This window comes from Lytechinus pictus, chromosome 2 (assembly GCF_037042905.1).
Source record: "Lytechinus pictus isolate F3 Inbred chromosome 2, Lp3.0, whole genome shotgun sequence".
Taxonomy (NCBI): domain Eukaryota; kingdom Metazoa; phylum Echinodermata; class Echinoidea; order Temnopleuroida; family Toxopneustidae; genus Lytechinus; species Lytechinus pictus.
The window spans coordinates 8,677,328-8,749,416 of record NC_087246.1 but is presented as its reverse complement, the minus strand read 5'-3'; the positions used below and the strand labels follow the sequence as shown (position 1 = coordinate 8,749,416).

The 72,089-nt window shown below is 35.3% G+C and overlaps 2 protein-coding genes across 2 annotated transcripts in view; both read right to left on the bottom strand.

The window, feature by feature from the left end:
- Nucleotides 1–13,985: 13,985 nt before the first annotated feature.
- LOC129253599 (matrix metalloproteinase-24-like) lies at nucleotides 13,986–45,018 on the bottom strand. The gene is made up of 9 exons (XM_054892027.2): nucleotides 44,950–45,018; nucleotides 28,306–28,628; nucleotides 23,168–23,261; nucleotides 22,510–22,699; nucleotides 20,871–21,029; nucleotides 18,241–18,461; nucleotides 16,399–16,537; nucleotides 15,646–15,903; nucleotides 13,986–15,263 (listed from the first exon to the last, which is right to left on the bottom strand). The coding sequence occupies exons 1-9, from the start codon at nucleotides 45,016–45,018 to the stop codon at nucleotides 14,998–15,000; spliced, it is 1,719 nt and encodes a 572-aa protein (XP_054748002.2). The 3' UTR covers nucleotides 13,986–14,997.
- An 11,952-nt stretch (nucleotides 45,019–56,970) lies between these two features.
- The window catches only part of LOC129275958 (collagenase 3-like), an 18,603-nt gene continuing 3,484 nt past the window's right edge, over nucleotides 56,971–72,089 (bottom strand). The window contains exons 2-8 of the mRNA XM_054912411.2: nucleotides 65,540–65,826; nucleotides 63,835–64,124; nucleotides 63,336–63,494; nucleotides 62,370–62,551; nucleotides 61,600–61,747; nucleotides 60,290–60,550; nucleotides 56,971–59,809 (exon numbers count right to left, since the gene is read on the bottom strand). Coding sequence (XP_054768386.2) covers nucleotides 59,553–59,809; nucleotides 60,290–60,550; nucleotides 61,600–61,747; nucleotides 62,370–62,551; nucleotides 63,336–63,494; nucleotides 63,835–64,124; nucleotides 65,540–65,826 — 1,584 coding nt within the window. The 3' untranslated portion in view covers nucleotides 56,971–59,552. The remainder of the gene's footprint in view (nucleotides 59,810–60,289; nucleotides 60,551–61,599; nucleotides 61,748–62,369; nucleotides 62,552–63,335; nucleotides 63,495–63,834; nucleotides 64,125–65,539; nucleotides 65,827–72,089) is intronic.

The window sequence follows — 72,089 nt, the reverse complement described above, 5'->3', positions numbered from 1 at the left end:
AGTCGAACAAAGAGCTCTTATCGAGTGGTTATGGTTTCATGTTTGGGAACCTTGTTTTTACCTCTGAATTACGACGAATAGTGCATGTCTACTCCATTCTACAGACACTTGGACAGAAATGACAAGAGGTTCGTTGCATGAGTTTCAATCGGAATATACATCTATCCATCAAAATCACATGAATCAAGTGCAATTTGCACTTCAAATCTACAACCGATCGAAAATTTCGAAAAAAATCTTTCTTTATTCAATGGTAATGTATGTGTGTAGAAGCCATATCCTCTAAATGCAAAAAAGCTAATGTGGTCCCTAATCCATGTAATCACACTCCGTTCAGAGTGAAACGATGGACCAGTCGTTTTGGAGTGGGATTTACATCTTTTGAGAGTGCATTAGAGCTCCTTCTGGTGTAGACAGTATATATTTTTAGACATATTCACTCCAGAAGGAGCTATAATACAGTCTCAAAAAATGTTAATCCCACTCCAAAATGACTGGTCCTTCGTCTCACTCTGAAAGGAGCGTGATCAGAGACCTCTCTTTTGCATTTAGAGTGATGAGTCTGGCAAACATTTCTATTTGTTTTTCAAAAGATAAATTGAGAACTAAGATTTTAATTTCTATAAAATGGAAACTAAAACGAGAATCGTTGAACACATCCTGCCAGTCCTTTTTCATTAGTCGTAATACCTGTTGCATTCATTACACACACCGTGTCTGTGTTCATTATCTTTCGTGTCATTTTTATGGTTCATAAGTAATAAATGTGTTTGTTTCATTCAGTTACTGTATGACAGCCCCAACACGCTATTTTTAAATACAGAATATGAAAGTGCCACATAGTTTCACAAGCAGATTGAAAGGTTGTCGGGTACTTACTTGAGTCCCATACTTATTTTGTACAACTATGCACCGAATATGAATCCGTTTTTCTATGATCTAATGAATTTTCACTACATCTTATTTATTTTAGATAGGAATGGTATGCTTTCAATATTAATTTATAATGAATATACCTTTGGAAGAAATTTTGATCCAATCTGATAACTCACTTCACTGTGTGAATATTTATTTTTTGTGTGGATAGCGAAATAGTATATTCCAATCTTGCTGATGTCGAACTCCTTTTATTCTTTGCGGGCATTTATTCATGTAAAACGTGAAAATAAGAAACCGAAACGCAAATAATATTGGGCGTGTACCAATGACGTCATAAGGGAATTTCTTTCTTAAAGCAACGTTGCAACTGAATCTACATCAGAGCTATTAGACTGGGGTATTGTCAGTAGCCAAGTGCTTCCCTCTTGAACAGGAAAGTTTTATTAAAGTGTTCCGATGTTCCTCAGGAAATTTCCTGTTTAAAATACTAACTAAGTAAGAATCTGACCACTTGGTGCACTTAACACCTAGGACATTTCATTATGGGTTAAACGATACCCTTAACATGTCGTTTAAGAACAATAAATTACGACAAATACAATTTGGTCAAAGATCATCCATAGTAAACATGTCATTTATAAAATGAATGTATTTGTTTTGAAAGCCCTTTTTTGTTCATTTCCTTTATCTTGTATATTTTTTTTCCTGCTTGGTATATTGATGTATGTAATCTTAACCGAATTAAACAATCTGAAAAACATGCTTTTGCAAGATAATTCAGAACATGAACTGAAATAGATCTATTTTATTACCCCCCCCTCCCTTGATTTCCCCGTATTCATTCAATGTGGCTCTGGAACATCTTTAAAAGGATGACTTGAAACGAATTCTTCATACATCAGGGCATCCTACACATTTCTTATGGGGCAGTACAAGAATATCAAGTGAAAGTCCACAAATAAACTGTACGTCATTTGAGTATACGTAAACCTGTAATTGATTTGTGTTCAACAGCAACTCCATTTTCTTGAATTGCCCTACTAAGCTTAATTTTGGGATATAACGCCGCTCCATACTCATAATACTAGACCCCTAAATCATTGTCTGACCATCTTACCTTCATGAAAGCCACATCCTCTGGGTCTAAATCCTCATCAGAATCCGTTGCTGAGTTAACAGTAGCCTGTCCCTGTTGCTGCTGTTGTCCATTGGCAGTTGGGTCACCTAAACCTTGGTTCTGGGGTAGATAATTGTAATTATTGGGATAGTAGTCCTCATCAAGGTTTGCATAATCTCCATGGGTATTCCTTTGCCAAAATTGGCCAAGAACCGAAAAAGGCAGAACACATATTCCCAAGAGCACCAAAAGCCGTGGGCTGCTTAATAAAGAAATTATCTTGAACATGGTTTAATTTTCAATGATGATCCTTGCCTCTCTTAAGGTCTGACTGCACGTAATTATCTATAAAGCTTCAGAGTGTTGTCGGGGTTCTTAATTACTGAATGTATAATTCCAGGTAACCCTACGCCTTCAGGGATCTCGTTTCCAGGTTTGATCTTGATAGGGGCATTTCCCTTTTATTTCGTTTGCCAGGGCTGGACTAGGAGTCCAGACTCGAGTACTGCGCATGTAATAGTACTAACCCCGTGTTGATCCTACGTCGAAGCCTCATGTGATCTCTCAGCTGCCGCTTGAAGTGGGCGCTTACAACTACAACAGTCGACTTGGCAGACGGGTTCTGAAGGAGTAGGATACATGGAAAGTAATGGAATATAAACTGAGAATGAACGAGGAAGGGGAATAGTGCCGAAACGTCATTAGGAGGGGGTGAAAGATAGTTGAATAGGCAAGAGTTGTTTTATTTTAGGTTGGGACGGACGTTCACAGGCCGGGCAACGCATAATTTTGCATGCTGAATAATAACTGTTGACGGGAAGGGATAATTAAGTTTAGTCCAATCAAACTTGGCGAATCCTTGCCAGTTTGTGAGGGGGCAGCAAGGACCGTGAGTTGATGAGTAAGAATTCAGAGCATCAATGAATGAGAAAGGAATACAAATTATTCTTGATAACATCAACAATTAGGAATCAAACAGCGGCATTGTCACGATTGTTTACCCTCAATGCTTTAAACAAGTATGTTCAATTATTATATCTTCAGAAGGTATCCGATATGATTTATATTGGTGAATATTTTAGCATATAGCATTCAATGCGCATGATATTGGTTATAACAAAGTATATCCATCTATATAGTTATTCGTTGTTAATATTTGAATTCATAGTATTAAACATATAAGTGAAAGTCATGTGGTATGTTAAAAACAACCTTAAAATGAATTTTCAAATGTTTCTAACCGTTTAATTGCTTATTAGCAGTCAGGATAGATGTAAAATAATGGATAAATGCAGGCAGTTCAAAGTTCAAAGCTTTTGTTTAAATGTTAGAAGTGGTAGACAGAACAATCATAGTGTAAAGGGGATTTGAAATGAGTGAGCAATATAATGGAATTCTTATTTTATGACAGATTTCAACATAATATGGAGTGGACAAGAGGGCAAGAAAAAACTCGCCAACCCCCACCCCCACTAATGGAAAAAATACATCAAAATGAGTGGAGGCTTTATGACATTTTCTTTAACTCGGTGGCTTTGGCTCCTCGCATAATTTCTCTCGAAATTGTTTGATTTTGCGTCCCGTGATATTTCTGTGAAATATAGTCATGGGGTACATAGAATATAGTTCAAGAAAAATATATGAAAAATTAGACAAAATAGTGAATTTGCTCATGTAATAGTGGCAGAATCCCCGAGAAAAAAAGTGATTTAAAAATGACATAGGAAAGTGTGTACCAAAAATATCTGGCCTTCATGTAAGAAGAAAGAGGTGGCCTCTTCCAGGGCCCCTCTATCCGCCACTCCTATTGCGGGGTTATTTGATAGATAAAGAGAGAGTAGGGGGGGGGGGGGTTAAGAGAAAGAGGGGAGAGAGCGAGAGAGAGTATGAAGGAAATGGAAATTAAAACTAAGAACTTAAGAAGAATCCTGAGCATGAGATTTCTCTTATTTTTACCATTACTGAAGACCAAGTCCAGCATAAATTCGAACAAGCATATAAACATTGAAAATCATGTCAAAATTGGATGTAAAAATAAGAATGTTATGACATTATAAAGTTTTGTATGATTTTGCCAAAGAGAAGGATACTAGAATGTAGTAATAATGACGCTATACACGCTCACTGTTGCCCTATACGTTATCATTTGATTAAAATATTTTTCTTTATTTTTGTAGATTATATAATAAATGATCTCGTGTGAATCCTGATAAGTTGTAATAACCCGACCCCGGTTATTTGTGAAGTCATGTTTTACCAAAAAATAGTGTGCGTGTGGGGTTGTCGTGTGCGGGTGTGTGTGACATCATCGAATCTATTAAATGAATACCAACTAAATTGTCTATAACCTGTCATTGATTTGTGAACAGTACATGTAACTTAAAAATGCTTTAACTTTTATATTTTATATGAAACCGAATTTGATGAAATTTTCAACGTATAAGTGTATTAGTGATAATGAATTTCTTATTGGGGTTGATGTGACTTTTCAGAAACAATTATACCCCTCCAACATGATAAATCAATATTGGCTTATGATTTAATTTAAGTTTCGTCTTACATTGTTAAGTCGTTAATAATTTAGTCATCCATTCGCTTATGCTATTTAATTACTTGTTCGTTTAATATTAAACAATAATTTGCTAATCTATTCATTCATACAGTCATTCTTTCATTCGTTACAATCAACATAATTGACAAGGATGAGAACGTAGATCAGGCAGTGACTCTGAACTATCACGTTCATTCACTTTTACACTTTTATAAATAAACTTTCTTATGATTGTTGTAAAATATATGATTCACTTGTAATTTGCTTAGGGTTTGTTTTCTTATGGTTCGTTGGAGCTGTTAGGAGCAACAAACAAATAATTGTTTATCATTTCATCAGATACTAACCGATAACAAAACGAAAGACAGTGACGTCAGAAGAGGCATGTAGGAAGGGCGAAATAGGGCATGTTAATAGGAGTCAGTTTTTACGTTCAATGCTTAATGTGTGTATGAGAATAATAAAAGTAAAGTACAGAAATAAAAGAATGTAAAAGAAAATCCGGCAGACGGTAGACGTCGAAAAAAGGAGATTCAAATGTATTCTGAAATATATATTTGCCATTCATGAAGACATCGATCTTGCAAAAGCCAGAACAGAAGATATTTTCACCCTGATCTTAGGGCGTAATGTCGTGTTCCACGTCTTATTACTTATCATTTTCGATGAAATAAACACGTTCAAACTATTGAAATAACATTTTCAGTTATTTAATTTAAATAAGAGTAACGTAGATAAAATGGCGCGCTAACAGCATAAGTCCCATAAGCAAGGTACCATTGAACCCCGGATTTTCTTCATTCCGATAGAATAACACAGCAGTGGTATGTATTCTAGATTTTTCATAAAGCCATGTTACTATGATCTTAGCAAGCATGGGAGCTGATTCTTCTCCTGTACCCCTGACTTATATCGGAAGAAACCAATCATCGCGTCTATTGCTATGGCAACTAATCGTGACGTGATATCAAAATTTGGGAGTGAAAAACAGGCCAAGGCTAGCATGACATTTAGCAATGACCCAATATGATATTTAGGAATCTATTTGAGGATTGATGTGATTAAGAAAGGGGTGAAGTCCGTAGAGAAGTCAGTAGAACTTAATGAAAGGTGGGGCAGACTAGAAGGTTTCCAAAAAACAAAATAAAAGAAATTTATTGTTGTTTCATTTAGCTGTCATAGAATTTGATTCAGTAAATAATTTGCCGATAAACTTTAATGTGATCAATGTAATTCGATGTAAGCCTGTTTTCTTCAAGGAGCGCATATGGACGCATTTGACAGTGATATGCGCTAATAAGCGTATTGGTATTATTATTATCATTATTATTATTATTAGTAGTAGTAGTAGTAGTAGTAGTAGTAGTAGTAGTAGGAGTAGTAGTAGTAGCAGTAGTAGTAGTAGTAGTAGTAGTAGTAGTAGTAGTAGTAGTAGTAGTAGTAGTAGTAGAAGTAGTAGTAGAAGTAGAAGTATTATTATTATTATTATCATTATTATCATCATCATTATTAATATTATTATTATCAAATACCGTTAGAATGCTTTTGATACTCATTGTGAACTTGTATACATTATATTGAAATTGCTACCACATTAATCTTTAATGATTCCATTATTTATTTCAAAGGGCTTTTCTTTGACCAAATCTTCAACGAACCCCTGAACGATATCTACCAAGGATGACCTCAACACATCCTAAAACGCAAAATGTTGCAAAGGTGTATAATGTATGCTATGTTATGAAATGGATGTTGAAAGGTAAAAGACCCTTCTAATATATTTGCATTATTTAAAAATAGAATAAAACCTTTCTCAGCCGAAGATCCGTCTATTGGTTTTATATCAATTTGCAGTATTCCAAGTTGCATATTCAATGTTTTGCTAAGTTAGCATAAATACTTTGGATTAGTATAAAATTTCCAAATGAGTGATTTTTATAGGGATTAAAGGTGAATTAAGCAAGGTATGTTAAATATATTTGAGTCATAAGTTGTTAATTGTTAATCACATCACTTTAAGAGTGCACTAAAGAAGCACCTAAAGCTGTAATCTACTCGAGTACAGTAATACCAGTAAAAATCACACATTTTGTACAGTTTGTTTCTAGTATTGTATGTTAAAATATAATATTGTTTCATATATTAGGTAGATTATTGTTTGCTTCAGGTGTTTGCAAATTTTTGACTGATGGATATGTCTTTTGTTACCATATTCCAGTACTTGTCGTGGTTCATACTTTTTGTTGTTGCAATATATCAATGTTTTATACTAACAATAGGACCCCATTGGAAATAAGCTTTTCGGCTTTCATGGGCTATCCTGTCAACGTATTCTTCAAATTCATTGTAATCACCTGTGATATTCTTGACGAATAAAATCAATCAATCAATCAACGCAGTCTTCAGTTCAGATCTTAGATTTTCTGTTGTCTGAATGATATTACACAAACTTAATACACCTACAATGATATTTTTCTCAATGACCTTCATTTTATTAGGATTTCACTTCGATTTTAATTACGTATTATGATAAGGGAACAACCGACTTTATTTATTGAATTTGTCACAATTATACAATTGTTTCGTTAATAGTTCACAGTCAATCTCAATTAGCTATTTAAAAAAATTATTTAAATTGTTTTGGAATGGATTAGCAGAATATGTGCCAATAAATTACGGCAAACTTCTAAACAATTCCTTGATTTTTAAATGTTCTTTTAATTGTTTTTGTTTTAAAAATGATCTCCTGATTAACACATACCGTAAAATATTATTTATCTATCGCCACTTTGGAGACATTTCGAAAGGCTAGATATCAAAGACACTTATTTAGGTTTGAACCTTGGCAAAACTTTGCGAAATCGGGCCAAAATTTATCAAATTAACGCCCTTGTCAAATTGGACAAAAATAGGGAGGTTAGTAATAAACACTTGCCAACAAAATCTGGTATTCCTTGCCAGGTTTGAAGTTATCAGCTGGGATTAGTTTCATTGTGAATGAAATGAGGAATATTTTAGAACAGAATCCAGTATAGCGTACCAGGAATAATGTAAATAGAAAAATAAGGGGTGAAGTAAGTATACTGAACACCTGAGAATGAAATTATATCAGACATTATCGCTGATGTAAGGGCTGCATACATGTCCCATCGATGTCTGCATAGAATGATGTGTGTGTGGATGAAGGTTTATGTGAAAGTGTGTGATAAGAGAACGTGCGTGGCGGATCTTGATGATTATGATCTGTCAGTCCATTCATGTTTAATAGCTCCATGGTTCATTTATTATTTATGATGGCGTGCACTGGGCTCCCGCCCCTAGATACACAAATATCCCCTTTTTTTCAGTTTTCTTTTAGAGATACACATTATGATTTGGTATAGAGGCAATATTTTTCTAATTATTATTTTGTTATTGCTTGCATTTTCTTCCGCTACAATGACGTAATTTCTAGTCAACGAGAACCCTTTTTATGGGCCTCCACATTGAGGGAAATCCTGGATCTATCATTGCGTAAAGATGTATTTGTCAGTGTGTGTGGGTGGGTGTAGTTGGGTTTTGTAGAGGGTTGTGATAGGGCCTTTTAAGAGATAAAAGCAACTGAAAAACAACTCAAGTATGTGTCAGTCGAATCTTTGGGACCACAGATATTCGACTTAGGATAAATTCGACTCCGAAAAGGTATGAGGTAGTTTTCGCAACTACTACGCAGATGCTTTTTGGAACGTTGAGAATCTATTGTCAAAAGCCCTTCATGACAAAGAAGCAGCTTTTGTCGAAAATCGGTGAATCAAAACAGCAGTGTCGTCCTCAGCTATGGACAATGACATATTTCAAATTATTCGTCAGTTCCAAATCTTAGGACGATCTGCTGTTTCTGTTCAACAATTTTCGACAAAGCCCTCTACGCTAGTCATTGTGATTCGATAGGCATTTTCAATAAATTTACTATGTTGTAGAATCCGTCCCGGTTGAAATTGCAAAAACTTGCAATTATAAATATGTATTGCATAATCTGATCCCCATGGTCTAAAAATTGCTTCTAATTTAATAATATAGGCAAAAATTATGTTAGGTAGAGTAATGTCCTGTTCATGCATTTCATGGTTTGGGAGCTATAGTTTTCAACTTTTTTCTTTGCGATTCAAAGATGATAAATGGAAAAACAACCCTCTAAACTTCCAAACGAATCATGCTCATCAATCTCATGATTAAGACTTCAGTAGACACGTGGTTTGCTAAAGATCTAACTCAGGATGAGTCACTTTCCTCTTTCGATGCGATCGACCACCTCGATCTTCATCATATTCCTTGGGAATTGTTTTAAATGGCTGATTTTGGGAATTAGGTATAACCAACAAATGTATCACAACCACACCCCTCTTGTATTTTATTGTGCAATGTCCACCTTTCGGAAAACATGAAAAAGTAGGCTTTGGATTATTTTAGGCTCTCTCATCTAAAAGATGTTGTTTTTTAGACGTGATTTTGAAATTACCCTACTTAATGTTTGTTTATCATTTTACCGAGTTGACATTCACATACAGCCTACGTATTTATTGGTATGATATGCACTGCATATTTATCCCCCACCCCAAAAAATATCTGTTTTAAACATTGATTTAGAAGGAATACTTATGCTTATCTGCAATCTGAATAAAAAAAACACTTCCCTTTTTTTCACTATGTACATACAATGCGTCGTGTGTTCCGTTAGCGGCCATTTAGTGACAACACCTTATAAATATTTCTTAAAGGGGAGCGAAGTGACCATCACTTTTTTGGCCTCTCATTGCCTTTGTGTTTTAATTAACTTGTGTAAAATTCATTTGGATATAACCATCAGTAATACAGGGAATGATTTGCCTATAATTTAATTCATACAGACAACTTAGAATGGTTGCTTCCTGGTAACATAATTAAATGTGGAATGAATGCATTGAGTGTCGAATTAGTGTGTATCCATTCAAGTGGGCCTAATAAGCAAAATAAATATCCATTTAAACGGGTCCCTTTCTGGTCGAAATCTATACATGGCTGTACAATGTCACATGACCATTTGTCAGAAGAGTGTAGTCATCCCTGATCGAGTTGATTAGAATATAACTCATGGCGCTATATCAGACGAATACATGGGCAGTATTCTCAATTTTCAATTTTTGGTTTCAATTTTTAATTTGTTTCAGTCTTCAATTCTGATAATGATTTTATTAAGGAAATTTTACTGGATCCCAAAGTCACTTGACAAGCTCGACATTTTCTCTATACTTGTTCTGATTTGACTAGAGAAGTTCTGGTTAGTCAAATAATTTAATTTCACTCTTTAGGCGTATTGACGTGACATTATGATGGCTTTATTAACCTCTGATTTCTGACAACAAAATGACCACTAATTGATTACCTTCTTACCTTACATAATTAAGTAATTGGATTCAGATCAAGTCTGTTCGTTTGATTTCAGCCCCCTTAAAATGGTTGCATTGTTTTGATGTCGTTTCTGATTAATGGTGAAGGAACATCCCATTCAAAACTGATCTGTTTTCTTTGCATAAAGTCGATTGATTGATATTCATTATGTTGTACTTGTACTTAAAATGTTTCCGAGAGGAAGAACTTGTTTTGCTTCTTGGTAACATAATTCATGTGGAATAAATGCATTGAGTGTCAAACTAGTTTGTATTCATTCAAGTGGGTCTATATAATAAGACTACACAGCTTATACAAAAATATGCTGGCCAGATGTGAGTAGATGAGGACTTGAGGTGGCGCTATTAAGGCTGCCGGTTCGTTGTTGCTTTAAATCTAGTAATCATAAACTTAAACTAAAAACAAACAAAACACATTGGAGGAGGCGGTTCGGTATAAAACACATGGCGAAAATAGTCAATTTACTGGTTGCCAAATAAAAAGAAGACCCCCTCCATGGCGGAGAAGTGTCTCCTTTCACCTATTTGTCATTTGATCTATATTAATTATTGTACTATATTGTTCGAACGTTTATATCCCAATGTATACATTGCATGATACCTTCTTTTCAATCTGTGAATTAATCTTTATCGCTTGCCACTTTACAGTAGTTTTGCTATTGCCATTGGTCACTCCATGTATAATTTGTAATACTAAAGTGTGTAGATTTGGTTTCCAATTTCATTTACCTTATTTGGCATGTTTGTGTTTATCTGACCATTTTTGTTTTACCATCGATGTTCAATACCTTACAATGTATAATGATAATGTGTACAGGGCTCTCTTGAAAGGCATTTTTTGTGTACTGAAGAGACCACCCTGTCTAAAGAAAATAGGAGAGATATGGGGAAGGAAATAGAGAGTGTGCGTGTGTGTGTGTGAGAGAGAGAGAGCTAACAACGGTCCCAACAGTAATCACTAGACGAAATAAAAAACTATCCATGTAAACGGGTCCCATTCTGGTCAAAATCTATAAATGGCTGTACGAGTTCACAGGGCCATTTGTCTGAAGAGTATAGTCATCCCTGATCGATTTGATTAGAATATAACTCATGGCGCTATATCAGGCGAATGCAGGAGCGGTATTCTTAATTTTCAATTCTGATAATGAAGATTTTATTAAGGAAATTTAACTGGATCACAAATTCACTGGACAAGCTCGATTCGATATTTCTGTATACTTGTTCTGATTTGACTAGAGAAGTGCTAGTTAGTCAAATAATTTCATTTCACCCTTTAGGCGTATTGACGGGACATTATGATGGCTTTATTAACCTCTGATTTCTGACAACAAAATGACCACTAATTGATTACCTTCTTACCTTACATAATTAAGTAATTGAATCCAGACCAAGTCTGTTCGTTTGATTTCAGTCCCCTAAAAAAATGGTTGCATTGTTTTAATGTCGTTTCTTATTAATGGTGATGGAACATCCTATTCAAAACTTATTTGTTATCCTTGCATTAAGTCGATTGATTAATATTCATTATGTTGTACTAGTATAATACCAATGACAGTGACTTGAGAGTGGGCCGAATAGTTACACGTAGATGGAGTATAAATCGATTTGGTAAACATTTTTAGACTGCCTGAATTTCATATGGACATTCTCCTTATAAGCATTAGCTTTGTGTCATCTTCAGAAAGTAGCCTGACGATCTCGTTATTGACCTTTCGAAATGATATACATGTATAAACAGATTATATTTCTTTTTGCGTTTTATCATGTTTATTCTTACTTAGAAACTAGTTTGATGATTATATATAAACACGACACACATCACTCCGTTAATTCGGGCAATTGTCATATTTCCATTCTGATGACCTCTTAACAGAAGTTGATATCCGATGATTTCAGATATGCTTATCGCCCGCAAGCAATTTAGTATAAATATTGTTCCAATCAAAATGGTACAATTTCTAAAGTATAGGCCTAATGAAACCAAAACATCATCCAGAGTATCAAACTAGGAGTTAATTAAAATGTCACAGTGATATAGTTTATACATAATGTAAGAGGGGTAATACATTTTTATTTAAAGCTAAGCACCAAATGACATAAGAGGCACCCTATATCAAGGAGGCCATTTTGAATGACGTCATTTCCTGGATACGACCGTCATGTTGCTGCAGTACACTCATAGGTGTGTATCCTCCTTGGGTAATTTTAGAAGTTCCTGTCGCCATTTATAGACATGCTCTCCTGTCATAATCGGCCATGTGATTTTCTTGTGTTGTTTTCTTCTTATACACCCGTTGTCCCCTCCTTTATATCCTTGACTATTTATTTAGTAGGGGAAAGAATGATGACGTCAGAGTCCAGTAAGGCGTCAGTTATGACGGTTAAAGAATCCAAAGTCATATAGTTCATGCCTACAACCTTGTGACATTACATGTATATATTACAGATTGGTCCTTAATTTCAACAAGAGTAACATTTAATAAATTATCATAAGAACTATAAATTCATTTTTGATGTCCCCAAAACTTATTCTGATCCATATCTTAGCATATCCACATCCATGCATTTCCTCTATCACTTTCTATTTAATACCTCTCATCTTGGCTCATCTGTTATCCCTTTTTTCTCTTTTTCGCTTGCTCTCTCCCCCCACCCTCCCCCCCCCCCCCCCCCTCTCTCTCTCTCTCTCTCTCTCCCTCTCTTCCCCTCCTTTTCCCTTTTTCCTTTGCCCCATTTAAACCTTTATATATCTTGGGCAGTGTCGAATATATATCGGCAAACGGAGCAAGTGGCAGAGTAATTAATGGCTCTGGCTAGTGGGAAGATAATGCGCCCTCTTCCATCAGGTATAACTGTAAAAGATCGAGCCCGTACTATTATATAGGCTAGCCAGCCACTCTTGCTTTTCAAGACTATAGTTATGTCTGTTAGTTTTCTTTCTTATCATTATCTTTGTTCCAGCTATTGAATTATTTAATCTTAATGTCATCCACCATACGCCATTGAGATTATGATAGCATTGTTAATCATATATCACATTCAGAGGTTCCCCAACTTTTATCTATATTATATAATTTCATCATTATTTATTAAATTTTACACTTGACCTACAGCTTCTAAAAAGTTATACGACACACCGAACCAAATGATTCATATTAAGCCCAACTTGAAATCGATTTTAATGAAGACAATTAAAGAGAGGAAAACCCCCAACAAACAAGCAAAGCACTATTTAAAAAATCTAGTTAAAAGGTAATATTTAAAGTTGTGATTGATTTCTTAGAAGTTGTCGGTTGTATGCACAACACATGCAACATAAAATGCTGTAGTCGAGTTGTCTAAGGCGCCTGACGAGACACATGAATGTCTGCATCCCGTCTACGTCATCTATGTCCTTAAGCAAGGTATTTAATCAGCAGTGCTCTTTTATCCTACATTTAAATGATTTGAAATTTATACATACAGTACATGCAAGTGTCTATGTTCCATACATTTGTTATTGGTTTTATATTTTCATGCAAAATCAGAAGTGAGCGCAGGTCTATTAACATAAAGTGTGTCACAGATTTATAACAGGCATACACATTGTTGATGGCGGATTCTTGCTCTACTAATGACACGGGTCGTGTGGTCCAGTGGTTAGAGCATTGGACTCATAATCGTAAGGTTGTGAGTTCGAATCCCTACTCTGCCATTGTCTCCACTTTGATAAAAAAGGCCCGAGGGTAATATCTGTCGTCTATAAGGCCAGCCACTATGACTGATTATCCTAGACGTAAAATGTTTTCTAGATAATTGGTTATATACCAGCTTGGCGTTTACCAGCAAAACGCTGTCCTGCCGAGTTCCTACGGGAGTTACCATAAACAGAAACAGACTAAATTTTAATTCAAAGAAATAATTATGTCCGTCATCTTCGTATAACTTCATGGATCCTTCCCGGGCGATGGCTGATGTTGATTTATTTTTCTACTGATATGATAAAAGAATACTCTGATACAACAAAATTATGGTGCATAAACACATTTTAATTAAGCTTCTTGAAAGACAAAAATGTATACAATTCTTTTATACAAATTAAGACACACATAGGCATTTTATATTTTTAAAATGCATCACACAAGTTTTAATCCCACCATCGTTGTAATATACCCTTTAACAGTGTTTTAGACTGTTAGCAGGGTGGTTGCACTTATTTTTATCATATTACTATGTCATTCGTGATGTGAAAATGATATTTACAATTTCAAAAAAAGTTAGATAAATATTGTTGACACACTAACTTGTTAATGAAATGTCTATTGACAATTCCGTAATATAATTTTGATCTCTCATATTGAAGTACTGTCATAAATGAATTGCAAGCGTATCACATGAATTTTAATGAAATGCATTCAGTTGTAAAGTGCGAAGTATAGTAAGTCATGATATTACACATAGGTGGTTTTATAAACTGATGATTTAAGAAAAATACGACTTAATTATTTTAATGCGTCTGTTTATTCATTCTAAATATCTTTAGCAATAACTGCACCTACACAACAAATATACAATTTTTTTGAAATGTGGTTTTAATATGATTGAAACAGATTTTTAAATAAAGAAAATGTATTCGTCTTCGTCACATTTATACTAAAGGAGTTTCACCAAATAAATATTATATTGATTTAATATACCACTTAAATTCCACAGAGAAATATCCATTTCCTTCCAAGAGAGTCGCATCTAAAATCAGTATTTAGAATGGCAAATAAAAGAAAATCAAGAGTATCAGTATCTTAAAAAAAAAAGCGTTGTGAATATTTGAACCTTGAATTTTGCATTGTCATTATTGTGTGTGAAAAAAAAAGTTAGCTGGGTCAATCATCGTCCAATGAATCCCTAATAACATATTATTATCTGGCCTTTTTCGACGATTATATGATTTTCACGGCTCCAGATACAGTATATTTAGACAGTCAATAATATTAATCCTTCTCATTCTGAAAGCTTTATTCGAAGAGACTTTTTAGTAGACGACGTCATATATGTTGAAAATTCAGTACAACAATCTGTGATAACATTGCCGTCAGAACTGAAAGCGCGATCGGCATTGGATGAAAGTTGAGAACCTGCGCGTGACTAACGCCCTCTCCGTCTGATTTGGAAGCGGCACTCTTTCCAAGTAGTTGTGGTTTTCCACAGCCGAGCCAGTCGTTGTGAAAATTGCGAGGAAAACCAGGACTTAAAGCCCCGGAGTTATGGTCGTAACGCCAGTACTGAGAACCTCGTACAAAATAAGAAGCAGCTGCAAACATAGAAGAAAAAAAAGATAAATAGAATTGATGTCATGTAAAAAAAAAAAAACCACCCCAGCAATGAAGGCCTACAGTCCTCAAGTCCTTACTAACAAGAACAGACAAAGCGACAAACAACTCACACATCTATCATTATTTCATTGGAAACATCATCTCTCAGATTCTCCCTTTCATTTTCAGCTCTTCCTGCAAGCCAATCTATTTTAGTTGATTTGATATGCTGGGAATTATATTATCGTAAGGGTGATAATTATTTCGTAGCATAAATAGGGTAAGGGTTAATATATTTTGGTATCCTGCATTGTATCCACACTGGTGGATAGGGGTACTGATTATGAGACTGCCTTGGTGTCATCTCAATATTCAACTTACATCTCGATGAAAATGCAGAGGTAAACCCAAGAGGTAGTCCAGGTATATCCTCAAGAACATTCCGTGGATATTCATTGTTGTCTACTCTCGATTTGTAGTTGTACATGCCCCAATACTCCTCTCCTGCGAATATGTAAATCATCCTATCCTGAGGCCAGGTGAATGCTGCATTGACACCATTAGAGAGACCCATACGACCCAGAGAACGCGGGAAACCTGGCTTGAGGTTTACGCCGCTGTATTCCCAATATCGTGAACCTGGAAGATAAATGAAGAGAAGATGGATATTAAACAATGAAGTCAACCTGTTATAAAGACATTTAACGTAGATGAATATGTTAAAGACTGTATTTGAATCGCAACAACACGAAATACGGATCTAGGGTAGAATTAGTACATATTCATGATAATGGCTAGTCAAAAGAGGGGAAATGCTTAAGGGAAAGGATTAAAATATACAATTACGAAGAGGAAGGGGCGTTTATATTTTATAATAATAAATATGATTTTTGTAATATTCAAGTATAAACCATATTTAATCCTTCTATAATACTTTCTTCAGTGAGAAAATAATAAGTTTCAAATAATTATTAAGCAGTCTATTTTGGCAACCATTTTGAACATGTTGAAATAATGTCATAGCGTGTTATCTGATACGGCAACAAAATATTTTTTTATTTATATTTATCATTATAGTCATATAGCCTCTTTTGTTGTATGATATATTTGTTACAAGGTAATTCCCATCCCTACCTTTTATAATGACTGTTGTGCCTCCAGGCTTGTCAAATACTGCATCAACATTACTTGGTGCGTTTCTGAAAAACGCTGATATACGTACTGGATAACCCTGTTGTAACTGACTGTTGCGGAAACGCCACAATAAATTACCCTAAGAATTAAAAAACAATAAGGAAAATATGAATTAGAAGACATCATCATCACCGACAAACGGTAATTAATTTTGTTTTACGTGTCGCGTTGTTGGTGCATGTGTGATTTTGTGGTTAATATATAAGTGTAAATATGAAAGAAGATTTGTCGTCTACTAATTAAAGCTGGGTAAATTTTGACTAGAACAAATGTGATGCGTCATGTCAAAATCAGACAGAACTCGCTCGATACCAACTTGAGAAAATTTGGAAATGCTACAAATCTTTAAAAATGTCGAAATTTTATTTTTACATTTTAGGGATGTTTAATGTTTCAAGTATACTCTGTCAAAAAATCAATCGAAAATGATAACGGAAAAGTGTCGAAAAAGCAGTTTTTCTGCGAGTGTTTTTTTTTCGGTCAGTTCGAACTTTTCTGACACTCTGCTCGTTCAGCAAGCTCAAATCTTCGCGCTATACTAAGCTCCGCCCCTAGCAACGTACGCCATTGTTGATTGGCTATTCATAGTCACGAACAAGTATGTTCGAGTGAGCATCTGTGTCTGGATTTGGTAGGCCTATTCATGACGAAATGCTAACAACGCAATCATTACAAAAATAAATTAAAAAAACAATCGTTAAGATTCCTATTTTTTACTTTTGATGGTGCAAGCATAGGCCTTTACGTAGAAAAAAGACAGATTTGATAGTAAACAATGAAGATAATCCAGGATGTAGCGATGGGGGTGGGGATGCTCCCGGCCTGCGCCAGGTGCAAAGTTTTTGTATAATACTTCAAAAGGCTTGTTTATTTTCCTTCTAATTATAAAAGCTATACAAAGAAAGGGAAGCATCCGCATCCCCCTCGCCTCCCCGCCCGGGCTTCAAAAAGATAGATAAAAAACATCGCTTTTAGTGTTCTCAAAAGCATGTTTTTAAGAAAAGAGGATGCGAATTCTAAAGGCGTAGGTATGGCGATAATTGGCACTGGGCAGGGCGGGGGCGTGGGCAATGGATAATGAGCTCGAGTATAATCGCGAAATAAAAGCCAAGGACAAAACGTATTCAAAACACGGTTTTTTATGAGGATTAATTTCCTTGAAATTACAAAGGATACTATCAAGGAGACACTGATAAGAGGTATTATCTCTATCATAGGCCATGATTTAATGTGATTTTACTACGTATGTTGACAAACTTATTAAGGAATCTAAATCCAGTTTAGATTGGAAATATTTTCACAAGCCAAGTCTAGTGGACTTCATTGGAAAAAAACATTCTTCAGTAATAATGAACTGAATTACAGTAATTCACTGAATTTGTCCAATTTTCTTAATCACTTTTAAAGAAATTACTTTGAACTATAAAGAAATTGTTTGATATAATTCTTTGCATTTAATATCGTTGATTCTCATTGAATCAGTTGGATTTGAAAAGTGGCGCAATGAACACCCAAATGAGGGGGCCAGACATGGCGTATCGGGCAAAATATTTTAAAAGTTGCGAACGAGCGAAGCTAGATGTAAAAAATTTAGACAATTTTTTTTTGCTTGATCTTGAAAAATTTAGGGGGTCCATGCCCCCCCCCCTATCTGTACGCCAGTGGGTTTTGATAGATAAGCTTAGTCTAATTATGTGAGATAAATTTTGTACATATTCTACAACCACCGTAGCTTGAGTTAAATTATTATAAAGCTGTTCACTGATTGGTTCACAAACTTACCGAAAATGCATACAATTCGCTTCGTAGATTTGCTAAGGCATCAAAGTTCATTGTACAGTAATTAGAACCTCCACCTCCACCTCCACCACCACCTCCACCACCACCACCACCACCTCCACCTCCACCGCCACCACCTCCTCCACCATAACTAGGGTAATATGTTGCCATTGGTGGTTGGGTATAGTATCCTTGTGTCGGTCTTGGTGGGTTAGGGTTGGGACCTATAACAGAAAAATGAGGAATGCTTTAGTTCATAATCTTTGATGGTCGCTTAATTACGTTTTATTATAGTCTTGGTGCTATGATTAAGATTGGCGTATTTCAAAATCGAATCGTCTTATCTACGAACATCATTGTCGTCATCAATCGCTAATACCCCCCCCCCCATAACGCCAACGCTACGTCCATGCAGATCTCGCTGAGTCAAAGGAAAAGGGCTAAGACACAGTGGGAACTGCTAAAGCGTACTGAGAGTGTAGCGAGAACTGTTTTTGATGTGTAGTCTGCATGATCCGGACATAGTGGAGCGTTGTGGCCCAGTGGATTAGTCTCCGGACTTTGAAACAGAGGGTCGTGGGTTCGAATCCCAGCCATGGCGTAATTTCCTTCAGCAAGAAACTGATCCACAATGTGCTGCACTCAACCCAGGTGAGGTAAATGGGTACCGGTAGGAAGTAATTCCTTAAGAAGCTGTGTGCGCTATGAACGCCTAGCTTAGCCGGGTAATATAGGAGCGCCTTGAACACCTAACAAGGTGGATATATGCGCAATATAAATATCCTATATCATTATTATTATCTCCGGAGACTCAATATCCGCTACGAGGACTTTGAACGTGCCAAAAGTCCACGCAGCGGGAACGCCATCCTAACCCTAAAAGAGCCGGGTTATTTGGACCCCTCTCACAGATGAGAGGGGTCTCACGGATTCCACCTGATCATAAACAAGACAAAATCAATCAAGTTTAATCAGTAGAAGTAGAAATAGTTATACATTTATGAATTTTGGCTAAATACACAATTTGCATTGGATTTGTACGTAAATTTGGGTCTGACATGGGTCTTACATAATGTTGCGTAATTTCGTAACCGCGTAATCGGGCATGGCAAATTTGGTCTCAAAATTTGTGCCCCCCGTGGCCTTTTAGGGTTAACATAGCGGAGGAGCAAGCACCTAAGACCAGCTCCATTGACGTAGCATAGACGTAGCGGACACGGAAAGAACGTAACAACAACTCTGTCCCATTGGCGGCGGAGCAGAGGATTATCTTTTGTGTTTGGGGGGGGGGGGGGACGCAACAATAGGCGCCCCCCCAAAAAAAAAAAACACAAAAGATAATCCTCTGCTCCGCCGCCAATGCGTCTGTCCATGTCTACTGTACTGCCACTACATGACCACTACGTGGTCAACAGGCACACTCAGTTCTCGCTGCGTCCAAATAGACGAAAGTACAACAAGTCGCGCAATCTGCTTGATGGAGAACGTAGCCGGAACCGTTTCGACGCATCATGGACCGCTATGGCGCGTAAAATAAACTTAGTGGAAACACCGGTCACGCAACATGAACTTCACAAGGACATGGCGCGGACATAGCATGCACGAAGTTGCCGCCGTGTAATAGGTTTTCATCTGAGTTTAAACGACTAAGCGGGAACTTCATCTGGAGTGAAGGGGGATTAAGTTTATGTTAAGGACCCAAGGTGTACAAAACAATGAAACGGCCAGAGACATACAGAGGAGTAATCAGCGTGGATAAAAGAAGAAAAAATGTGGCACTACAAAGGGGATGGTTCACGAGGCAAATTTCTCATATTTCATTTTCTTTATCGAAATGTTTGCCTACGTCAATCGACGAATTCGGGCTGAGTTTATTTTGCAATGTAAACTGAAATATAGCTCTGACTAAGTTAATAAAAATTAATCAAAAGGGAAGACTCAAGCGCATGTCCATTAGCAGAATTTTCTTTCGGGGGGGGACGCAGGACGTGTAAAAAAATCGAAGAAACTCTAATCTATCTATCTTATCTATCTTAAGAGAGAGCGAAGCGACCGAGCTTGTCATTGGGGCGCTGTAGCATTTCCATAATGAAATTTTGTGAAAATTTCAGGTAAAAAAATGTTGATAGGCTTAGGAATGAGAATGCTTTGAAATATTTTTTTTTCTTTAAAAGCTGAATCACATGACATCGACCAGAACATAATTTAATGCGATGTGCTTTAAAAGGGAGGGATGCAGATCAAGGGAAAGATTTTGATTGCATCTATGATAATCGTAAAGAGCCAATAGAATTAGTGAAATGTTTTTCTTAATAATAAGTTTTTAAAATATCGTAAAACTAATATTATTTATTTTAACGCATTTAGGTATCTGTATTATTATAGAATATGTTTTTAACTATTGTGATCAAGTTGATCAAGTTCACACACTTTGTTTATCGTCTCAATCAAAATAAACTGAATGGATTTGCAAATCTTGGTAGAAGCTGACAGGAACCGGCATCTTACGCGGTTTGCTCTTGACATAATGGTCCATTAAAATGTTTATTATGTCATTTACACAGTTGATATCCTTACAACTGAAGAGATTAACCCTATCTTTAATCAGTTTATCATTCGAATCCTAAGCTTACCGTAAACTTCCTGGATAGCCATCATGTCATCCTCGTGCAATCTGAAATTAGGTTGATATCCTTGGTAGTAGGGCGCCATCAGCGAACCCTCTACGTCTGAATGGCCTAACCCTAAGCTGTGTCCGAGTTCGTGAGCTGCCACGAAAAATAAATTTGTTCCTGAAAAAAAAAATTGAGAGAGATTTTAAAGAAAAGATGTCTAAAAAAAAGTAGGATATTGGGGCAATTAAATTCAACAAGTTCACACCACATGAATACTTCTCTCTCTCTCACAATATTAAATCGGTCAACTTATTAGGAAATTTTTACAAGACTACAAAGGTGAGTCATAGGGGGGGGTTGAAGTAATGGGGAGGGACAGAGAGAGAGGAAGGAAGACAGGGGGTGGGGATATTAGGTTTAGGGAGAGAGAGAGATAGGAAGAGGAAGATACTTCCGACGTATTATTTTGAACGGAGTAATAAAAGCAAAGCAAACAAACAAAAACGTCAAAACTAGACTCATCTGTCAATCCGTCTCGATGTAACCTCTCAAATACTTGACCTCTAAAAAGACACAAGACCCACCATTCTACAATACGTACCATTCGCATTCATATCGGTTGTCATGGTAACCATAATTATAGGAAATTAGCAGAATCCTTAATGTAAGAGAAACTTTCTAGGGTGACATGATTTTCCCATGAGGACGGAGGTAACTAGGGCGGATACCTTTCCGTTGATACTGAAACGAGGCCCCACCTCAATGTGCTTTAGTAGAAGGACATCTGAGTCCATTTTTATTGGACTTACTTCACAGTGATGTTGTTTTTAGGATGCCAGACGTCACGCATGTTTTAAAATAGTTTAATATTTTTATTTAAAAGGGACAGCCCCTGCCCTTAATTGACAGACTTCAACGTTTCCTCCTCACCCTAACCCCCCCCCCCCTCATACCCCTACCCTCACACCTTATATTCTATTCCATTCTTATTATGAGATTGGATGGTACTTCTCAGTCTTCCTTTTCTCATTTTGAAAATGTATTAACTGCTGATATCGGGTACCCTCTAGCTTTGGTCGAATAAAGGTATGGGATTATGATATGAATGATTGTTACAATCATACCGGTCACGTTTACTTTGTAACACTCTGTTCAATCTATTTCCATTCATTTTACATCGTTCAATTCAGTTCAGTGCAGATTGCAGGCAGTTCAATTTGAATGGATCACTTCAGTGCAGTTCAGTTCTGTCCTGTGCAAGTACCAGCCCATCATGATTTTCATTTTTTTATTTGGTTATTGTTCATTTCGAATGGTACAACCAAGTTCTGATGAACAGTTAATCTGTTCGCCTCTGATTGGCCAGTCGCGTGCTTTCCTAGACCAGTCCACACCAATTCGAAAATTCCATATAACGTAGTATGACACAGTCACACACACACACACACACCCTCACCCACACAAACACGGACGAAACTGACTCCAGACCGATCAAGTCTATTATGGTTTCCAACTTGGCATACCATCCACCGGTTTAGAGTCGGATTCTTTATAGCATAAACATGATTAAGAACACATGATTCAGCTCAGTACAGTTTGTATTCAAATTCAATTTAACAAAGTTTATTTCAATAGAATACAAGTGCATTCAGTATACCATCTGGTGTTCCTGCAGTAAATCTTTCATCCTCATCGAAATGTGCATCACCGCCAAGACCAGGACCAGGATAGAAGGCGTGTGCGAGTGTTCCTCCCTTGCCATCGAAAGGGTATTCGTCATTGTGTTCCTGTGTGGCGAACAGAATATGGATGTCCGGCTCACCTTGACCATAACGGAGCTCTCGAAACTGCCAAGATCAATTAACAAAAATATCAAAGGTCATGAACAGGGACAAAAATTACAATCAGATGGTCATTTTTACGTTTTTGCACACGGTTACAAAAAAAGTGGTGGGGGCTGAACCTCCCCGTCCGTTTATGTATAAACGTTGCATGAAGTTCTCTTTACACAAAAAAAACACGATCTCCGAATGTATCATTTAAAAAACGATATATATATATATATATATATATATATATATACATATATATATATATATATATATATGCTACTCTATTCATTAAGATTAATATTAGACTAGATGATAGCAGGGAAAATCTTCAAGATTACTCTTATCAAGTGCATATCATTGATACATGATACTACACAATTCTTGTGAAATTCTTCTACGACTGAAAACCAACAAGTATTGCATCTTGCACTAATGTATCCATTGCTACCAGGACTGATTGCTACTGATAGCTCATAGTTATACCTTTAATGGTGTGACGTCACTCCACACTTTGAGTCCTCTTAGAACCTCCCTCCGTACAAGTCCCATTGGAAGGTCGGGTGTGTAGTTATCAAATCTATATGAATGAGAAAGAGAATTTGATTGGATTAGAATAGTGAGATATAACCTACAATGAATAAGAGTGAGGCAGTGATTGGGTAAGTATAAACCATCTTTAGTTAACACCCCTCTTTCTCTAAAAAAAATTTAAAAAAAACAAAGAAATAAAACTACACCATGAAAAACTGATAATCCGAAAATCTAAAAAAAATGATAGGCAAAAAGACAATTAAAAACATTTAACTAGTTTTTAAGAAGCTTTACAGCAAGATGGCAAACAGCAAAAGTACATAGAACAACATCGTCAATCGTGGAAAATATACATTAAAGCAGCAACATATTTCAAGTGCATGGAATTATAGCACATAGGGCTATTCCCCTATACATTACCCCAGTGAAGTCCACACACAAATTATTTTATGGTAATTAGAAGTGAACATAATCATATTAGACGTCTTGTACATAAGGTTAAAGATACATACATTCAGTGCACGAATCATTTCACCGGGACAAGCCGGGGAATTGTTAGAGAGCCAAAGAAGACCGGTTTTTACGCCGATTTTCATTTCTTGTACCCTTCCTGGTTTCCATAGCAACTTGGCTGAGTGGCCAATAAATCCAGAGAAGAATGGAGCAACCATCAAACAAAACACATGTTGAGTTTAATTTTTCGTCGTCATGATCTATTTTCATCCCGCTATTGTTCTGCATTGGCCCCTTAAGGTTGAGGTTCTTTTTTGTGGCTTCAATTCAACGGATCATTCATAAGCCATTGCCAAATCACTACTCAGACCAAAATGCTATCAGAAAAAACATTATGCTGAAAAAAACCATCAGATGAATATCGGAATCCATGATTTCAAGTACTAACATGTGCCCTTGGTAAACGTTTTGTATATTGGCTTAATTTTGTCTGTCTGTTTGCTTGCTTGTTGGTTTATTGGCTTGTCGTTTGTCTACTTGTTGGCTTGCGTATTTCTTTGTTTGTTTGTTATTTGGATACCGGTGCGACTCGCACGAATATTTTTTTCATCAGTGCTGCTTGCCGACAGACTCGAGAGGGTGCATTCTCAGTGAATGATTTTCTGACATTATTTTCATTGATTTCAGAGACATCACTGATACCAGATATGACATTTTGATTGACGGAATGAACGTCAATCTCACCAATCACATAGTCATGATAGTTAAGACGTTCAGCCTGGGTCATCTTTCGTGATAGGTCGATTTTATACTCCCAATATAGGGCATACATTAGCCTAAGCTAAGTTGTGGTCAAAACAGCAATCGTTCATCAGAATGCCCTATTGAAAATCTACATTCTATATACTTATTTCCAGTCATCACTAAATATCAATGGCTTGAAATTGATGCTAATTGTATTACATACCATATGGAGCAGCAGCTCGTATAATTATGGCGTCACAAACCAACAAATTAAAATTCTAATAACTTTCTTAATCTTTGATGGATTTTCCTCTAACCGTCGCCAATATTTTTTGAAATAATTTTTTCTAGTATTTTTTACAACAAACTTTTCGTCAGGATGGACTTCCCCTTAAATCACATGTATATGCAAGATATTTGATCAACAGTGCTCTTTTCCTTACATTCAAATAATTGGATATGCTATACGCATTATTGGTTATCATGTGTTCACCTTAAAAACACTACAAACAAGAAACATTTTGTGATATATTTAGTCCCTCGAAGGGGGATGAGATAACCCCCTCCCATATCCTGCTGTATAAAATCGAAATTCCTCGAGAGTGCCATTAGAACCTTCCCTTCATTGCTCAGTTAAAGGCTCGTAGTCAATAATGCGGAGACTGTGTGCATATATTTTGTTTTAAAAAGTATTCTGCTGTTTGCATTTGTTGCTGTTTTTTTAAATCTTGGAATAGGATTACATTAAATGATACACATATAATGTGTATTATTGAAATGAATAATACTTGAAGTTGGTCATTTGTATTCCATGTATTCTCTAAATTGTGATTGACTGCTTGACCTTTTTAAGAAAACCTGGCTCATGCAGAACATACAGACACACACACACACACCCATCCACACCCTCTCACACAAAAACACGTTCAAGGTTCATGTAAGTTTCCATCTATTCCACAAAGAACTATTTGAACCGATCACATCCACTACCTTCATTAATTTGGATTAACAGATATCAGCCCCTTTCCTTGAACAATTTAAGTCCTTCTTAATCACTGAGTATAAATGCATTTATGAAGTTGAGAGGCCCGGCGGGGGTACAGGAGAACCCGATAGTTGGGAAGAGGGGCATGTGGTTTATTTCTTTGTAAAACAAACATGTCATAAGCACCCTCCCTGGATCAAATCCTGATATTTATTTCTAGTAAAGGTCCCTGATGAAGTTCAAAAGGGGTTTCACTTGAAGGGGAACATATTTCTCTCATGAAAGAAGGGGAGGGACAACATGTATTTGTATGTTATTCCATATATGATTATTTGTTGTCTTTGATTTCATAATATTCAGATGTCGTATCTTCTATTTTTCAAGATGACTATCCGATTGATGGAGATATCCTTTTCTTGTAATAAACATTAGCGGGATTAGCTAAATTTCGTGTCCGGGATGTCATATCGAGCGAATAAGGCAGGCATCGTGTTGAAAAATCTAATGTTATAGATTAAGGCTAGGTCTCAAAACAAGTGATTGAAAATGATTATGTAATGAAAAAGATTATTAAGGAGATGATATGACAAAATGATGAAAAAGGCAAGATTCACAAGGTTCAAATCAAATGAAGAAAATATAATATAATAAAAATTAAAAATGAACGAAATGGGAAGAAATATGATTAGATACTATAAAATGGAAAAACAAATTGACGTTGAAATAAATAAATAAATGAATGGATTCAATTCGTTTTATTCATAACATGCTTAAAGCACCTTTAATGAATAAGTGCTGATATTTTTAACCAGAGCTGGGGGAACTGTTCCTAGACGGTATCATATCCTGTGCCCTTCACATTACAAGCAGACCAGAAAGTTCATGAACGACTTGCATGAGGAATAGGAGTTATTTTTATAACTTCGTGAAGGAAAGGTTCGATTATTCTACGACATGGGCGAAAATTCAAGGGGGTGATATTTTGTTCCTTTATAACTAAAATGCCACGTGGCATGGATGAAATGAAATCAACCCATTTGGGTTTGAAATTTTGATGTGGTGTAAGAAACAACCTTATTTTTAAGGGGTTTGTAATGCTTTATCATGGTAATGGTCAAAATTATGAAGATGATATTTGCTCGTCTTTAACGCAATACAGACCTATCTGATTGCAGATGGCGTAAACGAATGAAAAAAAAAAATCAGACTACCAAAGTTTTGAAAGTGAACTCCAATTCCTACAAAAATCAGGCCTGTAAGATTTTTTTTCTGCATTTGGGGAAAAGGATAGCGTGAGAGCTATGGAACTGTGTCAGATATGAAGTTTTAAAAATAAATCAGAGAAAATTATGTGGAATTTGTGTAAATAAAAACCCCTTTTGGAATCTTTTGTTCTTTTGACACCTCCTGTTGGCATGGAAACCGACATCCTTTACGGGGAACAAAGTTTTCATTTAGTTCTATTTTGGTGCCTCACTTTTGTATTTGTGCCAACTTTCACGAAGAAATATTGTATGTAAAGTAGACTTTTCTGCTGTTTTGATCGCCCTTTGCTCTACAAACACCTGACCCTTTTACGGCTAACACTAAAACAGTGATCGATATCGCTGGTGTGAATGCGAAATCGGTTATGATGCCTTTGTTTTAATGCGCATTTTACAATCAATGATATTTTGTTAATATGTTTAAAAACATAACTTTGTTCCATTGACTCAGTGTTCTTGTTGGTGTTGTTGTGAAAAGAATAACATGTCTGCTCACACATCAATTAAAATGAGGGGGCGGAGCTGAAAGCACCCTCCCTCCTAACGTACAACGTTAGCGCCGTGTCGTTTCATGTAAACAACTATTGCTTTCGTCAAAAAGGCCTACTTTTACACCACAAATTCATCTTTCACATCTCGCGCAATTTTTTAGAACAAATTTGCGACGCTCGGGTACTCGTTTTCGAAATGTGATTTAAAGTATAAATCCATGCAATGCAAATTTTGTTTCTGTCTAATTTCATAACTGTAACATTATTTTAACTTTTGATACTTAAAATCAATTAATTTTATGCTGTTTATGATCAGAACGGTGTCGCAGACCATCGAAAGAACAGTTTAAAAACGAGTGGAAAACAATAAATATCCTTCATTACCAATGTAAATAAGAAAACGTTGTGATACCGATTTTTTTTCATGTGCATAATTTTGATCAGAACAAGCAAATAGTCGATTTTGTAGAGTGCCTTATGCATGTCATGGTCGTGGTCTACTAGTTACGATTCTCGTCTTTCAATCAGCGGGACGCGGGTTCGAATCCCAGCCATGGCGTGTTTTCCTTCAGCAAGAAATTTACCCCCATTGTGCTGCACTCGACCCAGGTGAGGTGAGTGGGTACCCGGTAGGATTTGTTTCTTGAATGCTTTAGCGCCTATGGCGGCACAGCTACAGTACAGCCGGGGTAATAATTATGATACCAAGTATCAAGCTCAGTAGAGTATGGCTGCGCTTTATAAATGGACCATATTATTATAATTATTCTTAACAGGTTCTGAATATGTCATAAACGTTAACAATTCTCCCTCCCCTCATGACTACGAGTAAGACCGAGCCTGCATTCTAAAAAAAGTTTACCAAATGTTGGATAAAATGGGAACATGTATGCTTCCAGGGTAAAACGTTACCAAATACTTTGTAAATTTTAGGTAATGTTGCGTTGAAATTTACCCATTTAACTTGCATTTTACCACATATGAGGGAAAAATACGCAACAAACATGATTGTTCCATTTCTACCCAATATTGGGTAAATTTTTACTCAATCTTTTTTAGAGTGTGTGCACGTGCCCACCACTCGTCGCTATACATTATGGGACCAACAATGACATCATGGATGACGTCAGAGCAATGAATTCAAATTCTTACGTGAATGTGATGGTAGTTCTTCCCCAGCTTGCTCCCGATAAAACAAATCTTTTCTTCCTCTTTGCATTGACGAACAGGCTGTATTTGGAGTTACCGCTGTACAGAGTCCCAGGCTCTCCATTCAATTCGGTTTCGGTCGTTCTGATGTCACTAACCCCGCATCGTGGTCGTTTCATGGCCGCTATCGTTCCGGTATCGAGCTCCGATGTGACGGGAATTTTGTAGAAGGACTGCATCCTAGCGACATAAGGACGTAACTCTTCCCTTGTGACTAAATGGTTCGGATCGTGTTTCTTCATGTAACCATAAGATTCTAAAAACATCTGCAAAAACAAATTTAAAGAATAAAACCATTAATGTTCATGATTGCATGGTGTAAATAAGTTCCTTGAAAAATGGGTTTATAAGGAGGCGACAACAATAGTAACTCAAAAACACCCCATACTAATAGGGCCTACCCTAATAATATTTATCAAGATACTTCCGTTTCAAACATCAAGTTTATGCAACTGTTATTACTCTTTTTACAGACTACTTCCTAAATTAGATGGTGAATACTGTTTAAGTGTTAGGTTGACATGTGCATGGGACAAAAATACATTATTACTTAAGTGTGCTACATATTTTAAGATGCACATCAAGGAAGTGTAGATGATTAGATTACTATATCATGATAGAAACATGTGTTGCTGATGGGGATACTGGTTAGTTTCTTGGGGAAAAAACGATATGATGAGCCTTAAACAGTGTACGTGATCTTGAACAAGAATGATGTTTAAAATCATTATTATTGTTTTTTATTTCTTTGGTACAAAATCTACAGTTTTAACACTTAAAAATCGATAACACGATGTTTGGAGATATCGTATGTATAATAAATATATACTCGAAAACAAGACTGGAAGCTGATATCTTTGACGCAGCACAGTTAGATAATTTTGTACTACCTTTAATATTACATGTTTTACTCGAAATCCCATACATTGTAATCATATTGTGACATTGTGAACATGCATGAATAAATAAACAAGTAAATAAATATATAAATAAATAAGTAAAAAAAAACAAATAAATGAATAAATAAATAAATTTAAGAACTAATTCAATCAGATTTTCCAAGCAGAACCAATTCAATAGATTCACTTGGGTGAACTCCCTTCTAGATGATCCGCCAATATGAGAAGATGAGAAGAAACATTTTTGCCTGATATTTATTGTTTTGGATAGAAAGTAATGACCATTTTTGTTGTGATAACTTTCTTGTTATGTCTTGGGGATAGCTGTGTTACTTCTTACCGATGAGAATCTTTCTAGTTTGTCAGGAAAATGAAATGCCTGCAAATAGAACAATTATTTTCTGCTTCCACCATCCTCTTTGATAAATTCTGGATATGCCACTGTTTCCTAAAAAGTGCATAAAAGATTTACTAAATACTGATCAATGTCTTCATTATTCAAAATTTACATAGAAAAATCTACGCCAATATTATTTTTTCACGTTTGTTTTTTCGTCTTTCCTTGTTGTTTTGCAATGTTCCTAGGCTATTAAAACAGGCGACGTTCATTACCAATGAATATGGGCTCTTGAAAAGGCACAAAGATATTTATTTAATACACATTATTAATTGAAATGCACTGTCGCCCCCCCCCCCCTCAGCCTCGGCCTCTTTTCGTAATCATCCTGTTAAATACCGCAGAGTTTGTGCCAAATCGCCCTGTTTTAACATAAAAATAACTTGAGCGAGGATGTTAAGAAGGAGATGCATTCAAGCAGCTGCAAAATTTGGAATTCTTTCAAAAGACACTTTGAGTAATAGGTCAATCAAAAGAATTACAATTATTCTTTCATTCTCTAACATGACAACTTTGTCTATTATTAGCATCCTGTAACACAATATTGAATGCATGCGGCCTCGTTTGCGCTGTTCTTGAGAAAGGGATGCGTAATACAGTGAGTAAATCTATTGGGTCAGGAGCAGCTAAATGGGCTAATTCATCGGAAGATGATCAGCAAGAAACGAAAAATCTTTTCTGTACTCAAGGGGTTAATCCACGTTCGCTATGCAGATTTCATTATGTTTTAGGTATACAAAGATAAGTCTAGTTCTTTAATTATCAGGTGCATCGAGACATAGATATACTCAAACACGTTTATTTCCTGTGATTGATGATGTCAGGAGAAGTACAGAGAGAGCAGGATGTATATTTTGAGCTAATCCACGTACTCTACTGCCAAAAATGCCTTTATTAACTATCATTCGTTATTTTGAGTAGCACCCAACTTGTGGGACATGTTGATTGTGCCCTGTCTGATGATGAGATTGGCATACACAGATGCTCTACCTGTATGCATTAAGAATATGAAGACAAATTTTAATGATATGCAGCGGATTATTTATAAAGTAATAATAATAATAATAATATATTAACAGCAAAAACAAGAACAATACTAACATCTATTTTGATAATGACATACACGATGTCAGCCATGAACGCAATAATGATGGATACTGCATATAGTGAAATATAACTTTTCATGAAATCTATGAGATTTACATAAAAACGCAAAATTAAACTATTGGTATGGAGCGGGTTGTAAAGTTTAAGACATTTATTGTAAATATTAAGTACAGTGAGGATGACGTCATCAATTGCGTCATATCATCAAATCTTATTTGTAAGCTTGATTTCCTGACAGTATACATCACGGGAAAACTAAAATAAGTTCTTCTAAAGTTCAATTACATGAATGGTGAAGTCGAAAAAAGTAACATGTCAATCAATGTAACATTGTTTTTCAAATTCTTGTTACTATACTCAAAACAAAATTATGAATGCTTTATTCCAAGCTATGTTTACTTAAACGAATCGATTATGTATTTTGTTTTCTTCATGAGGCTCGATCTGCGCTTGAAACATATTTTATTTTTATTTATTTTTTTTTTTATATAAATGAGCGTCAGGGCATGTATGAAGGAAAGTGCACTGATCAGATGAGCGGACGAGATAACAGTAAACCAATTGAAAATCTGCTGATCAAAAAAACTCGTTCTGAACAACCGATAGACCAAGTAGACCGTAGCCCATGAAGACTGACTTTCGTTATCAATTCAGGGGATAGAAAATTCAGTGATTTGATCAGAATATTTTTAATCAGTCAAGGGACACCACACCCGCACCTTCATCCTTTCTCGTGACATCCCTTTCCTTCAACTGAACAAAAAGTAAGTTCTCATCCCTCTGACAGAGGCTGCCTCTCGATGTCAGAGCTCTAACAATTTTTATTTTATCCATTATTGCGACTGCATCTGGATATTGAGAGGAATAGTAGCTCATTTGGTCAAATAGTTCGAAAGTGATTTGTGTGCGCCTGTAAATTAAACTCTTTTGTTTTTATTCCAACTCTTTTGGACCCCTTTTCTGTCCATTCTTTTAATCCTTAGTATTCATTTGGTATTGCGATGATTGCTATGGATCACTTTTACGAACGTATTCTTACTTGTATATTTGTATTTATACTGAGATAAATACGTGAGAGTTTTATGCTCTCACTTAAAAAAACGGTAATTTCATCACGTAATGCAGTAATCTACCTCACCCATGTTACCAGGCACCAGAAGATCACCAGAGGTGATCCTCTTATTAATTACAATCATTCATGATGAACGAATGGCTTTTAAGAAATAGTACATTTTGACATGCCCTTATCCTCGCGTCAGCATGCGGCCCCTTAAACATGAGACGGACATCTTCTTTGACAAATAGTGATTAACGAGTTGTAGGAGTTAATATTTTCAAACAAGGTGAAACAACACCTAGTTCAGATTACCGTGGATTTGAATATTCTATGATTTTGATATCTCATCATGCGGTTTCAAAGCTCTTATGACAATGGCCTTGGTGACGGCCTATAGGAAAATGACAAAGAATTACTGGGAATATTAAAAGAAATATTTTGACCATTTCGTCAGAGGTTTCTAGAGACTGTGTAGACAGCCTCTGATTGAGCTCGATGACAGTATGTCAAAAACGTTTGAAAAGACTGAGCTGTTGGGGCACCAGATTTTATCTAGAGAATGTGATTGTACTTAAATAAACCTGCTTAATACAAAGATGACCTCATGTTATATTATTTTGTGTCATTTCATAAATCCATTTGCATTTTCAGGAAGAAATTGTTTGTTTTTTTCTTTGATATATTTTTGTTGAAATTTGAAAGTATTCTAATCTTTTTTGTGTGCCATCGGCACTTTAGAGTAGAAAATTATCCATGGTCGAAATATAAATTGTAATTTTTGACAAAGCCAATTATTGTTGCCTTTTACCTAAAACTGTTTTTTTGTTGCAGACGTTTTCATTCTAAATGAATTTAGAAAATAAAATATCTTATTCAGCACATGAGTTTCAAATATTCTATTTCCATGACATATAAGAAATAAATTTCTATGATAATGTGAATGTTATAAAATTCAAATAAAGATTAAATTAGAATTGTGAACTTTTTTTATACTGACAGGGTCAATTATATCACCTAATACTTAGATTCCCGATTATAAGTTTAACAAGTGATTTCATCTGTTGTCAGGTCCTACCGTGAAGCCCCCCCCCCAAAAAAAAAAAAAAAAAAAAAAAAAACAATAACTACCAAAAATTACCAAAATATATATCTGAATACCTTTCTGACTCAAATGGATGCTTCATTACCAGTGATGCTAATATAGTTGATGGGCATAATGGTTCTTATGATAAAATGAAATAATGCAATTAAGTTATCATGAACGAATCTTTCCTAAGAATCAATTTCAATTTCTTTATAACAAATCATCTCTCATATCTCTCATATTTGATTTGGTCATGATAAGAGCTACTGTATATCGTTTTAAATGAAGGTTCAAGGATAAGCGGAATCTTTGGAGGAGAACGGTTAATTGTGATAAAAACGTAGAACAAAATAAAGACAATAGAGCTACTCATGACAGTTCGTCAGCCATTTAAAATGTTTAATCTGATGGCTACGTGGTCATGGTGATAGGGTATTCATCAGAGCAGGTGTCGTATTTTCCATGATCATTAATCACTATCCATGTTTCATTCTTCATCATAGTTTTAGATTCTGAATGATGATATATCATAGTACGGTCCTCCCTCACGATGAGTAAGCCTAGGGAGACGAATCGTATAAAAAAGACTACAAGACACCATTGTCATATTCATATCAATTTGAAATACTCGCCCCCTATGACTAAGTGCTACGGATTACCAGAGAAGTACTCATACAGGTGCCAAACTTTTTGGATGACTTTGAATCAACCTCTATGTTCACAATCCATTTTGTCAGGTAGAATATGTCATTCAAATGTTGTACGCAGGGGCGGCGGAACCGGGGGGGGGGGGGGGGCAGGGGGAGGCACTTGCCCCCCCCAAAAAAAAAAATCCTCGCAGGGGAAAATGCCTTTTTTTCAAAATGGAAAGTGACCTTTATAAAAAATGAAATGTGCCATTTGTCATAATGAAATACCGTTTTGGAAGAAAAACATAACACTTTTTACGTTAGAAAATTAAAAAAACTTTTGGCGATCGCGAATTGTTTGGTAAGATACTCATTTTGTTCTTTGTTACAACAAATGATTAGAATGTCAAATTTTTAGGTTGGAATATTTTACATTTTTGCTCGCGTTTACGCTCGCATCCATTTTTTTTATAATAAGATGCTCATCTTGTTCGTGGTTACAAAAAGTGCTTAAAATGTCTTTTCAGTTTTCAGGTTGGATTATCACACATTTTCAGCTCGCGCTTCGCGCTCGCATTATTCGATCAGTGAGATATGTATCCTATTAATCAGTGACTAAATGCAGTAGATTGAACATTTTAGCTCGCGCTTCGCGCTCGCGTCAATTCTTTAGTTAGATAAACAACTTTTTCATGAGAATAAAAACTGCTTGGAATGTTTAATGTTCATGTCTTATTAAATGAAATGTCAAAAATGTTTCAGCTTGCGATTCGCGCTCGCAACATTTCGCGAGGATGCCCTTTAATAATTACCGCTATTATTGACCAAAGAGCGGGTTTCACAACTTCAGATTTGATTAAAAATAAAACGCTCGCGGAGAATTAAGCCTAAATGTATATCGAACAGAAATCACTTTAAAAAGGCTTTGCTCTACTTGATTATTGGAAAACACACAACTACCTAACGCAGCTGATAATCTCATGGTAAAAATATTCGTTTGCGTCAAAATGCCAATTTTTGACATTTGAGTGCCCTTTTTTTGGCTTTGCCGCCCCGTCCCCCCCCCCTCCAAAAAAAAAAGGAAAATACGTTCCGCCGCCCCTTGTTGTACGCAATATGTTATGACACACGTGATATTTCCCCTGTTTTAAATCAAATGTCCAAACAATGCATGAGCATCAGTTAAGTCGCCACATTTGTTGGTTAAAGGAATACTCCTGGCTGAAGATAAATACTATAAATATAGTAAAATTCACAAAGCAAAATGTTGAAAATTTCATTAAAATCGGACAATAAATAACGAAGTTATTGAAATTAAAATTTAATAGTATTAATTATTTATTTATATAATATTGATTAAGTGGGCTGATGATGTCACATCCCTACTGTCTTTTTTCTGATGTTATTACATGAAATCATAATTGTTTCATTTTTGTTTATACATGCGTACATGATGTGTCTCCATTATAATGACATAAGTTGCAGCAATAAATAACTGATGCACCTGGTTCTTGGTAGAAAAAATTGGAATAAACCCAATTTCATTTAATAAAATACAGATATGACATCATCAGTTTGCTCATGGAATATTCATGAAGACATGCCTAGAACTGTTTCACCAGAATAATGCATATGTTTAAAATTCAATACCTTTTTTATTTGTTATCCGATTTTGACCAATTTTTTAGCATTTTGCTCAGTCTGGAGTATCCCTTTAAAGACTAAATTCTAGTTTAATGGAATTCGTGCACTTTCTTCAATATGTCAAGGTATGAAAAGAGAAAAATTTCTGACTTTGATTAAATACAATATAGTCGTGCAATGGCTTGAACTTTTTGGTTATTTTACTATTTTTATTAGTTTTATCATATAAGGAAGCGATTTTCCGATTTTCTTTTAATAACCAAAATTCACGATCTGCGACAGATCATGGACCTAGGTCCATGGATAGATTAACACGTGACTGAATTCCCCAGTGATCTTCCTAAGCTTATGTAATTTAATAATACATGAATAACTGAGAAAGCAATATTGCATTATCACTTTTAGTGCAACTTGAGAAATAACAAACACATATCAATTATAACATCAAATTGCCTCAATAATACTCATGTTTCTCCCATCATTATTATTCTCCATGTCCCAACAACATTTTAATAACTACACAAATCGTCTACTTCCGATGTTTGATTTCTGCTCATGGCCCCCTGCATCGCTGGCCTGCTTGTCGACCTCAAATCCTGCCATCCCCCTGATCCCAGCGATGAATCATTCCGAGCTTGCTACTCCAGGGATTTGGGTGTCCCCTGTCTAAACTTCTTGTCTTCCTGACTTAATGACCTCAAATACTATGCACCCAAATTTAACGATTTATTCGGATTTCGTTGCTAGTCTTGATAATCAAAAAAAGAACAAATGTAATTCATTATATTCGCATTTCCGTACAAAAGATAACTGGTTCATTGATCATTCTCTTTAAGATTAGTGGCGTTCCATACAGTACCAAAAAAAATCACAATTTGAATATATATATATATACATGTATATATAAATCCATTTTTGATTTCAAAATAAAGAGCATTAGGAAAATAAGGTGTTCCATATGATGCATTTTAATAGTGTACGGACTTATGAATCTTATCAAATATTCCGATTCCAAACGCAATGAGATAAGCACATCCCAGCAAACACAGAACGTTTTCAAAACGTTTTTTTTAAGGTCCTGTACATTTTCGTCCTAAATGAACGTTTTAAAACGTTTATATAACGTTTAAGTTTTACGTCAAAGTTAAGGTCTTTCAGAACGTTTAAAAACGTTTTTAGTGACGTTACCAAATTATACGTTTTGTATAGGATGTTTACAGGACGTTTGTTATAGGACGTTTACAAAACGTTTGTCGACGTAACAAAAGAAACGTTATGTACAAAACGTTTACAGAACGTTTACGTCTAGTTCAATAAATCAACTAAGGATTTTTCAAAACAAATATCAGAAATTATCATATTTTTTCTACGTGCAACCACCCTAGTAGTTTTTGTTGAGAGAATATTATATTTTTTTATATCTATTTTTAAAATATTTTTAGTAATAGGATGCCTTTCAACTCGAGTGCAGGGCCTCACCTGTTTAGCTTTTATTAAAGGTCAAGTCCACCCCAGAAAATGTTGATTTGAATCAATAGAGAACAATTTAACAAGCAAAACGCTGAAAATTCCATTTAAAATCGGATGTCAAATAAGAAAGTTATGATATTTTAAAGTTTCTCTTGTTTTTCCCAAAACGGTTATACGCACAAACCAGTGATAAGCAAATGAGATAGTCGATGATGTCCATCACTCACTATTTCTTTTGTTTCTTATTGTTTGAATTATACAATATTTCAGTTTTTACAGAATTTACAATAATGTAAAACTTGACTGAACCACATAATATCAAACATGTTCAGGGAGGAATAAAACTCGATTTCACATGACAAAGGGGAGAAAATTAGAATATTTCATATTACATATAATAGAATACAAACGAAACAGTGATTGGGTGACGCCATCAGTCACCTCATTTGCATACCGACCTGGGTGTGCATATAACTCTTGTGTGAAATTAAACGAAATTTGAATGTCGTGAATTTTGTATTTTGCATCCGATTTCGATGGAATTTTCAGTGTTATGCTTGTTGGATTTTTCTCATTTTACTAAAATTAGCTTTTCGTTGGGGTCGACTTGTCCTTTAAACACAAGCTGACGATGGAAGACCCTCTCCTATTTCGGGAGTGCATGCATCTATATCAGTGCATGAAGGCGAACCATACGTCATACATAATGCATTTTACCACCTCTATAGAGTACAGACCTGTGACGTCATAAGCCAATCATCAATATGGCTTCTAAATCTAATCATTTTCAAAGCAGCTCTAGTCAGATTTCAATGGTTGCTGATCCAAGACCAGAAACCTAACTAACTTATACGTAATTTGGGAATGTGACATCATCACTTTGGTTCTCCTCTGTTAGCTTTTAAAAAGGAAAAATTTACATAACGATCGAGGGAAAATATAACTAGGAATATTATATTTTGCCTTTTTTCGCTTAATCGAATGACAGTACATATCTTCTGTACAAGAGTGTGTATTTGCTTATTTGTAGCTTCTGAAGGGACATGGACCACATATTTGAAAGACCGTATGTAGTGAGTAGGCTAAGATCTTTAGTCAGTTTGGGCTTGTTATGGAGAATTTACCAAAGTCTTAATAAATTATGGTATTTTGCAGCCTGACACCATTCTGGAGAGGCCAACATCCTGTGTGAAATATCTAGAAAGTGACCTAGAGATTAGATCTAATATGAATCTTGGGTATGTCGATAATTCATATAGAATTCTTTATCGAAGAGGATAGATCATCTGTGAAATCTGTCTTTTTCTTTCAATGCAAATCTGCAAAGTCAAACAAATACACGTTGTTTCTTTTCACTATTACAAATAAAATCGTTGCTATTACCCTCTCACACTAGCTTCACTATTCCCTCCCCCTTCTCTATTGTCACGATGGTATATAATGATTTCATCTGAATGTTGACTTTAATATTTCTAGTTATTATTACAGAATTCCAACAGAACATCTGGAAATTTACAATAGCATGCCAACTCCCATATGATCATCTGATGACGCCATTAGCATATGACATCAATTTCCACGAAAATGAGGTTTTCAACCTATAAGAATAGTTCCTTTTTATTTCACTGTATGGATCTCTAGAATATCAAGGAAAACTTATACTTGTACGTGACATCCTGATTTTATATTCATCAACTGACCAAAGGCTTTAATTGCGTAAGATCAAGGGAGGGGAACAACTGAATTAATAACGTAATTTAGATGTAAAGTGTTCCTATAGAGCCATAATTCTAATTGAAAAATGAGAGAGAGGGAGAGTCAGAGAGAGAAGGAGAGAACAATATTAGATAGTATAAATGCAAGATTCTTATCTAATTATTTTCACGGTTTTCATGAAGCCTAATGTTACAGACAAATTGTTGAAACTTAATAATGAATTAAAAATCGAAAATAAACAAAAAACATTTCATATTCACGATGTTGGAAATGAATCTAAGATCTTCATGAATAACATGGACGTAGTCTAGCATAATTATTCAACTAAATGGAATATTCATTATTGGGGGCATTGTGCCAAAATTCTTCTAAATAAATTGTATGTTTTACAAAAAAAGAGCACTACGTGCAATTACAAATTCTCATCCGAGAACTCCATCTGGACCTCTTTTCAGAAAATTTAATATGCTAACTATATTTCAAATACATGAACTGCAAGTTGGATCATTTATAGACATGTATAATAAACACTTGCTTCCTCAATTTTTTTATGATATGTTTAAAATGACAAAGGATGTTCATACACTTAATACAAGACATGCTAATAATATGTATATTCCTCTGTTGAAATATCAAACTTCACGTAAATCGGTAAAATATTCTGGAGTAATTACTTGGAATGCAATACCTGTTAATATAAAAATGTCCCCATCTATTGCCTCATTTAAACGAAAGTATAAAATGCATCTCATGAAGGAATCTTAAGTACTTTATAATTTACCCATCACAATCCAGACATAAATGTACCCCCCCCCCCTTCTCTCTCTATATTATGTATGTTTCAATATGGCATTGGAGCCCAGCCTTTGAAAGGCCAATGGCCTCTGCTGGCTCCCCCATATTCTTGGTATTTGTATTCATATGTTTTCTTTTGTAAATATTTGATTGTATTTGAATGTTTTTTTACCAGAAATGGAAATAAATGAAATGAAATGAAATGAAATACTAAACAATATGGAAAGCTTGGAATCAGTTACTATATCATGATAATTTATTTGCCAAAATTCAAAATTTGTTCAACAGAATCTGGATATTCAGAAAATAAATAATGTAATAACGATCCAAATACCACTACAAATGCAGATACATGGCGATGGGCTAAAGTGCCACTCCCTTTTCTTAATTATCATGAATGAAGAGACATGAGTTAAATTGAACAAGATAGCATTACTTGGATCCCATTCAAACATACATTTATATTTATCCCATAGTTCTTCAGATACAGAGCTGGTAATGTAATTGGCTAGGTTTCTTGGCAGAGACCACTTTAAATGGTATCCATGCATTGCGTGGTACCCTTACGACTTTCTACCCTCTTCTCCTTCCTGTAGATCTACATGAAGGTCATTTTTTGAGCAAGTTCTGATCTCATGCTTTAGGGCCATTAAAGGAAATTATTGCCATGGTCTCGTAAGTAAAATATTGAGAAATCAGAGACGCTCCAGGCTCATAATTGTTCGTGGTATTGCCTATTCACATCCTCCAGCTTTTCTGTACATATCATTGTTTTCTAATTCAAAATAAACCACCAAGATGATAATTGCTTCATATTTTGTTGTCGGGAGCATGAAACAGAAACATCTGCATTAAATAGACTTGTATATATCACTAATACTTATTAATAAAAAGATTGAATAATTAAAGAAATAAATCGAGGTCTCGTAGGTAGTCACTATGTGAGTAAACTACAGCCATACACGAGTGAACTGCATGTATGGTCTTATCTGTATTCAATGTCATGACGGTCATTTTTCACCCTCGGTAACCCAGGAAGATCATCAAATTAATACTCCTTTTCCGATGGACATGGAGAAGGATCGAAGCCCTTCCGTTGAAAACATGCATATATCATATCATGATCTGCAATCGAATTCCAGTAGGTTACAACTATATTGAGTGCACGTAATTATAGATATCTACAGCACATTGCGATGAAAATAGGGACTCTAGCATGTAGAACTTCGTGTTTTACATGGTGAATTAATCATCACGTAATGTAGTAGTGAAAATATGAAGGGATCACTCCTTCATGAAATGTAAGGTTGGTCTTATTACGTCATCCATGGTCCACTAAACGTAAATTTACAATGCATTCCTTTTTAATACGATAAAGATAATCATTAACTTAGAGAATTGGACAGTGTTGAAAAGTCCAATGCATGTACTTTTTTTCTAAACAGATTTCTTTCGAAACAACATTTGATTTATACCTAATGAAATAAATTATTTTTTTTACACTGACCCTGATATCTACGTGGTGCATCAAAGACTACCATGGCAATGTTTGTATTTTCTTAGACAGGAAAGAGGATGAGTGAAAATGCATGTGGACTTAAGATTTGATAAACATCTAATTGGACTAATGAAACAAAATTATATGAATGTAGGATCGCCTAGAAAATTTTAGATTTTGAAAGTCTCCTAATTTCTATGGATTTTTGAAAGGAATCGTGGCGCCTTTGTCTTAACCTTTAACAGTTTATAGATATTCCAAGGATCATTTTCTGGCATGTGTCAGGGTTAGCAATCCTTTTGACAGATGACTAACTGGATTGGGAAGGGATAGAGAATATTTATCATATTTCCACCCATGATTTGATGATATCTGTTACAAAACTGGGTTACAAGTCCAAAGGAATTTTACGTTGCTCTCTTCTGTGTTCAGTTTACTTTGCAACACGAGTTTACAATGACTGTTAAAACCTAAACTAATTTATCACGAAGGACTGTTTTTCGTTCGTTTCTTTATCTTTTAATATAATTTTTGGGTGTGAATTCCTCCTACCCAGATGTAAGAACAACACACATTTCGGCATAAATAAAAATATTAAAAGTAGCAGTATTAACGATATAATCAATGTTGTTTCAATGACAGTACACTATTACTACTACCACCACCATCACCACCATTGCCATTACCACTACTACTACTACTACTAATAGTAGTAGTAGTTCAGTTTACTTTGCAATACGAGTTTACCACTTAAACTAATTTATCACAAAGGACTATTTCTTGTTCGTTTCTTTATCTTTTAATTTAATTTTTTGGGTGTGAATTCCTCCTAGTAGTAGTGGTAGTAGTAGTAGTAGTAGAAGAAGAAATAGTAGCAGCAGCATCAACTGTATTGATAGAAAAATATGTAATGGTGGTGCCTATCAATTCAACTGGTAAAAATGATTGTTAGAAAGCAACCGAAGACCTACTGCTAGTAGTATAGTAGTTGTGTATAGTAGTGATAGTAGTTGTAGTAGTAGCAGCAGCAGCAGCAAACGTTGCCGTTGTTGTTGTAGAAGTAGTAGTATTGGTAGCAGTTATAGTACTCAAAGAAATAGTTGAAGAAATAAAAATAATAATTATGTTTTTTGGTGGCGTTTTCATTTTTTTACTATTGTATCATAAATAGTATTAACATGTTCACTTTATTTCCTAAAGTAGAAAAACTCAGTGAGAAATCGCTGCATATACACAAGCATAAGTATTAGTTTACTTTTAAAATCATGTCACTTTCTCTTTAAAACTGATCAAGTCCTACAAACAATGAATGATGCATGCAATGCATTAGTAAGCATGGTAAGTGGTATGTGCTAATACACTGTAACACATCTATTTTCAAGTAATATTCGTTTAGAATAGTCTATATTTAGCTTATGCGCAACTCATTGAAATTAATCCTGACAAAACAGATTATATACAGTTAACACATAATTCTTGAGGCCCCGATGTTAGACCCGTCTATCTTTAGATTCGCACAGAGAGATCTGTAAAATGATAACACTTTAGCAATCATCGTTTTGGGAACCTTCTGTGTATGAATAAGCATCTACTTTCCTGTGTGTGGAGGAAGCCTGGGTAAAATACAAGTGAACAATGGCACATGGAGTGAGTGTGGGTGGGTGTGTGAGTGTGTGGGTGGGTGAGTGTTCAGTTGGTTCGTGACTGTCTTTTTATTAACTAATTAGTATTATACACAAGTATTGATAATTTGAGGCTTTCTTTGAAATACATGTGGGTGGGTTTGAATTATTAAAGAGCCTCCATTGTGACAAGGATAACATTAATGGTGAATACATGGCTTATACTGAATAATATGCTCTACATTTTCCACTCTGACATAGTATAGAAACTTTTTAATGATTATATTGATATCTACGCAGATCATCATGATGTCTCATTATCATAATATAAGATAATAATGAAACATGACATGATGTTATCGGATACCCTAAATTAAAGACCAAACAAAGTACGTGGTCGGGTGATGTAGATTAATAAAAAAGATATTTAGATAAGTGGATTGAATTTTCTTTGTTTTCATTTTGTTAATGTAACCTGTTTGTCTATTTTAGCATTGTTTCTTTTTATCTCGAGCACTAGTTTATCCGTCAGTCATTTGATCCAGCCCTGTATATCTTCCGCATAAGCATCTCCATTACGGCAGGGGCATGGCGTTGTCACTAAGAAATTACTATTTTAATTCCATGTCTCAGAATCTATCGAATGATGTTTCAAATGCATTTTCAGCTATTATTAATCCAACGTGCCACAAATCGCATATATTAGCGTATAAAACACCCTACTTTTCGCATACTAAGTACAATTTTTTGTTACTATTCAAAAAGCCCTTATTTGTGGCAAAGTTTGAAACACTAATGAGCACACAACGTTAATAAGACAAATCGGGACTTCGTTGTCAGAAAGTTAGCAACTCGCTTCTGGGAAAGACATTGTTAATGATATGAAACACAGTGTGGTTGTGAAATCAAAAGATATCTTTTTTTAATCAACAGATCAAGGAAACTATGGTAAATTGTTCTGAAGTAATAACATTTTTTCGAATAAACATGGTACTCGTGCCAAAATACGAAATTCCAAGAACCATGATACTTATCATTAATGAATTTGTTTAAGATTTATTTAGATATCATTTCTTTTTCAGAAAGTCAGTGCTACTGATTACCCTCTATCTATGCCATCTTGCAGATCTATGAGGAGTCTTTCAGGACAGCCTACCTCCGCTTTTATCAACGTATTCACATCACGCCTTTCTATTGATATATGTTATGAAAAGCTGTCGATCCGTAGGCCTAATCTAAAATGGATAATTATATCTTAGAAATATTACTGATAAAAACCGGGTCTCTTTTGGCATACGGGACAGCTCTGTGATCACAGTGAAGAGATTCGTCAACCTTCATTGATTTGTACACTCATATACAGACGGAATCTGGAAGACATCTTGGCGCAGAAGGATGTACTGAGCCAAATTTAGGCAGTGATTCTCTCCCTTGATTTGGATGGCCTTCAATGGATTCCCATCTACGCATTCGTGTTGCTCTAAGAAACAATCCCGTGAGGGTTTCGAAGTGTCGAGTGATTCTAGACAGTCTTGTATGGTGGGTAGTAACTTATATCTCCTGTAAGATAATGACACTGTTGCAGAATTCATTTCCTAGCATATCATGTATGCTCAAAACGGTGAAGAGTGCAAAGAAACATGAAACCATTCGTTGATCTAAAACTGAATTTAGTTGTGTATATTTAAATTCGGTATGAATTAGGTGGTTTTCTTTAAGTATTGACTAGTCGTGAATATGCATAAAAAAGCCTATCGTCGTATAATTCACTTAGCCGTTTTGGTGATTTAAGCTAATGGCTTAATCTAATATTTAAAAAGATTAAGATCGAATCTGTTTTTCATTCTTGGTCTTGCCGGCCACAAACTTTATTCATTTTTATTGGTTGAGTTTCCCGAATGCTTAATATTTGCATGGTAACAGCTGACACGTAAATTTACTTCTCTTCTTTATAGCGAGTGGCCTAACAGAAATGACAGAAGCGCGTTTACTCTACGCTGATTTGAACGGAGAAAGGTGGTCAGTGATCATCACGGAAATGAAAAAGTCTAATAATTGGAGATTCTGATGAAAAAAAATTTGGGTAGTATAAGTCAGATAAGAAGCTCAGATGTGAGACCTCTACTGATTTGGAAAATTATAGTATTTTAACGTTTTTTAAAGCCAGCTAAAGTGTAATCTGTCATGTGCAGAGAAATAGGAAGAAAATAGACATAATATGGACTATTTAGCAACAAAACGTTTAAAATATTCGTTAGAGGTATCCAGACTGAAATGACGGGATGGGTTCTTTTGATTTGTTACCAATGATCTCATCTGTTGATTGATGACCGCCATGAAAATCGGAAGTTATGACTGGCGTCGAATGATTCGACATACTTGCCTACAACTGGACTTCAGGGAATATAAGATTTATTCAATGTAAATGTTCATAGAACGTACAATTTGTGGATATAGAGCATAGAGTTACGGGTGCGTTACCATTTTTAGTAAGGAATACCAAGACATCAGGTGTGTTAAAACGCTTACCTCCTTTTCGTGGCATCCAGTTTTCATGGTTTTCGTGAATTTCCTAATTTTCCATTTCTACTTCTGCCTTTCTGTTTACATGATGATAGAATCTAAGAAAACTTTTAATGCAACAAAATTACATACAGAAAGTTTCTTACCGTTCCCATTGCTACCTCGTCGTCATCATCCTCTTCGCTTGATGCTCCAACAAGAGCAATGCCTACCATCATAAGGTGTATCAATATTGAAATCAACCCCATCAAGCTCATCCCAAGTATCTTGTAATCTTTCGACATCCTGTAAATCTGATGAATACGAATTTCGAAGGGGATTTCTTTTCGTCAGGATAATATTCCTTATAACGTTGATGCAATTAAAAAAGAGGCGGGAAATACAATACAATAATTATTGTCCTTTCATGTTATAATATGAATTACGATGTTGGAGTTGTAAGGCTCGGCGTTACAAAATGTTACTGTGTCCTGTCAAGGAGTTGGTCCGGTGGTGCTACTTTGAAGATAAAAATCATAAAGTTGAGTTTGATGAAGGAGAGATTGTTCCCTCCCTTGTTGATGGATCGAGGGACGGTTGCACCACTGAGACAGTCGTGATCGAATAAAAACCAGCTTGCAGGAATCCGCGCGCTCTCCACTTTCTGACTCACTTTCCTGTACATATATGCTTGCCTGGCTGGGTATTAAAATGTCAGGTTATGCGCGCGAATATCATTGCTTTTCTCACTTAGTCCTTGATGGACAAAGAAGGGTTTAGCTTTCGGAGATGTTCTTATTGTACAAGTAAGTAAATATAGCTAACTATATAAATCTATTTTCAATAAATTCAACTCCATTGTCTGTTCAAAGAGTGGAGAGAATTCGGCATACATATTTACATTCCATAAAAATCTTTAATAATGAAGAATGAATGACTTAAAGTAATGAATATATAGCCGTTTAACTTTTTTGCAACATTCTGTCTTTTAAATTTCAAATTATTAACATATGGTTTTAATAAACAAAATGTATTGATGTATCTAGAAGGTAATAACGCATACAATATAGAAAACCTCTCATTGAATACTAAAGGGACTGCTTAGATAAAGTTGGTAATAGCATATACGTTCAACATAATATACCTGTTAGTTTCTACGACCCCATCTTTTCATTCGACTTAAGGAATTAAGTAAAACCAAACAATCTGTCATTTCTAAAGCATAAACAAGGTTATTGCTTTTTTAATACATAAAAAGTAACTTTGTATTCAAAACGGTTTTTTTTATCTATAGACAGTTTGTTTTGCATTCACAGACTATTTGAAAACAATGGCATTACATTCAGAACTATGGTCGAAATATTCAGTACGATACTAATCACGCTAAATGCAAGATCAAATAAGATGTATGAGTATTTGTCTTCATAAATTCACCTGTAAAAATGACACATAATAGACTGAGGTTCATATCTTTACAGTGCTTTTTTAATTTGGCAAGGATCTATTTAACACCTGTTATGGGTGATTTATACCGGTCAAATCATAATTCCTCCTAGGCCATTAATTAATCCAATGTCCTAATCCATTGAAATCTCATTTCGTAATCTACCGCCTCCACCTCTTACAACATAACAACGAAAACCAACACCTAATATTTACCAATTACTGAAATTTTGAATTAGCAAGAATCCGCTCTTTGCACTGAATTAATCAATGAAATAGCTCTGTATCAGTAGTTTAATTTCTTTCAATTTTTAACAAAGCGTAAATAAAGTAACAATTTTCTTATTAATGTCTAAACGCACAACCACAGCTGGGAATTCAAAGAATAATGATGATCTAAGATCCAGCGATTTTTATCATTTGAAATAATACTAAATAGATTCATAACGTGTTATCTTGTCTAAGACGGATTTGAAACGTGAGTGAAAATGTATACACTGAAACTAAATATCGATAAAATCACGAGTAAATAGTTCACTTACTCATCGTGAATACTAAGCATGTAAAAAAATTGATATACATGGATTTTACAGTTATAACGTATAATGAGATTTCATTGTTATAAAAAATAAGTTATATTCTGATCGATTGTAGTTAGATTGCATAGTTCATGACTAAGTCGTTTTCTTTTTTTTATGGCATTCTAGGCCTAATGCCATTGTGATTATTGTATTATTTGAATGGCAAACATACTAATATACATATATATATATAACCATTCTGGTGTGGAACGTGCTACATATAAAATGTTATCATCAAACACATTTCATCATACAGGATTTAGTTTTAATACAATTTTAGATAAATATTAAATGTATTTTCATTCGGTATCACTTCTTACCCTGTCGAGATGGGATCGGGTGTATTTTAATAGAGGATGTAGTTTTTTTTTGCATGCAATATATTTGGAAGTTCAAGTCTACATCTAGTACAAGTGTAGTAGAACTAGCATTTTAGAAACATAACTGAAAAGTTTATGAAAACAAAATTCACAAATGTAGTAGAACTACCATAGATAACTTTCTGAAAAGTTTATAAAAACAAATTCTGATCATCATGACTCATATATCCCAAATACCCATTGTTTTAATATTTCGACTTGCCCCTCATTAGTCATAACTGCATCACAACTGCTCCCAGCCAAATCTTCTGAATTCAGAAGAGTTTTAAGGGACGCGGTCGGTATTTTAAAACCCATTGATTCATAGGCAATTTGATTATTCCCAAGTTTAGTATATCAAACATGTGAATACTCAAGAGTATATTAGAATTTCAACTTTAGCGGCATCTGAAAATATTTATAAGTGTATTTTAATGTTTAAATTTTCCGTAAAAATTAAATTCTGCAAACATAAATAGATTTCAGTAATCTTTTCTTCTTGTAAATGGTTTGTAAATAGATTTTTTACAAGCTTTTTCATAAAAGTGTATAACACTCCCTTATCCCCTTTATTTAATTTCTGACTAACAATATTCAGATTACTGACATCAAGTGGTTATTTTGTGTTGTTTTGCATGTACATTAAATTCTACTGATAAGCCAGCTATTGTTCTCTGTAACGAATGTCCATCTGATGAAGGTGAGAATGAAACAAAGATCGACACGAATTCGTTTGTTTCCCTTGTCCGGAGTGAAATTGTGATTTTTTTTTTCTATTGTAAAGAAAATTGATTTTTGTAATTATGATAATAGAAACTATTAAATAATTATTAACGTACGTAGCAACACTTGCATTTAAAAATATATTTTTTCTAAATATATAATTCTTTCATGTTATTTTAGTAGCACACAATCATGTGATCTTATCGTAACTGTAAAAGTTTAACAGTTTTTTGTTTGATTCAATAAATAGTATTGTTTCCTATACATCTAGACTGGCGCGGAGATTTTTAGCGATTGTTATTACACCCCAGCGATCAACAGACATGATTACGATTTCAAAATATGATAGGTATACAGTCATGTAGGTTTTACTGATATAATGTGGGTTAGATAATGTTTTAATTCTAATGTAACTACGTCTTTATCTTTATCATTACTTCTGAGTGAGAGAAAAATATAAATATATACAAGAATTACTATAACTGCGAATTCAACAAAGTTCGTTAAATAACAACATGGCCAATGCGAGATGATTTATCCTGAACATTGAAAGGTGCCTTTTTATCTCATTTTATATTACCCTGGATGGGTTACCTTGAAGCAATTTCACTCTTGGCAAGACCTATCAGGGTATAATGTCATAAAGCAACCTTGAGGATGAGAGGTTTTACTAAAAATACAAATAGATACCTATTGTTAGCATGGTAAGCAATTCAAGTATATTCAAATCAGATTCAGATTCAAATTATTGTTTTGTGGCAGAAAAAAAAATTGATTTTCACAAATTGCTTAATAAAAGTGACACATATCTCATAATTTTGAAATATACCATCAATTCAGAGAAACCAGAAAAACACATTAAAGATATAGTCACATGGAACGGACATTATTTCTTTTTACTTCATATTTTTCGGTTATTTTGATTCGTTTTGTTTCATTGATAAAAATACTGTCCGAAAACATATGTTCAGGTGTGATAAAACATTTTAATTTCGGTATATTGGGAATGGGTAATCAGGTAACGGTATATGGAAGACGAACTTAGTTTTAAGTATCAACTGTTTTCTGATAACTTCAGGTTCGATGGCCTCATCTACTTGTCTGGATTTTACAGCATCTGAACATATCAAAGCAGTATAAGGTTGTACTGGTGATCAAAGTTACAGGCGATCAAAGCAAAACTGAATTGGGAACGGTGACCACTGTAGTGTTAAAACTAAATTAATGAACGATATGTTGTCCACCCTGACATTGTTGCATGTGTTGTACAAATAAAAAAAATGCTCATAGAAATCAGGGCAATAGGAAAAGGGAACACTACACTACATAACTTACGATTTTTTTTTGGTAATCACCCCTCTCCACCTAAATAATAAATTAAACAAATCCAATGTTGCAACACGATGGTTTTAATTCGCCTGTGTAATCATTTTTCATTCTCGTAACCTTTCCTGATGAGGCACAGTAGTCAGATATATGACATCATAAATGCCTCTATAAAGTACAATTGTAAATTGTATGGCTAGAAATAATTGTTCACATTCGTAAGATGCAACCGAGTCCGAATTGCGATTTGTAGGCTAAATATAGACTTTTATTTTTTCCCCTAAAGAATGATCAGAAAGCAAAGACATAAGGCATGAAATAATCATCTCTGATTAACCCTGATTATTATGTTCTTGAAGATATTATGGACAAACTTTGATAAACCGAAAGGATAAAAATTAGATTGTGCGGTCATCATTTAGCCGTTCATTGTGATTAGTTCGACTAATATTACTGTCTCATATTTCTCGAAATTAATACAAAGCAATTAACCTAATTAGGTTCGTTACTATATATGGGTGTGGCGGTGTTTTATTCACTTCAATAATCCTCACACACAGTTTTAGAGACACTGTGAAAATTTAGGTCCATTTATTTACGTGTAGTAAACATATCAATGGGAAAGTGCTCGTAGAAAATTGATACTGGAAGTTTTAGTATTTTTGTTACACGCGGAAGGCCGAGCCCAGACCGATCACTAAAGCTTTTACATTATTCCAAATGATTGATTTGGAGTGGGTATCCTTTCATTGACTATAAACATGGCATTATGTAGGCCTATATTGGAACCTGCTGGTAAATATGGAAAACACAACTTTTAAAAGTTGAAGGCGTGATCCGCACAGCATATTAACTCCTCAACAGAATAATAACCGTTAATGTCATCCGTGTTACTACATTATGTCTACACCTTCGACCACTCGACCACAGCTAACACTTCCAGAATTGTTTCAATTCTGTTTCTTCCCATCTGTTATGTAGTCTTATTTTCAGAAGTCGTTCGGACGTTAGATTCCCCCCTCCACCTTATTCGACGTGCCAAGTGATATGTCTAAGGGCCTTTAATGATATTTGCCTTCAGATTCTTCTTCTTTCACGTTTAAAGGTCAAGTCCGCCCAAGAAAAATGTTGATTTGAATAAATAGAGAAAAATCAAACAAGCAAAACGCTGAAAATTTCATCAAAATCGGATGTAAAATAAGAAAGTTATGGCACTTTAAAGTTTTGCTTATTTTTCACAAAACAGAGATATGCACAACTCAAATGAGAAAGTTGATGATGTCCCTCACTCACTATTTCTTTTGCTTTTTATTGTTTGACTTATACAATATTTCATTTTTTTTATATTTGACAATGAGGACCAACTTGACTGAATCATATAGTATTAAACAATGCTCATTCCACATGTTCAGGGAGGAATTAATCGTTGTTTCACTTGACAATGAGGAGTAAAATAGAATATTCCCTATTTCATATAATAAAATACAAAATAAATAGTGAGTGGATGACGTCATCAGTCTCCTCATTGCATACCCAACAGGATGTGCATACAACTGTTTTGTGAAATTAAGCAAAAGTTTAACATGTCATAACTTTCTTATTTTACATCCGATTTTGATGAAATTTTCAGTGTTATGCTTGTTGGATTTTTTATTTTTATTTAAATCAAGTTTTTGTTGGGGTGGACTTGTCCTTTAACTCTGTGGGTGTCCGGAGATGACCCCTAGACTTGTGAAATGACAACCGACATCCGTCCATCATATCAATCGAGCACTTCAATCCAACAAATAAATGTGACAGTCTTGAATCCGACCACGGTATATGTTAAAAGACTGAGCGTTGTGGTGTGCGACTGAAACCCAAGCTATGATGACTCGAGGTTCGAGCCCTAGTCACGTCTTTCGGATGGTGTGGTTTAAGGTCGGTCCCGGATGTGTATAATCATATTTGATTGTTACACGTCTGAGAACCCTCAATTACACACAGACACAAACACACCCACCCTCTCACCCCCACACACACCCACGCTCTCTAAGACAGAGATCGAGGACTGTAGGTAATAAAGTTAATTGATGATGTAACAGCTACGAGGGTGAAGTGATACTAAAGGTTATGAAAAGGGGGTAATAAATGTACCAACACTTGTGTGGGAATAGAGTATAATAGAGGGAAGGGTATAAGGGTAGTAGTTGGGAAGCTGTATATTGGGTATGTAGGGCCGGGGCAGAAAAGATGGGTACCGGTTGGTAGTCATTGCCGCAAATCTCGGCATTGCACCTAAAGAAGTAAGTTTTCAATTTTAACCCTTCTCGAAATTTCTTAATACATTTTTTTTCAATATTTGCTTTAATTTAGGAGGAAAGGTGAACAATCACAAAATTATAACATAATGAATAAGTTACAGATGAAGAATTACTACATTTTGTCTTTATTTTATTTAAAAAATATTTTAAAGACTGGAAAATAAGTACCAAAATTGCTAGATATAAAAAACACTTTGAAATAGGACATTACAATTATTTGATTAAAACTGAATCCATTGATATAAAGTCAGATCAGTGTTTGTATTACTAGATCTCTTATAAATTTTCAGAGGGATGGAAGTATTACACGTGCCTTTGCCTCTTGAAGTTCCTTGAAGTTGTCTGGCGCACTGACAAGACTAAATAATGCCGCATGTTAAATCACTATGACTAAGTTCATTTTGATATCTTTTCTTGAGGTCACTTTTCGTTCCCTAACGGTTAGATTTTCGACTAATTCTTATTCATTAAGATGAGCTAAATTATTTTTTTCTTTATGATAGGAGCCAAAATGATTCAATTAACCTTCGATCCTATCCATAGGGGTTTCTGATTGAAACTTTATCATTTTATAAACTGAATACGAAATAACAGTGTATACATGAAAATTATCGGCAAGATATTATGATTCAGAGCCAATCTGTCAACCTTTTCGACCATGAAATGGCTAGTTCGCTGCCTTGATAGAAATATAATACAGAATAGGATTATTGTTATAACTATGATATGAACAAGAATTAGAACAAAAAATAAATATATATGAGATAATTGACAATTTATTTACGTCTATAGAGACCCGACAAGCATTGTATTTATTGGCAGCAATGAATCAATGCAAATAGAAATGCGAGTGTGTTGATATTATCACTGAAGTGATAACATGTGGAAACAAAACAATCAAAGTGAGAATGAATAGTTAATATAAACCGTGTAAATTATTTTATTACACTGCAAAAATACAGGTGTTAATTTAGCACCAGCTCGGTATCAATATATATATATATATATATATATATATATATATATATATATATATATAGGAAAAAACCAGAGAGATGTTGAAACAATAGGAATTAAAACAACACTAATAAGTGTAAACAAATATCGGTTTGATTCTTAATTGGTGTTGGGCCCTTCCCTGGTTTGTCCGATATAGATATCTGGCTGGTGTTAGATCAACACTTGTGTTTTTGCAGTGTACATAATAATAACAATAATAATAAATGCAATTTATTAGGCGCCAAATCCATCTCGTAAGAGATGATCAAGTCGCACAAGTGAACAGGGAGCAAACAAAATAACAACTTAATCTTGGCGGCCTATATTAACGGTAATCGTAGAGTGATGTTTCATTTGTAGGATCAGTCCATATAACATATTTATTGCTATTATCTTTAATACAACCCCCCCCCAAAAAAAAAAGGGGGGGTACAAATTGATAATTCTGGTACATTTCAACCGATGATGTGGTCACGATGACCATGACATAGGTCAGTCTATGGTCAGTCACATATTCGCCAATTTAGCTATGATTGCTTCCCATGAAACTGCATACAAGCAAGTCAACGTGTCCACCCCAAATACACACGTCCTCACACACACATTCTCGTGTGCACCCACCCATCCCCCACACACCCTCACGCGAATCTCTAGAAATAGAATGATTCATTTGCATTTTTTGGTTGATTTTTTTCTTATTTCTTTTACAGCTCTCCAAAAATGTTGTGCTTGATATTTTGATCTCTACAGAGAGAGGACGTCTTAGGTAATGTAAATTAGAACAGACAGAAAGTGAAAGAGGGAGACAAGAATATACGAGAGGTGTGAGGGGACAAGAGAATGAAGAGGGAACATTATTGGAAAGGGTTAACTTGCATAATTTCGCATTATCTGTCTAAAACTTAAAGTTATTTCGGCTACCCCCTCCCCGCCCCCCCCCCCCACCGCCGCACCCTTTCCCCATTGAAAATATCCCGTTCTTGTCCCTTACAGAGAGAGATTAGAATTAGCGAGGGAAAGTGGGTGAGGGGGCAGGAAGAAAGTTAAAGAGCTGGCAGCCATCATTAAAAAGCCCCAACTGAAAGGTCGTCGGCAAATATTGAATTGCATTGTGTGAAATGATTCACAATAGAGCATTGTCTGAGATTGAAGATCAAGGAGTACGAAAGTTGCATGTCCTTCACTAAGTGCTGAAATACACTCGATCAGAAATCATTATCAGTGTCAGATCTGAAAATGTTATGATTGATGTTGATATATTGTTAATATACAGTGCGTATCAAAAAAAAGTTTACACTTTGAAAAAGCCCTGAAAATTAAAAAATATACAATATGTGGGTAATTTTTTCACATGTAATCTTGGGTTTGGGTCTCATCTATCCAATGAAAGTAAAAGTTTTGACAGAATGTTACACTTGAGTGAGCACTGTCCATTTCTGTTAAGCTCGCAGAAATCTGTTTGCGCAGAAATGCTAGTTTTCACGCTGTGTCAAGGGGAAAGGGCTAAATCAAACTTACCCTGCGAAACATTTCTCATACTTTTCCCTTGCAATTTTAGTCAATTGAAATAAAACGGATACATTTAAGCATTTTGTAACAATTTTGCCACCCAAATTGAAATTTCATCACTTAGTAAGCGCAAACTTTACCCTTTTTTGTGCCAGCTGGATTTGAGGACATAACTGAATCTGAACAAAAGTTTATATCAGACATGTCCAGCATTTTTTCACTAAGTTTTTATAATTCAAAGTGGGTTTACATTTCATTTTTCATTCAATACTTGTTTCTCCACACTTTTCCCAAGCTTGACAATGATTAACAAAATGAAAATCAAGCCTAAGCCATTTCATGTAAATCACAGCTCAGTGTAAAGCAAATATCGTCATGATGGCCTCGGTCTGTGGGAGAGTGGGGTGGGGCGCAATGCACTCTTTGAAGTGTTTTGGGCAAGGAAACAAGTTTAAAAAGGTGAAAGATATCTTTAAATCAATTTTACTAGCTAAATTCCACGTGTTCTACATGAGTAAGGTCTACTTTTATTTACATAACTATTTCAAAGTTCTGCGCAAATCATTTTTCACTAACTTTTCAAAAGTAGGTGGTGCTCACTCAAGCGGAAATATTTTTCGACATTTATATCGTCATTTGCTTAAATGGATCTGTACCAATGTTCAAATGTGGAAGAATCTTCGGGATATTACATATGTGTAATTTTACAGGAATTTTTCTAAGTGTAAACTTTTTTTTGATACGCACTGTACAGTGCATATCAATAAAAAGTTTACACTTTGAAAAAGTACTGGGAATTGAAAAATATACAACAAGGGGATAATCTTTTGACATATATTCTTAGGTTTGGGTCTCATCTATCAAATGAAAGTTAAAATTTTGACAGAATATTACACTTGAGTAAGCACTGTTCATTTTTGTAAAGCCCGTAGAAATGTTAATTTACACGCTGTGTCACGGGAAAAAGGCGAAAACATACTGACCGTGCGGTATATTTCTCATACGTTTCTTTTGCATTTCTAGCAAATTCAAATAAAACAGATACATTTAAACGTTTGTAACAGCTTTGCCACCCAAATTAATATTTTTACCCTAGGTAAGCACAACCTACGCCTTTTTAATGCTGGATCATATGACGTAACTAAATGCATGTAAACAAAAAAATATTTCAGACATCTCCAGCATTCTTCCACTAAATTTTTATCATTTCATACTTGCTTCTCCACACTACCCAAGCTTGACAATGATTAACAAAACGAATATCAAGCCTAAGTCATTTCATGTGAATCACAGCTCCGTGTAAAGCAGATCATTACGATGACCTCGGTGTGTTGGGAGGGGAGGGGCACAAAATCTATGAATTGTTTTGGGCAGGGATACAAGTTAAAAAGGTAAGAGATATCTCCAAATCAACCTTCCTTGCTAAAGTCCACTTGTTCTCTATGATTAACATTTACTTCTATTCATATACCTATTTCCAAGTTCTGCGTAAATCGTTTTTCAGGAACTTTTGCAAAAGTAAGAGGTGCTCACTCAAGCGGAAAGATTTTTCGACAGTTAAATCCTCGTTTGCTTACAGAGATCTGTACCTATAATTAAATGTGGAAAAAGCTTCAGGATATTAAAAATTTATAATTTTACAGGATTATTTATAAGTGTGAACTCTTATTTGATACGCACTGTAGAGGCTAATAAAATCATTTTGTATCTAGATTTTCCTTGATGTGCGCAATTAAAATGTTTATTTATATTTTTAATCTATTAGGAGGCGATTGTGCGCGGTCCATTTCTTGACGGCGACGGCTAGGATATCAGGGGCTTGAGAACAACCCCTTCTATCTATCTATCTATCTATCTATCTATCTATCTATCTCTCTCTCTCTCTCTCTCTCTCTCTCTCTCTCTCTCTCTCTCTCCCCCCCCTCCTCTCTCTCTCTCCCTCCCACTCTCTCTCTCTCTTCGATAATAAATTTTACCAAGTAAGTCACCTCTAATGTTAATAACATGGGTGTATAAAATACGCCAATGTGTCGGAAAATGTATCATTTTCTATTCAGAAAACCCCTTTCACCGATAATTACACCGGTTTAGTTCTACAGAAAGACAGAAATGACAAGTAGAAAAGAATTAGTTCAGGAAGAATAGGGGTGACAGACTAAGACTTGGTGAATCAGAGATTTAACCCTGACATGCTTAACGTGGATATGAGTTCATCATCTAAAACAATCATTAGTAAACTCACTAAACTGCCACATATTATGACCCCCCCCCCCCCATCATCTCCTTCCCATCCCCCATTACCTTTATATATTACACTCCTCAGTATTTTTTCTCTCTAACCCGCTTTATACATTTCACTATATGAGTAATCTAAATGTATCTATTCCGTCTGACAGGAAAAGCGCACTGTCTTTTTATATAATTTAGGTATTCCCATTGGCGATTCCGAGACGTTCGGATGGAGGGGGGGGGGGGGAGACCAGTAAAACGTTGCCCCATTCCATGCTTCAACACGATCAATCTAGTTTCATTTCTCTTTCCGTAACTGGTCGCTCATGGTATTGTTGGATTATTTATATCCTAGAAGTTCCCCTTCTCATCCCTCTCACCCTCCAGTACCGTATCTCTCCCTTCCTCCCTCAAACGCACAAACACACACACACACACACCCTCACTCGCTTGTACACATCCACATTCAACCCTCCCTGTTTCAATTTGGAATCACCTTGATAAAAGTAGCTGGTCGATAGATGGGGTGATTCCCAAATTTAATTTTCAACTAGTAATTGATTTGAAAGAGGAAGAAAATAAAATATTAATTAAAACAAAAAAACTAGTAAAGGTCGGCACATGTTTGGCCCCCTTTTCAGTATTTTGCACTAAACACCTTGTTTGCAGGTAATGCCCTCTTGTGTTCATAAGTTAAGACACGATAAGAATCAAACTTCAATATAATGACATTATATTTGCAGAAGCGGTAATTATTACAAAGAAAATTCATTTCAGGAAACGATGTCAAAATGTAGATGTTGGGGGAACCCAACAAAGCGTGGTAAAAATCAATGTACACATATAAAGACAAATGAACATTTGATTGGAGCCTGGGTTAAAAAAAATGAGATGCATTTACGACCAAATAATTTGTTATTTTTTAATATTTTTTATCGCGGTATCAATTTACAACAATTAATGATTTTAAAAAAAGGCAAAACCTCATACATTTGATATATAACTTTTAGGGAAAGTGACTTTTCACAATATTTTTCGGTGGAGAGCACAAGATGCTTGCATGTATGCACTTTCTGAAAAGTTGGTTAAAAGTAATCAGATAAAAAAAAATGATTTCACAACCATTGGGTCAAAATTAAGTGTTTCTCATATATACATGTGATTTTGTATTTACTGTAACACCAATGAAACCGATCAAACTATTACAATATTTCAAATGACATCACATCGGCCGGTTTGGAGTTGGTTTCTTTGGTTGTTACTGTAATTTTATTCTTAAATCTTACAAAAGATTTCTCTTGGATCATATAAAAAAGGATAATGTGAATTCATAAGCACATTATACTTGCAAAATATTAGCACTAATTATGAAACCACACTTGCCAGCAAGTGTATTAACGAAACAACAAAATGCAGTGTTTGTACCGATGTTGAAAAAAAGAAAGAATGATTATATATAGACCTAAAAGAGCTAATCTGATCCCTAATCACGCTCCTCTCAGAGTGGGATGAGGTACCAGTCGTGATGGAGTGAGATTTCGGTATTTCAAGAGTAAGTTCTCACCTTTTCAGGAGTGAAAGTGTGCATCTGTTTTTCACTTTCACTCCAAAAGATTTGAAATCCACTCCTGAAAGACGGAAATCTCACTCCATCAGGACTGGTACCTCATTTCACTCTGAGAGAAGCGTGATTAGGGACCAGATTAGCTCTTTTGTATTTACAGAGTTTACAGAATATCCAACAATGTATTAATGATGCACAATATCGACTCAGTAGATTATCTTTGAATATTGTGGGTTACATATCTTCAGAGAGATAGCTGAGAAAGCATGAGTTTTGATTGCACATATTTGGTGACTCGCCAGCGAGTTATCATGGTTATGGCAATGCTCGAGAATATCAAATCTAATTGTAGGCCATTATAAAAAAAAATGTCGTAATCTAAACGAATAACTATTTACATTGGGTAAATACTGAAATATAAGAATTTCCTACAGCATGATACAATGTACACTCGCATAAATATCAAAGAAGAAGCAGCTAAGATTAACAAGTTACAGCACCACCACTTACATGACTAAAACAAATTATCATAGTCATAATATCATATTCACAAATGTGTAAAAATAAAAAAACAACGAAAGTTCCTCTGCTATTTTTTCCATGTCCTTAACTTTCTTTTTACAGCTATATTGTTATGTAATATCTAACATGAGTTTTCACGCGTCTTTTTCAAAATAAGTCAAATTGATGATTTTCTGAATAATTTTCAGGTTTGGCACAATGATTCGGCGAAAATGTACTCGGCATTTTGCATATTTCATAGATGCGTTTTATTTCTGATAATCGTCATACACACCGACATGAGATATTTCATTAAGAAAGCTGTTTATAACATGTTCTCACAAGTGTGCTATAACACACTGTCAATCGTTTTGTTTATATTATCTAATGTTGAATTTTAATACGTGTAGCAGTTGAATGCAACCTCTCATTCGTCAATTCTCCAAAGGGTTTTTAGAATCTACCCTACTTTGTTTGGGTAAGTCTCATTCCGCATGTTTCAGGCGAGAAACGTATTCACATCTCCCAAGTCATGTTAGTGTAGACCACCGAGTCAACTCTGGTTGCAGACGTGTCTCTGGTACGTCTCTACAACGTCTCTACAAACTACTATATCAGTGTTTGCAGAAACTTGTATGAATTTCAAACACTTTTATTTTATTTCAATACTGTTATCGGTATCCAAAATGTGGCGATGTTGAGGAAGTGTCGCCCCAACGACGTCTCCGAAGTCAAAGGAGACCAAGGAGACATGATCGTTCGGCAAGGCAGCGATTTCTAGTGCTTTACAAGGCTCGATCAATTCAGAAACCATTCGTCTGCGATGTGTTTCGTTGGCTTTATTGCAAGGTGCCATCTTTGTGATATCAAAGACCATTTATTAGTCCTACGAATCGCAAGCAGAACACTTGATATTGTTATGCACCACAATACCATCATAGCATTGTCATGATTGTTGCAAAGAAACCGGTCCCACATTTAAGAATTATTTTAATGCTCGATCATTTCTTCAGCAGGTAATCAAAGTGATTTGACCATTTTGATAACCTTACTTCTGTCAGACTATAGGCCAGAATTTTTCTCATATGCGACTTATGGATAATGTTCTCCGGGAAAAACGTATATTTAGATTTTTTACTGAATAATGCCACCTCTCTGTTTAATATAAATTATTATTTCCAAATTCGGAAGCCATTGTAATGCTTAATGAAATGTAACCTATCAAAGTACAACCTAGTAAAACCTAGAGTGAAACAAATGCAAAATTGCTGCCACTGTTAAAAGCAATGTGAAAGTTTTGGAAGGCCTGATGATGTTGCTATCTCCATGATATCCGGTACTATTGCCAGAATCTAGACCAAGTTGGATAAGTTTGTTAGGATCACATCCCAAGAAGTCAACGCCGAATCTACGTGGGGGCCCATCCACACTTCTCAATGTGTCATTGTAGCGGTAGTACTCATAACCCTTCAAGAAATAAGCAACACCGTCTGAAAATGAGATAGATAATGAGTTTGGAATATTAATTTTAACAAATCATGTTAGTTCTCCTACTGTAGGATATAGTAACATATTTGCGTACTTGCCATGCAAACTAACATATTGAAGTATTGAAGACAACAAAAAGGGCTGGACATAGAATGATACTATTTTTTTCGCAGAAAACATTAGGTCACCTTCAGATCGTTTAACGCTATCAAGCCCGATGCAGTCTGAACTGTAGACCATTTGTCTTTTTTGCGAATTATTGGGTTGCATATTTGCATTAGAAAGTTTACTTTAAAAATAGATCATCCAATAATGGGGTTTATGAACATTAATTTCACCTTGGTTTGATGGTGAAATGAACCATGAAAATCAGCTTCATGTGATAATAATCACCATACTGTTTGCATGATTCTGGAAGATAATAACTACTAGTATTTATAAACTTCATCAATATCACTGTTTCTTCATTACACATTTCTCACCCTTATGCATGAAAGCAGATGAAACAGGACTCGGCACACCGGGAAATACGTGTTTGATGTTTATCGGATACTGGTCATCAACTCTCTGCTCCAGTTCGTCAAATCGCCAAACCTTTCGACCCTTGATGAAGTATGTCTTCGAATACTCTGGGAATCCAATAACAGCATCCAAATTACCCGGTAGCTTTGGGTCAAGACTTTTGATTGGTTTTGGATACCCGCTTACCAGGCTTAGTCCATTATATTTGTAGTATTCGGTTCCTGAAAATAGTATGGGAAACAAGTTCGTCATAAAACGATAGATATTTTATATAAAAAAAACATTCTCTTCGTTTTAAAGCTTTGTAATGGTAGCAAAAAGCTGATTGTTTGGACAATTCAGATTTAATTTGTGAAAATATAACGTAAATGATATCGGTAACGATAAACAAGATTTGCCGGGGGTTTATGTTTCTTTGTACAGAATCATTGACACCAATGACAATGTTCAGTTTATCCTAGATTATTAGTAATTACTGGACTCATATACAACCTGAAAATATCAGGATAAATATATGTTAATAAAAGGGATACTCCGGGCTGACAATATTCATATCTTAATAAAGAGAGTAAATTTCACAGAGCAAAGTGCTGAAAATTTCATCAAAATCTGATAACAAATGATGAAGTTATCGAATTTTAAAGTTTAGCATTATCTTGTGACAATAGTCATATGCACATCATCATGAATATTCATTAGGTGGGCTGATGATATCACATCCACACTTTCCTTTTTCTTATCTTATTACATGAAATCATAATTGTTTCATTTTTCATACATTTGTCTCCTCTATAAGTTGCAGCAATTAATATCAAATGCACTAATCAGTTGTCAATCCATTTTTTTTCAGTTCTTTGTAGAATTAAACCTTATTTCATATAATAGAATACAAGAGGGGATATGACATCATCAATTTGCTCATTGAATATTCATGAAGACATGCCTAGAACTGTTTCACCGGAATAATGCAAATCTTTAAAATGCCATAACTTTGTTATTCGCTCTCCGATTTTGATCAAATTGTCAATCTTTCGTTTGTCTGATTTTTCATTATCTGTTTAAATCATATCATTTTCAGCCCAGAGCATCCTTTTTAAGCCCAAAAGGAAAAAAGAGTCGTAGCAAGTAGAGAGTGCAAGTTTTACAATCGGGAGGGACGCTGCTCCCTTGCAACAGCAACTCCTCCATTACATACTCATAGGTAATACTGGTAATATCGAGAGGATCGACAATACATGGTAGTATTATAGACTCAAGAGAACTGACTGACCTTTAAAAAAGAAGATCATGTGATCAAAATATCTCTCGTAGGCGGCATCTATTTTATTTGGGAATGCCTGCCAGAAGTGTGATGTTAGCTCGCCGGTGTCACGGGAGATGAGTTCCTGGGGAAACCGTAGCCTCCAGTAGATGTCATTCTGTAACAGAAGAACAAGTAGGTGGTGTGAATAATGGAATGTCAAGATTTTGATAATAGTAGGTATACTCTCCATTCCCTAATTCCAAGTACTAGACGCATCATTTTGAGAAAGGAAAATTTTTGTGTTTTGTTTTTCATACTTCTACCATGCAAAGCCGTGAAGGTTTAAAATCCAAAGTTAGCGATAGGCCTATGCACCTGCATTTTAAACATTCAATCAACATGAAATGAAACAACATTAAATAACTAATATTCCTGAATAGTGTCAAACCATCATAATAAGGAATGTGTAAAGACCTGAAGAAAAAAAATCTGAAACCACAATCGAGGCTCATATAGGTCTAATTTTGCACATCAGAAATTCACTGAACTTCCATACCCCTGCTTAACACAACAAAATTTGTTGTAAATACCAAGTGATTGCACATGAACAAGCATTCCGGATGTGTGCAGCAGATAAAGATACATGAATGACAAAAGACTCATTTTCCTCGCATCTACTTATTTTAAAGCAGATCCTATTATATTACTATAAAAGTATTCCCCCCTCTATATTCAACTTCCTCTGTGCCACGCGTGTTCCTAAGTTTTCCAATATATATCTTAATAATACAACGTACCTGAAAAGCGAACAATTCTCCTCTGATAAGTGTAATGGCGTCATAGGTCTTCTTACATCTTCCATCAGGTGCCTTGGTAGTAGGTCCAGGTTTAGGTCCTGGGTCAGGACCAGGACTAGGTCCAGGATCAGGTCCAGGCTGAGGTCGCTTTGTCGGTGGTTGAACAGGGGGTCTCTTACTACCTGTTAATATTTATTTTTGCGATTAAGAGAGGGAATATTAAAGCAAGTGAAAGCCTGTTATTCTGTTTCCGTAGGAACTCGGCAGGACAGTGTTTTGCTGGTAAACGCCAAGCTGGTATATAACAAATTACCTAGGAAATATTTTACGTCTAGGTTAATCAGTCATTGTGGCTGACTAGACGACAGATATCACTCTCGGACCTTTTTTTATCAAAGTGGAAACAATAGCAGAGTGGAGATTCCAACACACAACCTTGCGATTATGAGTCCAATGCTCTAGCCACTGGACCACACGACCCGATATTGACATGAGAGTGCGCATTTTGTGTTTTTTTGTATATTCATTTTATTTTTATTCTATTTTTTATTCATTTTTATTTCATTTTATCATTTTTTTGGGGGGGTGGCATGAATTATTACAGTCATCTGGGCAAGACAGAAAAAAGAAACGCGATTGTCTGCATCCGACAGAGGCGAATCAGCTGCTTTCCTCTTTTGGTAGTATTAAGAAGAGTATGAACGAAATGGGCAATGAAAAGGAAAAACAAAGACAAGTTAACAAATTATAAGTGAAAGCATGGAGAAGAAAGATATAGAATAAATTACAAGAACAAATCACTATTATTAAAGAGCTGCAAACCCGAGACTTTTGTTTCATCAAGGTTCTTCACCGCATCTCTAGGGTCCCATCCTCTGACTTCGATAGACCTATCCGTAGTATAATATATACATGTATATCATTTTTAGATCTTGTTCTGTAAAGTTATCCCTCATCGGACCTTACCGTAAATTCTCTGAATTCCAAGTTGATCATCGTAATGAAGTTGGAAGTCAGGGATGTAGCCAGGGTAGAAGGGTGCCATGAGGGCTCGTGAGTCACTGGAATGACCTAGACCAAGACTGTGACCTATTTCATGAGCAGCTACCTGGAACAAGTTTGTACCTATAAGGGAAGACAAGTTTAAATCCATCATTGATTTTTACCACGTTTTTTATGAGATCTTTGCTTTTATATTGACTGATCCTTACCGAATATTGCCAGAGTAAAAGAAACTGTCATAATCACAAGTCTGTGTCGATAATTTGTGAACAATACTGTAAGTCCAATTTCATTTATTTATTTTTCAGTGGGCCGAATTTCTTTTATAATAAAAGTCACATGTCTTAAAGTCATCATGCTGGAAAACTATGAATATAGTGCACCTGTTCGGGTATATTTTTTCACAAACAGAAATTGTTACCATGACATTCACACATAGAAATGTAACTGACCATACACTCACCATCATATGTAGCTACTGTAAAAGTCTCGTCATCATCGAAGTGCACATCACCATCGAGATCATCCCATCCACTCTGGGGTGGAAAAGCATGGGCTAACGTTAAACCCGGTCCATCAAAGGGGAAAAGATCGCCGTGGGCACCAGCACCAAATTTGAGATAAATATCAGCCCTTTCTACACCGCGAATTTCGGTGAACTTTAACGGAGTGACGTCCTCCCATACTTTGAAGGCCTTTCGGATCGCATCTTCAGCTTCACGTCTTCGAAGCTCTGGAGGAGTATTCAGGATTCTGCGTTAAGGAAAAGAATGGACGAGGATAATCAATTACTTATCAAATACTCCCTTTATGCAGATTCTCAAACGTTTCTTGAGCAATATTTGTAAAGGTTCCAATATCATGAATCCGAAATTAGCCAAAATATTACTATAATACTGAAAATACAGTCGGGTAAGATGATTTTTTTTTCATAAGCATCATCTTTTGTGGCAAAAAAGCCACAAAATTTACTTCCCAAAAGTCTACATTCCTTTTTTGAGATCTTGCTAGTTTTTTTTAGTACAACAGCTCTTTAATGATGTAACTCAAAAGGGGGGGGGGGGTTGAACCAAGAATTTGATCAGATTTTGATGAAGGAGCACACATGTAAAATGTAATTGGCAAGGCAAATAAACGCAAAGAAAACTGAACGTGAAAAGAGCGTAGTTCAATTCGTATTATCACGCCAATGTCGGTTAATTTAATATTTGAGGCGGGTTCCGCATTTGTTTTTATTTTGATGATTTTAAGGAGATGAGCTATCCTCCTGTTCCTCTGCTAACAAGTGAGCGAAGCAAGCGAGCCAAGTTTGCTGAACTTTTGCTATATGCAAAACTTCAAATATATGTTATTTGGTAAAAAACCTATTCAACATTCGTAAAGTACTTGCCAACAACTTCGCTTTCAATGTTGTATTTTAGAAACATTTTATTCCAATGTTCCTAGACCTAAACATCCCCAGCGAGAGTTTTTGATATCTTTATTATAACTCTTATTAGAAATAAATAAAACATCTCAATTGAAATAGTTACTTCATGGCAATTTTTTCACTAATTTGTTATTAGCTTTGTCTACTACTACTATTCACTCACTGGCATACAGGGGGGGGGGGGGCTTTGGGCCATTGATCCACAAGATTTTCACGACCAGGAAATAAATGGGGGAAAGGAGAGAAAGGGGACGGAAGGGGTGAAATATTATATTATTTTCTGAGTATTATGTCAAAATCAATTACACTGTTAGATTTTGCATTAGAAAGTTCACAGGTTTTGCTCGCTCGCTTCACACGCTCAAAGCTTTCAATTAATTCTGCCCCATATGCCATGTCTGGCCCCCTCGAAATTTACATAGCCATCCAATTGAAAGCATGTGGTGGCGGCATAACACAGCCATAGATTTTCAAGATTTACATGAAATTGCCAAATTGGCATTAGTTTTTACCATCCCCTCCCATTCTCTCTCACTTCCTCTCTCCTTCTCTTTCTCCCTCTTCCACTCTCCCTCCCTCCTCTCTCTTTGATTCGATTTAATAGTCCATACTCTGAAATAAATGCATTTAGAAATAATATAACTTTTTCCATTATTTGTTGTGTCCCTGATACATCCTCATCCGCATCACAACACTACAACAATGGCAATATAAACACGAATATCAGATCAATTCCTACCGGAATGTTAGACTTGGATTCTCCCACTTTCCCCCGGTGTGCGTATATCTTCTCATTCTACCACCGAGGGCGTGGCCTGCCGCATCTTGACCAGTTGGGTCTGGTACCCCACACCTGGGCTGGGTCATCTTGGTCTTGGTAGCAGCATCAACGCGCCCTGTCAGGGGTACATTCATGTACAATTGCATATTGCGGATGGTGGAAGCAAGATCGGTATGACTTATCAAAGACATCCTTGTGTTTGGGTCGTTGGACATCGGCAGGCCCTGGTACTTGCTAAGGTAGTTCTGGAAAAAGAAAATAATTTCAATTTATAAAGTATTTTTCACATAACATCCTAAAATAGGCATGAAATTTATGTTTGTTGTAATATCTCATTTAAACACCATGCTTGAATGATAGCATGCCATGGTATCAATGGCAAACTTAAACTAGAACGCAAAATGAAAGTATTTACACAACAGGATAAACAATCGGGGTTTTCAAGTATTTATATTGCACTTGCACATGTTATTTCAATAGAAAGCCTTATCCTTCATCAAACAAATATCTATTTTCCGCTCTGATTTCAATATATTTCTGTAATGCTAAAGTGATTTATGCCCCATATTACTGCATAAGCCTCTCTCAGCGCTCAAAAAATGGATCGCGTATATAAATTTAGAGGCAGTCGGGCAGCACTAAAACTATCTTCCTGTCCTAAACAGAACTTGGCCCGGACACGTAAGGAAATGTCACGGAGTTGATTTTTTTTTTCTTTGCGTGAAGGAGTATATCTTCTTCTTCTTCGGGTAACAGTACAGGCCACTGTCTAGTGTTTCTTATAAAAAAAAGAAGAAGGACATAAAATAAGATAAGATAAGAGAGAGAGAGTGTGGGAGAGGGGGTGGCGTAATGAGCCAAACATTTTGAACATGTTAAAGGGGCTAGATATGGCGCATAGCGTGAAATCAATAAAGAGTTGCGAGGGAGCGAAGCGAGTGAGCAAAAATTTAGTCATCTTTGTTACAAATTTCCAATTTCGAGATAGATTTTGACAAAATATTCAGAAATTAGTATCAATAGTATCATATTTCACCCTTCTTTCTCTCCTTTTCTGTCCTTTTCTCTTTTTCCCCCTTGTCGTGATTTTTTTAAATATTATTTACGCCAGTGCTATGACTCATTCACGAAAGGTTATGCTTTAGGCCAAGTCGTGATATTTTTGCAGCCATACCATTATTGACCATGAATGGAAAAAGAAAGTAGGCTACTGATGTGTATAGTTCAAACTGCAAAAACAATATTTCACAAAGAGATCGCTGGTACAAGTCCACCCCCCCCCCCCGATTCCCACACGCATACACTTTTCTGAGTGTTTGTAACAACTTCTAATATTAAAGGAGAATGAAACCTTTAGAACAAGATAGCTTGTGTGAAAACAGAAAAATCAAAGAAACAGATCAACGAAAGTTTGAAAAAAATCGGACAAATAATGAGAAGGTTATGAGCATTTGAATATTGCGATCACTAATGCTATGGAGATCCTCACCTTGGCAATGCAACAAAGATGTGTGATGTCACTTGTGAACAACTCTCCCCATTACTTTAGTATATATTTCACTTAAATTGCCTCTTTTATCACATATATCAGTAGATCATTTGTTCTTTCTATATAGGGCATGTAATACAGATTTTTAAAGAATAGATCATGGATAAAAAGTTTGTATCACCATCAGAAAAAACAAAAAGATACATTTTTGGGGTATTTTATAGTCCATCAAAGGGAAGTTGTTCACATGTGACATCACACATCCTTGTCGCATTGCCAATAGAAGGATCTCCATAGCATTAGTGATTGCAATATTCAAATGCTCATAAAGTTCTCATTGTTTGTCAGATTTTTCTCAAACTTTCGCTGATCTGTTTCTTTGATTTTTCTGTTTCGACACAAGCCTACTTATTCCAAAGGTTTCATTCCCCTTTAAGGCCTACATTATGTCTGGCAAAGTTCCCCGTATTTAAAAAAAAAATTCTTGAGATGGTTTGCGTAATAATTAGCAGTAACCAGAAGGGCCCTGAAAGCCGCTGTAAACAATTAAGTATCGGAAACAATTCATTCGATATCTGAAATAAAGCCAGTTCAAGATAATTTTATATGATTACTCATGTTAATTCAACCCAAGGATCAGACTGGTTCTTTTGGAGTTTAGTTGTGTGGTCTAAATCAAAATTATCCTATATACTAAATACAATATGCGGGCTTTTTCGTGTAATTGAAACATAATAATCATGAAAATATCAGTACAATTGTTGATTGTTTAAATGACTTTTTCTGGAAAACAGAATATACAGTCAGTGAATAAAGATTTTTTTTAATCTGGAACTAGACTACAAGTATGGATGGAAAATGGCCGAGGAGTAACAATGTTTTCTAACCTTCTCATAAACACTGTCACTCCTCGGCCCTTGAAAAAGTTACCCCTTTGCCACTTTTCATGTTTTAGAGTAAAGCATGACGAGAAATATATTCCATAACATCTAACGTAAACTGACTTTCCTAAATATCTATAGTAGTGGGATTTAATTTTGCTCTCATAATTTATGTATTTTCTCGCATTCCTTAAAATGTCAATTTGCTGCTAAATAAATTACAGAATTAATCAACAGCTTGAAACAAGTAATACTTTTCTTTTTCTCACTCTCTACACGCACTGGCAATATTCAGAAATCGATCACTGTGTCCAAACCTGTCGTATATTTAAAGTATTTGGCTTATCATTTTATCTAGAGCGTAGAGTTCCTGATGCAAACTCCTTTAAATAAGGGAACGTTAATCTCACGTTATCTATGTTATCATGGTTATGGGCTAAGTTTAGTTAGCTACCCTCCCCCCCCCCCCCCTCCTTTCTTCTCATTTATCTTGCTTTGTATTCACGTCTGGTACAGAGGTGAAAATAGAAAAGAAACGAACACAAACTTCATAAACGGCATTGCCGAAAACGTTTTCCACTATAGCATGACGAGGGTGACTAATTTTCAATGTTTTGTGTTCAACACATAAAACTGTAAACATTGAGTTAGCACTGATACACTGGAAACACTATTTGGGGGTAATTACCATTATGCGGTCACGGACAAAGTCATCGGGGTTTGAAGGTTGGATAATCGGGTTCAGGATGTTGAAATGTTGCAGTGTTCGAATTAAACCTAAACGTGATAACCGAGTCAATTACACATTATGATTTAACTGATTGGCTTAATTTAAAATTAAATAAGCAAATACAGTCATTCCACTGAGCCAAAGCGTCTCTTACTCAATTTCAACCGATATAGATCTCACATATAAAAGGATTAATGAGGTAAATGAATTCATTCTTTCCTAGTTAACGTAACTGTGAAAACGCGGTTGTTCAAAATATTGAGCCCATTGTTTAAACCAGTCACTCTAACAACTTTTTAAAATGCTTTTGAACAATAATTGGTTGAACTTTTTTCAACAACCTGTTTAACACAAAATTGTGAGAGTCTGATAAAACAGGTTTTTAAAGTTAGTCAGACAACAATAGTGATTACAGTTACTTTCTAGTTTGTATCAAGGGACCTCGAGGAGGAAAATATGTGAAAATGAGAACCTAAAGAATGTTCTTTCGATATTTCTGACTCCTTTTAATAGGTTGGGTCATGTTTCGGGTTCATGTTTCTTCGTACAATTAAAGTAATAGGGCAATCTATTCGGGGCTAAACTGCATGCAAATGCGTGGCTTGTTTTAAAATGAGATGGTTCTCTTTAGTGCAGATTACCAGTGGTGCCTTGGATGTTTTTGCCTCTCTAATTCATGATCCAAAATCCAATAGGCCTACCTGAATTAACAAAAAAATGTTTATTTTCTAATAGGAAAACCTGAACACAAAAATACAATAAACTTTATGCAATGAATAAATGATTCACTCTGCATTTAGACAAGTTAATACTTAATGTGAAATTGTCCCACTGGCTTGTCATATAAGAAAGCACTGTATTTGGAGGATACGAATACCATTGAATACGTCCTGAGTTGAATTTGATTTGATTTGAATTGATGATTTCAAATTGGAATATTTTTTTCTAGCATTGTTTACCATTTCCATGTTATCTTTGGTTCCAAATGATCTTGTACAGACAACTACTATATCATAATTGATTATATTTGTCCACCAAAAAACTTTTCTTGTTGACATACCTTTGTTAGGCCATTCGTCAGATCATATCTGAAATATTGTGACTGCGACTTTCTTTGGTTGTTGTCAGACAAAAACTAATCAAACAAAAGATATATCTACATGTAATTCTAGTAAAAGTATTCATGTTTTTCCCTTGATGAGTATGACATCATCATTACTTCCGCTCAACAGTGGTAATGCTATGAGTAAGCTTTCACTATCGTGAGATGATACGACACGTCTATTCTGATCTGTGAATATTGTGAGGAATAATTTGAAGAATTAAAGATGGTACACATGTCACGAGACTTGATTGTATGACGCAGAGTCATGTGGTAGAGTTTGAAGAAACCAAGTAGATGCTTAAAGTCCTTGACTAGATAGACATATGTCCTGGCTTTCATCAGAATGATGATGTTGTGTTAGGTTATGTAAATTCCTTACTGGAATGAATATTCAAAAGTAAGCAATACCGTGACGATAATAATTCATAAGTGTGTAATTCTATGATCAACTAATAACAGTTCAAACTTAAATAAGTTAGCTAACCTAAGTGTATTGAACTGGATTGATTTAAAATATCATTCGTAGGGGAAGTGATAACCATGAACTTGATTTGAACTTATACCCAGCTGCTGTCTCTACACACCTTTGAAAGTATGATGTCATGTTTCTCGAGTAACAATGCAAACTTTGAAAATGACATTGTTCAATCGGACACCTGTTCATGATTTTTAAGTCACGTTCAATATCAAGATAATAACCAGTTTTACAGACTTCAAGATTTCATGATCCTGATGAAAGAAGATGCGCAATAAGGCAAAAATTGGGAGGGGATAAGCACTTTGGAGACGATTAAAAAAATGGAGAGTTTACAAGCCAAAAAAAAGCTAGCCAAAATATTGATGATTTGGTGAAAATTGTGTTATACATTAGGAGTATTAGAATGTCAGAATAAAGAACCGCAATACAGTGTTTTGATAAAAAAAAAATTGTGTAAATTTGAGGCCAGCAGAGGCAACACTCGGCCCCTCCGTTCTTTATCAGCGATATTGAATGTTATCAACATTTTGACTATAGATACTGAAATAGTTGGCACTTGTTCAGTCATAAGAACAGTAAAATGTCTTGCGACATTCATCAATCGTTTTACATATTTCATGAATAGTTGTTAATACCAAGGCCTTTTCACTCAACTAAGGACAGATTAGTTTCGTCAATATTTTGAAATTAAATACTTAGCCTCTACCCGCAAAATCGACTAAATTATTGTCGATTTCTTGAGAAAAAGGATGTCGTACAGTGGATTTATTGCTCAGTTCTGCGGACAACTTTCAAGCCCGGATATAGAATGTCGCCAGCCTTGCAAGTAAGCGAATACTTGATTTTAAACTTTAATATTTTTAGCATCATGATCAAAATTCAACGAACTAAAACAAAATCGAAATTGCAAAAATCGTAAAAGATTTGCGCCGGTAGATTTCGATTGCGTTTCTGGATGATTTGCATTTATAAGTCATTATCATCTACTGAAGTCATCATCTAAAAATGATTTCACTATGTTGTCAGGTTGATGGCGTATCAGACGTGGATTGAAGGGGGGGGGTGCGGCGCACCCCGTAAAATTTGATGAAAAAAAGTAATGGTGCACCCTGTAGAATGTCTTCGTCACTGATTGACCATTTTTGTTTTTCTAGTCAGGCTTTTCGGGAGACGAAATGTCCTTCATGTAACTTGAAAGCTATATCGTGAAAATAACATAATTAGATTCAGCAAATTTTAATTAACCCTATCTTCATATTCCAAGTGGGCAAATCCTTCCTGTTCGATTTTGAACTGCCGGAAGGAAGACTCTTTTAAGCATGATTCATTAATATGGTTTCATTCTTTCCACAATATAGACTTTTCTAACATTTCTAAGGGCTGTTAAGTGTTTGAAGTTAAAAAAAACTACGAAAAATAGATTAATCATTCGTTACATCATTGTAATCTGTGAAACTGAAAGAGGAAGAGCTACAGAGGACGAGGAGGGAGTTTGTATGTGTTTGAGAGTGTCCCACACACCAACCCACATTGTGGGTGTGTGTGGGTGTGTGGCACTCTGTTTGTGTGAGAGAGAAAGAGAGATTGAAAAGGAGAGAAAAAACGAAAGGTGAGTGTATAGGGTGTGGGTGTGCGGACACGAGAAGGAGAAAGAGCAAAGGAATGAGAGTTAAAGATGATTATTAAAAATAAATCCGATAAAATAAAAGATGAAACTGTGTTTATATTGCAAAGTCATGTATGATAAGCACGATATGGAAATAACATAATATATAAGTAAAAAGAAACCAAGAGGGAAGTCCGAAATGGATTTAGGGGTAATCTC

Bases quoted from the DNA above. Each gene is read 5' to 3' on its own strand.
- LOC129253599 (XM_054892027.2), bottom strand. From the start codon at position 45,018: ATGGTAGGCATTGCTCTTGTTGGAGCATCAAGCGAAGAGGATGATGAC. The intron at 28,629-44,949 runs GTAAGAAACTTT...TTGTTTTTGCAG, and splicing joins ACGAGGTAGCAATGGGAACG to ATGTTTTTAGAATCTTATGG. The intron at 23,262-28,305 runs GTAAGAATTTGA...TCATTCATATAG, and splicing joins AGAACTACCATCACATTCAC to ATTTGATAACTACACACCCG.